General features: G+C 47.2%; 2 protein-coding genes across 5 annotated transcripts; both read left to right on the top strand.

Moving 5' to 3' along the window:
* The first annotated feature begins 37266 nt into the window (after nucleotides 1–37266).
* On the top strand, nucleotides 37267–47322 carry LOC125511165 (anaphase-promoting complex subunit 11). Of its 4 annotated transcripts, none has more exons than XM_048676459.1 (3): nucleotides 37267–37539; nucleotides 39526–39656; nucleotides 39781–47322. In XM_048676459.1, the coding sequence occupies exon 3, from the start codon at nucleotides 41560–41562 to the stop codon at nucleotides 42955–42957; it is 1398 nt and encodes a 465-aa protein (XP_048532416.1). In that variant the 5' UTR covers nucleotides 37267–37539; nucleotides 39526–39656; nucleotides 39781–41559; the 3' UTR covers nucleotides 42958–47322. The 4 variants fall into 4 exon arrangements, with proteins under 4 accessions (XP_048532416.1, XP_048532417.1, XP_048532420.1 ...); XM_048676460.1 differs by having other exon boundaries at nucleotides 39539–39656; XM_048676463.1 differs by having other exon boundaries at nucleotides 37271–37539; nucleotides 39526–40029.
* A 1984-nt stretch (nucleotides 47323–49306) lies between these two features.
* LOC125511164 (dihydrolipoyllysine-residue acetyltransferase component 4 of pyruvate dehydrogenase complex, chloroplastic-like) lies at nucleotides 49307–52614 on the top strand. Its single transcript, XM_048676458.1, is given in 7 exon segments — nucleotides 49307–49319; nucleotides 49322–50304; nucleotides 50402–50593; nucleotides 50700–50787; nucleotides 50892–50962; nucleotides 51079–51162; nucleotides 52209–52614. Coding segments are annotated over 7 exon segments (1536 nt in total). The 3' UTR covers nucleotides 52314–52614.
* Nucleotides 52615–72089: the final 19475 nt, after the last annotated feature.

Below are 72089 nucleotides of genomic sequence, written 5' to 3' on the forward strand. Positions count from 1 at the left end.
GCCTTCCACCCTTTACCAAGTATATAGGTGCATTAATTAAATAAGAGATATTGTGATATCCCAACAAAATAAACATGTTCCAAACAAGGAACAACATCTCCATGTTCCAACAAGGAACAAACTTCAATCTTCACCTGCAACTAGCAACGCTATAAGAGGGGCTGAGCAAAGCGGTAACATAGCCAAACAACAGTTTGCTAGGACAAGGTGGGTTAGAGGCTTGGTTCAACAATATACGAGGCATGATAAGCAAGTGGTAGGTATCGCAGCATAGGCATAGCAAAAGAGCGAGCAACTAGCAAGCAAAGATAGAAGTGATTTCGAGGGTATGATCATCTTGCCTGAGATCCCGCAAGGAAGAAGAACGAGTCCATGAAGAAGTCAAACGGTCATAGAAGAACGGGTCCTCACAAACGCGACGTAATCAGAACCAACCCGAAGAAGCAAACACCGGAAAGAAACACACAACATAGTAAACAACCAACACATGAACATGGTATGATATGCGGGATGCGGGATGCGATGCATATGCATGATTTGCAAAGGAATGATAGAACCTGGCCTCAACTTGGAAATCCAAGTGTTCCACTAAAAAGGTGAGGTGATTTCGGTTGAAATCGATATAAAGAACACCGGAATCGGATGCACGGTTTGGAAATGGCAAGCAAAACAAATATGGCACCGGTCTGCGATAAACAACAAGTAGCCATCTAAATGCAACAAGACAAACATGCTACGGCACCCAAACATGGCAACACAATACATGTAAGGGATCCACTCATGATGCTTAACAAAAGATGAGCACTGAGCTACGGCCAATTCATCCATTAATAGGTTCAAACAAGCATGGCAAAAGTGCAATTGATAACAGGTTTCAGACTTAGTGAAATTAACACAAGCCTGGAATTTCAGATCAGGTAGCACACTTTGGAGCAAGAAGACTATATGCTACAGGAACTTAACATGGCAAAGTAAAGCATGCCATGGAGCTACTCAAAGAGCTTAACAAAATTCCCTTAGTGACCTTTAGCCAAAAGGGATCAGAAAATACAATTGCAAGCATGTGAACATGGCAAAACATAATCAGATCACAGACTTAGTGAAAAACTGGAGCATGCAAAACAGATATCAAGTAGGCATGTTTACGAGCTCGATGCACTCACTACAGATCAAGGCATGACAAACTAAGCATACACCCATTAAGAATACACATTATACAAGCTAGCCATGGCAAGAACAACAACATAGCATGCACGGATCAACTACAACATCATCGGCAAAATCACTAACAAGTAGACAATCTGCCCAGATTCACGAAATAGCAAAAGTAGAGCTCGATTGACTCAAGCTAGGGTGCTCCATAAAAGCAAACAAATACATGGATGGATAGAGCACTACAAGATTAACAAATCATCTTTACTGGTCATCCTCAAAAGAGACACGGATCACTAGGAAACAGCATGAACATATGGCATATTGATAAGAACAGATCAAGGACTTAGTGGAATTGCTAAGTCCCTGAAATCAGCATTAACGAATGCACCACTTTGCAAGCTTGTGCTAGTCACCACACATATCAAAAAAAATACATGGATAGCACCTCTGGAAAGATGGCACAACATATAACAAAGCACATGTAGAGCTCACGAGCATATCATACACACATTAAACATGGCAAAAATGACAAATGGCTATTTGATGCAGCAGATCTGACAATTAACTCAAATAGCACTCTTCCAACAGCATTTCGGGCATCAAGATGAACTCAAATAAAAATGATGCAATGAGACAAAATGATGTGCTCTCTGAGGCGAACATTTTGATATGCTACACGCATGAATCGGAGCCAAGAATGATGAATTATGACATGATGAAAAGAGGCACATGAATCTGGAAATTTCGCGGACTTAGTGAAATTCTACCTCTGCGAAAAGTCCACGCGGGGACGAGACGAAGCGGGATGAGGAGATCCAGGATGGAGGGGCGTTGTTTGGATGGGGAACCCGGTGGATCTGGTCCCGATCCGGGTCAACTCCGGCTCCGGCAAACTCTAGGCTCCGGCGATCGCCGGGGCCGGCGGGGAAGGGAGCGGGTGGCCGAATCCGGTCCGGCCCGACCGGATCCGTGACGAGGCGGCGCGGCCACCGGCGATGAGGGCGGCACGAGGCGCGGCTCCGGCGGAGGAGTGCGGAAGCCGAGGCGGCGGCGCGAGGCTCCAGCGACAAGGCGCGGCAGAGAGAGCGAGCGGCGGGCGGCGGCACGCGGCGGCCGGCGGCGGCCGGTCACCGGAGACGGGGCGCAGGCGGCAGAAGGCGCGAGGGCGCAGGCGCTCAGGCCACGGCGGCAGCGGGATGGGCCCCGCGGGCCTGATGCGGGCTCGCGGGCCGGCGGCGGGGGCGAGCGCGGCGGCGCCACGCGACGAGATGGGATAGGGCGCGGGGGCGGCGCTGATGACGTGTCAGCCTCTCGTTGGCCGGAACGCGTGGCGGCTCGCGGTGGACATGTCCGGCCGTCGGTGGACGTGTCCGGCGGCACGAGGTGGAAGGCTAGGGTTTGGACTGCGCAAAAAATTCGGGGAGAGCCACATATTTATAGGTAGAGGGAGCTAGGAGAGTCCAAATGGGGTGCGGTTTTCGGCCACGCGATCGTGATCGAACGACCGAGATGATGGAGGAGGTTTAGGTGGGTTTTGGGCCAAATTGAAGGGGTGTTGGGCTGCAACACACACGAGGCCTTTTCGGTCCCTCGGTTAACCGTTGGAGTATCAAACGAAGTCCAAACGGTATGAAACTTGACAGGCGGTCTACCGGTAGTAAACCAAGGCCGCTTGGCAAGTCTCGGTCCAATCCGGAAATGTTTAACCCCCACACCCGAAAGAAAGGTAGAAATGACCACCGGAGGAGATAGGAGCGCCGGAATGCAAAACGGACAACGGGAAAAATGCTCGGATGCATGAGACGAACATGTATGCAAATGAAATGCACATGATGACATGATATGCAATGCATGACACGCAAGCAAATGACAAGGCAACAACAGCGAATAACTGGAGGACACCTGGCACATCGGTCTCGGGGCGTTACAACCGGTGGCGATGGCTCGCTGGAGGAACCCTAGTGCTGCAGGCAGGGGATCGAGGTAGAGGGAAAGGGGAGAGGAGATGCAAGCGGGCAGGGCAATGAATGCTTGTGTGTTTTGTTTTTACTTGAGGGTCAGGTGTGACACGGGCATCAACAGTTGCATTTTGAGTATAATATAGGCATACAACATAGTCATTTCACTATTCCCCTTCCCTTCAATTTTTAGTGAGGTTCTACCCGAAACACCCCCCTCCAAAGCGAAATTAGTTAAGCCCAAGCCCATAACTCAAAAATGACTTCTTTACATCTTTTATGGCTTATTTTGACAATATGCCCTGAAAAGGCGGAATCGAACTGGCCCTTAACCTGCAATTCAATTGTGCGTGCAATGATGAATCACTCCTGCCTGCTATCTGTACATTTAGGCATCATCATACATGGAATAACCTAATGCATGTGCATTCCATTGTAGAATCTGGAATATGCAATGTTTATGTTAGTTCATACATTGCACATGATGTTTAAATGCCCCTTAAATCTGGTCAGTCAAGTGATGGTCTTTAAGCCTCCTTCTTTGCTTCTTTTCTTGATATGTAAGATTTGCTCACACATCTGTTCAATTGCTTGTTTGCATCAGCCTGCCATACTAGGACTATTTGCTTTGATTACTTGTTGTTCTTGAGCTAACACTCTAACAGAGCTTGTCAACGATTTAAACACTAAGGGCTGCTATAGTGGGGCCTTGTCTAACTCATAGGTGACATAAAGGTTTGGCTGTACACTACAGTAGGAAAGTATGCATATTTATCTTCCAAGGAGACGAGTAACTAGTTGACATAATTATGTGGTGTTGTTTTGTCATAATATCATCCTTTTGTGTTCATAGACTGAAAAGTATGCATATTTATCTTCCAAGGAGACGAGTAACTAGTTTGTGTCACCTTGCAGAGGGGGTGCAATGAAGATAAGATTGAGGATTTACAAGTACAAGATGTTAAGAAGGAGCCCTGCAAGAGAAGTAGGAGCTGCGCTGAGCCTCTTCAACCTGCTAAGGTAAGTCACTGTATGCAACTCAACAATTCAATTCCTTGTTTGTTTCAGGCATAGTTAATTTTCTATTTTCAATTGCTTTATTTGTCCTTAGTTAATGAGATGCCCAAATAATCATGCCTGATGTTTGGTACTTGTATCACTATTAGTTGACATAATTAAAGGCCTTACCATTTAGTTACTCTGCCGAAGTGTGCCTGAAGCTTTGAAGTCTATTAACCAACTATTATTGCATGAGGCTCACAATCTAGTTTATACTACGCTAATGATTGCATAGTTTTGCCTGCTGTAGTACGTTTGTATGAAACCCTCTGTTGTTCATTATGCTCCCTAAGACTTTAATTGAGGCACATAATGGCCAACTGCTTGCTTACTTATATTCAACGTGTTGTCTAAATTTGTAACTTGTCTGTGTTTTCGATTGGGCCCCAACATCATGCTCCTCTGGTGAGCTAAGAGGGATTTCTGTATGCAGGCTGCACAGACTATCTTTTTTATAATTTTTAAAATATCACCTGCTTATGCTTCATGACGTGTAACATTTTTTTTGAAAGTGATGTGTAACATTATTGTTAGTCCTGTTTTGCCATGTAGTACAAAATAGTGTCTTGTTCGCTTCACTGTTGTAACTATATTTTTGCCCTAGTCATGTGTACTTATAGAAACATTTCAGGATGAAGTGACATCAACACAAAGATCTGCGAGCAGTGCGGCATGGCCGTTACCGAATGATTATGGATTGGAATTGGAATGTGCTGATGTTCTCGAGCATCAACTAGAGGTGGCAAGACAACGTGTACATGATTGTCAACGTATAATCAACAAGTTGAGACTGGACATGCAGGTATTAGATGCAGGAGTCAAAAAATGAAACAAGACACTGAGGTAACCATGAAGGAATTGGAGATTTTGCAGACTGAAATTTGTGCTATCTGAATCCGGCCAATCCTATTTTCTGAAGAGATTATAGTTCAAATGGAGTTAAGTTGATGCGCGTCCATGATGTATGAGCTATATTTGCCCAGTGTATTTAATTTGCTGTTTGTGTATGCTTTATTATCACCTGTGCCGAACCATAATGCCCGGTGGGTATAATCGGCTGTAATTTCTTTATTGTATAGTGTAGGATTATTCTACCTTTCTATGCCTTGATCTCTTTGTTGTAATAGTGTAGGCTTTTTAGAGGTGATAGTATTGAGTAGGATAATTCTTTGAATATGATATATCGTTCAAACGGGGGCCAATTCGCCCGACCATGGCCCTTCACGGGCCGTCGGATCCATGGGCCTTCTACGTCTCGTAGGATCCATGGGTCTTCTACGTCTCGTAGGATCCATGGGCCTTCTACGTCTCGTAGGATCCATGGGCCTTGTACGTCTCGTAGGATCCGTGGGCCGCCGGCTCATTTATGGGTCTTGTACGGGCCTTTAATGGGCCGTAGATGGGCCTTTAATGGAAATCGTACATTTTATGGGTTGACCATAACGGGCCATTAATAGGCCGTATTTGGTGATGCTATGAAAATGGCCCAACAGACTAACGGTCCACAAACGGGCCGACTGTAACGACGGGCTGAATTTGGCCCACAAGAAAATGATAGTAATGGGCCGTAAGTAACCGAATGCTGCAAATGAGCCCAATAATAAATGGGCCCTCAGAAGGCCAAAAGTTAACTTGGGCTGGAAACGGCCCAACGGAATAACGGGCCGTTAATGGGTATAAAGTGATACACTGTTCATTACGGGCCGTTTCACCACGGGTCGTTAATGGGTGTAAAGTAATACACTGTCCGTTATGGGCCAGTTTCAGCACGAGCCGCTAATGGGCCAAGAGTTACAAAGGGCCTCATATGGCCCGAAAGACGTCATGGGCTATACATGGGCCAGAAGTGAAAACGGGCTGGAATCATATTGGACGGCCCAGATGACGCTACTGGGCCTAATTCGGATAGGGCGTAACGGGCCTTGGGTTAGCGGCCTATAAATGGGCTATATGCGAACAGGCCGTTAACAGGCTTTCCATGGGCCGGCCTTTTCACAGGAATGGGCCACTGTTGGGCCGTGCCACGTGTCGACATATCATAGGCGCCTTCTGTCCAGTGAGTGGATGACATCTGTCCCAACGATGAGCCGACACGTGTTTCCTCTAGCCAATGATGATTTTACAAGTGGAAAATCCCCATTGGTCGGGGCTGTTAACGGGTTATCGGATCCAAAACCCGACCATAGCTTAACGGTGTTCCGTTACGGTGGATGCCACATGTCGGTCACCCTTGACAAAAGCACTTCTGTGACATGTGATTTATTGTCATGGAAGTGGACACTTCCGTGATGATAATTTTGGTAATGTCATGGAACACTTCTACGACAGCACAGGTATGACTATCTCGATTCTGTCATAAATTTGTCATGGATGTACATGCATGACAAAAAAAGCGACCTACTGTGACAAACACGTATCATCACGGAAGTGTATTTTTTGTAGTGCTCCCCGTGAGTGCGTGGGTGTCCACGGCAATGTTATCAATGCTCAACACCGTCGAGTCCCATCCCAAGATAATACCCCCTCAGGTCTCCATCGCCGGCACATAAGCGAAGCCATCAAAAGATGGCCCCAAACTTTGCATAGCTATATATGAGTCAATTACATCATGCTTCGTCTCTTGAAGACCTACAATCTTAACCATAGCCTCTCCCACAAACTCCCTCACCGCGTTCCTTTTGGCCGGATTATTCAACCCCCACACATTCCAACAAAGTACCTTAGGGTTCCAATCCATCAAAACCCGTTAGGCACCACCCAAGTTGAACACCCAACAGAACTCATGCCGCTCCCATAACTACCGAAGATCCAGCGGCCATGTCTCTCACCGGTGGCATCTCCTTCCCAAACAAAGCAGCGATGACCCAGATGGGTTTCTCCTTTAATGGCGAGTCAAAGATCTCAGCCAACTCGGCAATGTTATCCTCATTGCCGTCCAAATCCTCCAGAACGATGCCAAGCGCCTGCATGAGCACGTTCTCCACCTGAGTCGCCTTGCACAATTTGCTTGCTAGAGCCCTCTTGGATCCCCTGGTCGTACGTCGAGGGGTGAAATGTTCTGCATGTGGCCTGAGCGACGACTGCACCTCCATGAGTAGCGGGGGAGCCAACTTACGCACTAATGCGTTACAGAACCACTTGAGCTTGTCGTAAGCCACCGCCTCCTGGGGTGTCATCCCTGTCGTGCATGCCTGAAACTGATTTTGCATGTCCAAACCAACGTGCCGAACAGCCTCAAACTCCCTGCCCCCTTGAAACCGCCACTTGTCCCAGCTCCAACTCTCGCTCCTCACTCACCGGGATCTGTTCCGCAATCATTGGCAAAATCCGATCCGCAACCAATGACTGGGCCACCTCAACTTGCAGCGCACCAGCCGAGGAGGGGCCCGGTGGCACAGTTAGCGCACCAACCTCCATCCTCACCAGTCCCACCGAAACCTGCAGCCCCACCTCGTGTCCCGCACCAACCATGTCGCTACCCTCCAGAACCTGGTCCGGGTCGGCCTTCTCATGCGCAATCCCATGCACCATCTTGTCCGGCACCACCACAAACTGCCGGTCCCCCCGCTCAGCATCCAACACCCTCTCAGCAAACAGATCCTGCCGCACGACCTCGGGATTAACCACCACAGGTCCCACTACCACTGGCCGAGAACTCTTGTCACCACCTGCGTCCCCGCATCCAACCTCCCTGTCCTGCCGAAGGGTCGAAACAACTACCTCCTCCCTCTGCACCGAGACAGTTGGCACGACTAGCTGCGGTGCTCCCTGTGCGACCAAGGCCCCTCTGTCTGCCGCACCATCACCGCACAGCTCGAGGCACGAACAGGATTTGAAATTTGAGTCTGAATCCGCTCTAATCCTTCCACCTGCCGGTCCATGCCCCCATTCCGGTCAAAAGCCGAGTGACGTGCAGTCACCCTATCTTGAACAGGCGCGCTGAGCCCACGGCTATCCACCCGGGGCAATGGGACCATCGGGGGAATCCTCCAATCCCCATCAGGACCAACTCCGGTCGGTCCTCCTACGAGCCGCCTGCTCACCGGCGCACCTGCGCCACCACCTGCCGCGCTACCTCTCTGATCCCGGACTTCGGACTGCCAACTAGGCCAGCGAGTGGTCGGTCCAGCACCCATGTCTGGTGGTGAGTCTGGCAATCCGCTCTGCCCACTATTAGACAAAGCACCCATGAACCATGGCTCCTCCCCTTCCGGGAATGTCGTAACTGAGTCCAGATGGATGAGAACTCTATACTGCAGCGTCTTAGGCTCGAAAAACTCCCTCTGCTCCGCCGGCTCCGGCACAGCAAGCCACCGACGAGACGGAATCTGCTCCGGCTCCGTCGTCCATGTTGTCAGCTTGAACGACGACATGTCCGCCCGCGACGAGGTCTCTGGTGCCACAGCCTCGATGATGCACGACCCGCCCAGCAAGTGTTCGACCACCTCCAATTCCCAGGTGTGGGGCGGGACTCCTCCAGCTCCAACCCCACTTTGAATTTCATGGCGGCGAAGACTGCTTGCGACTGTATGATCCACTGCCTGAAAGCCAGCCGGTGCCCCTGGAACTCGAGCACCGGCCGGAGCCCCATCCTGTTCCTGTCTTCCCTTCTAGCGAAGACCACGAGGAAATCCTCCGGCCTGAACCGATGGACCTATACCCTGTCCAGTGGGATACCCATCCTGGACTGAAGCGCATCCAACACCAACTCCGGCAAAATATCCTCCCTGTCACCACCCGCGTACACCACCATGGCGTGCTGGAGTCTCCCTTCCAGCTCGTCCATCACACGGGTCCTCCTGACCGTGCACAGCTCTCCCGGTCCAATATCCATGTCCACATCCAGCTGCAGGCGCGGCGGCGCAAGATGGGGCCACGCCAGAGCCGCCAGAGCAGGGCGCGATGAAGAAGGGGGCGGGGCGGGGGTGTAGGAAGGCGCCTCTGCTGCGCCTCGCCACCCACCGCCCGGAATCCCGAGCCACCCCCTCCATCCCCGACCGGTGCGCAACCTTGGCCGCAGCCTCCCGCCGGAGCTCCTCCACCGGTGAGGGGCTGCGCGGCCACTTGCACTGCGACGCAACATGCCTCGGCAAACCACACCGAAGACAAACCACTTCGGTGGTACAGTCCTTTAGAAAGTGCCCTTTAGCCAAGCAACGGAAGCATTTGTCCCGCATCTCCGGCGAGACCTCCTTGCGAGGCGGCGACTGGAGGCGCATGACTGGAGCCAGATGGCCCCCCTCCTGACGGCGCCGCCACTGAAGGAAATATGCCCTAGATGCAATAATAAAGTTATTATTTATTTCCTTATATCATGATAAATGTTTATTATTCATGCTACAATTGTATTAACCGGAAACATAATACATGTGTGAATACATAGACAAACGGAGTGTCACTAGTATGCCTCTACTTGACTAGCTCGTTGATCAAAGATGGTTAAGTTTCCTAGCCATTGACATGGGTTGTCATTTGATTAACGGATCACATCATTAGGATAATGATGTGATTGACATGACCCATTCCGTTAGCTTAGCACACGATCGTTTAGTATGTTGCTATTGCTTTCTTCATGACTTATACATGTTCCTATAACTACGAGATTATGCAACTCCCGTTTACCGGAGGAACACTTTATGTGCTACCAAACGTCACAACGTAACTGGGTGATTATAAAGGTGATCTACAGGTGTCTCCGAAGGTACTTGTTGGGTTCGCGTATTTCGAGATTAGGATTTGTCACTCTGATTGTCGGAGAGGTATCTCTGGGCCCTCTCGGTAATGCACATCACTTAAGCCTTGCAAGAATTGCAACTAATGAGTTAGTTGCGGGATGATGTATTACGAAACGAGTAAAGAGACTTGTCGGTAATGAGATTCAACTAGGTATTGAGATACCGACGATCAAATCTCGGGCAAGTAACATACCGATGACAAAGGGAACAACGTATGTTGTTATGCGGTCTGACCGATAAAGATCTTCGTAGAATATGTGGGAGCCAATATGAGCATCTAGGTTCCGCTATTGGTTATTGACCAGAGACGTGTCTCGGTCATGTCTACATAGTTCTCGAACTCGTAGGGTCTGCACGCTTAATGTTACGATGAAAGTAATATTATGAGTTTATATGTTTTGATGTACCGAAGGTTGTTTGGAGTCCCGGATGTGATCATGGGCATGATGAGGAGTCTCAAAATGGTCGAGACATGAAGATTGATATATTGGAAGCCTATGTTTGGATATCGGAAGTGTTCCGGGTGAAATCGAGATTTTTTCGGAGTACCGGGAGGTTATCGGAACCCCCCGGGAACTTAATGGGCCTTAGTGGGCCTTGGTGGAAGAGAGGAGAGGAGGCCAGGGCAGGGCCGCGCGCCCCTCCCCCCTAGTCCGAATAGGACAAGGAGAGGGGGGCGGCGCCCCCCCTTTCCTTCCTCCCCTCCACCTCTTCCCCCTCTCTCTCCTAGTCCAACATGGAAAAGGGGAGGAGTCCTCCCGGTAGGAGTAGGACTCCTCCCGGCGCGCCTCCTCCCTGGCCGGCCGCACCTCCCCCTTGCTCCTTTATATACGGGGGCAGGGGGCACCCCAGAGACACAACAATTGATCATTGATCTCTTAGCCGTGTGTGGTGCCCCCCTCCACCATAGTCCTCCTCGATAATATTGTAGCGGTGCTTAGGGGAAGCCCTGCGTCGGTAGAACATCAACATCGTCACCACACCGTCGTGCTGACGAAACTCTCCATCAACACTCGGCTGGATCGGAGTTCGAGGGACATCATCGGGCTGAACGTGTGCTGAACTCGAAGGTGTCGTACGTTCGGTACTTGATCGGTCGGATCGTGAAGACGTACGACTACATCAACCGTGTTGTGATAATGCTTCCGCTTTCGGTCTACGAGGGTACATGGACAACACTCTCCCCTCTCGTTGTTGTGCATCACCATGATCTTGCATGTGCGTAGGAATTTTTTTGAAATTACTATGTTCCCCAACAGTGGCATCCGAGCCTGGTTTTATGCGTTGATGTTATATGCACGAGTAGAACACAATTGAGTTGTGGGCGATATAAGTCATACTGCTTACCAGCATGTCACACTTTGGTTCGGCGGTATTGTTGGATGAAGTGGCCCGGACCGACATTACGCGTACGCTTACGCGAGACTGGTTCTACCGACGTGCTTTGCACACAGGTGGCTAGCGGGTGTCAGTTTCTCCAACTTTAGTTGAACCGAGTGTGGCTACGCCCGGTCCTTGCGAAGGTTAAAACAGCACCAACTTGACAAACTATCATTGTGGTTTTGATGCGTAGGTAAGAACGGTTCTTGCTAAGCCCGTAGCAGCCACGTAAAACTTGCAACAACAAAGTAGAGGACGTCTAACTTGTTTTTGCAGGGCATGTTGTGATGTGATATGGTCAAGACATGATGCTAAATTTTATTGTATGAGATGATCATGTTTTGTAACCGAGTTATCGGCAACTGGCAGGACCCATATGGTTGTCGCTTTATTGTATGCAATGCAATCGCCCTGTAATGCTTTAATTTATCACTAAGCGGTAGCGATAGTCGTAGAAGCATAAGATTGGCGAGACGGCAACGATGCTACGATGGAGATCAAGGCGTCGCGCCGGTGACGATGGTGATCATGATGGTGCTTCAGAGATGGAGATCACAAGCACAAGATGATGATGGCCATATCATATCACTTATATTGATTGCATGTGATGTTTATCTTTTATGCATCTTATCTTGCTTTGATTGACGGTAGCATTATAAGATGATCTCTCACTAAATTTCAAGATAAAAGTGTTCTCCCTGAGTATGCATCGTTGCCAAAGTTCATCGTGCCCAGACACCACATGATGATCGGGTGTTATAAGCTCTACGTCCATATACAACAGGTGCAAGCCAGTTTTGCACACGCAGAATACTCGGGTTAAACTTGACGAGCCTAGCATATGCAGATATGGCCTCGGAACACTGAGACCGAAAGCTCGAGCGTGAATCATATAGTAGATATGATCAACATAGTGATGTTCACCATTGAAAGCTACTCCATTTCACGTGATGATCGGTTATGGTTTAGTTGATTTGGATCACGTGATCACTTAGAGGATTAGAGGGATGTCTTTCTAAGTGGGAGTTCTTAAGTAATATGATTAATTGAACTTAAATTTATCATGAACTTAGTACCTGATAGTATCTTGCTTGTCTATGTTTGATTGTAGATAGATGGCCCGTGATGTTGTTCCGTTGAATTTTAATGCGTTCCTTGAGAAAGCAAAGTTGAAAGATGATGCTAGCAATTACACGGACTGGGTCCGCAACTTGAGGATTATCCTCATTGCTGCACAGAAGAGTTACATCCTGGAAGCACCGCTAGGTGTACCACCTGCGCCAGCAACTGCAGACATTGTGAATGTCTGGCAGTCGCGTGTTGATCACTACTCGATAGTTCAGTGTGCCATGCTTTACGGCTTAGAACCAGGACTTCAACGACGTTTTGAACGTCATGGAGCATATGAGATGTTCCAGGAGTTGAAGTTAATATTTCAAAAGAATGCCCGGTTTGAGAGATATGAAGTCTCCAATAAGTTCTATAGCTGCAAGATGAAGGAGAATAGCTCTGTCAGTGAGCATATACTCAAGATGGCTGGGTATTGTAATCACTTGATTCAACTGGGAGTTAATCTTCCGGATGATAGCATCATTAACAGAATTCTCCAATCACTTCCACCTAGCTACAAGAGCTTCGTGATGAACTATAATATGCAAGGGATGCATAAGATAATTCCCGAGCTCTTCGCAATGCTAAAGGCTGTGGAGGTAGAAATCAAGAAGGAGCATGAAGTGTTGATGGTCAACAAGACCACTAGTTTCAAGAAAAAAGGCAAAGGGAAGAATAAGGGGAACTTCAAGAAGAACAGCAAGCAAGTTGCTGCTCAGGAGAAGAAACCCAAGTCTGGACCTAAGCATGAAACTGAGTGCTTCTACTGTAAGCCGACTGGTCACTGGAAGCGGAACTGCCCCAAGTATTTGGCGGATAAGAAGGATGGCAAGGTGAACAAAGGTATATGTGATATACATGTTATTGATGTGTACCTTACTAGAGCTCGCAGTAGCACCTGGGTATTTGATACTGGTTCTGTTGCAAATATTTGCAACTCGAAACAGGGACTACGGATTAAGCGAACACTGGCCAAGGACGAGGTGACGATGCGCGTGGGAAACGGTTCCAAAGTCAATGTGATCGCGGTCGGCACGCTACCTCTACATCTACCTTCGGGATTAGTATTAGACCTAAATAATTGTTATTTGGTGCCAGCGTTGAGCATGAACATTATATCTGGATCTTGTTTGATGCGAGACGATTATTCATTTTAATCAGAGAATAATGGTTCTTCTATTTATATGAGTAATATCTTTTATGGTCATGCACCCTTGAAGAGTGGTATATTTTTGATGAATCTCAATAGTGGTGATACACATATTCATAATGTTGAAGCCAAAAGATGCAAAGTTGATAATGATAGTGTAACTTATTTGTGGCACTACCATTTAAGTCATATCGGTGTAAAGCGCATGAAGAAACTCCATACTGATGGACTTTTGGAACCACTTGATTATGAACCACTTGGTACTTGCGAACCGTGCCTCATGGGCAAGATGACTAAAACGCCGTTCTCCGGTACTATGAAGAGAGAAACAGATTTGTTGGAAATCATACATACAGATGTATGTGGTCCGATGAATGTTGAGGCTCATGGCAGATATCGTTATTTTCTCACCTTCACAGATAATTTAAGCAGATATGGGTATATCTACTTAATGAAGCATAAGTCTGAAACATTTGAAAAGTTCAAAGAATTTCAGAGTGAAGTTGAAAATCATCGTAACAAGAAAATAAAGTTTCTACGATCTGATCGTGGAGGAGAATATTTGAGTTACGAGTTTGGTCTACATTTGAAACAATGCGGAATAGTTTCGCAACTCACGCCACCCGGAACACCACAGCGTAATGGTGTGTCCGAATGTCGTAATCGTACTTTACTAGATATGGTGCGATCTATGATATCTCTTACTGATTTACCGCTATCTTTTTGGGGTTATGTTTTACAGACGGCCGCATTCACGTTAAATAGGGCACCATCGAAATCCGTTGAGACGATGCCTTATGAACTATGGTTTGGCAAGAAACCAAAGTTGTCGTTTCTGAAAGTTTGGGGTTGCGATGCTTATGTGAAAAAGCTTCAACCTGATAAGCTCGAACCCAAATCGGAGAAATGTGTCTTCATAGGATACCCAAAGGAGACTGTTGGGTGCAGCTTCTATCACAGATCCGAAGGCAAGACATTCGTTGCTAAGAATGGATCCTTTCTAGAGAAGGAGTTTCTCTCGAAAGAAGTGAGTGGGAGGAAAGTAGAACTTGATGAGGTAACTGTACCTGCTCCCTTGTTGGAAAGTAGTTCATCACAGAAACCGGTTTCTGTGACACCTACACCAATTAGTGAGGAAGTTAATGATGATGATCATGAAACTTCAGATCAAGTTGTTACTGAACCTCGTAGATCAACCAGAGTAAGATCATGATGAACCTACGAACTATGAAGAAGCGATGGTGAGCCCAGATTCCGCAAAAATGGCTTGAGGCCATGAAATCTGAGATGGGATCCATGTATGAGAACAAAGTGTGGACTTTGCTTGACTTGCCCGATGATCGGCAAGCAATTGAGAACAAATGGATCTTCAAGAAGAAGACTGACGCTGACGGTAATGTTACTGTCTACAAAGATCGACTTGTTGCGAAAGGTTTTCAACAAGTTCAAGGGATTGACTACGATGAGACCTTCTCACCCGTAGCGATGCTTAAGTCTGTCCGAATCATCTTAGTGATTGCCGCATTTTATGATTATGAAATTTGGCAGATGGATGTCTGATACGTCTCCGTCGTATCTACTTTTCCAAACACTTTTGCCCTTGTTTTGGACTCTAACTTGTATGATTTGAATGGAACTAACCCGGACTGACGTTGTTTTCAGCAGAATTGCCATGGTGTTGTTTTATGTGCAGAAAACAAATATTCTCGGAATGACCTGAAACTCCACGGAACATCTTAGAAAAATCAATAAAAAATCCTCGCCAAAGATGAAGACCAGGGGGCCCACACCCTTCTCACGAGGGTGGGGGGCGCCCCCCCCCTAGGGCGCGCCCCCTACCTCGTGGGCCCCCTGGAAACCCTCCAACGCCAACTCCAACTCTATATATTTACTTTCGGAGAGAAAAAATCAGAGAGAAGAAATCATCGCGTTTTATGATACGGAGCCGCCGCCAAGCCCTAAAACCTCTCGGGAGGGCTGATCTGGAGTCCGTTCGGGGCTCCAGAGAGGGGGATTCATCTCCGTCGTCATCATCAACCATCCTCCATTACCAATTTCATGATGCTCACCGCCGTGCGTGAGTAATTCCATCGTAGGCTTGCTGGACGATGATGGGTTGGATGAGATTTATCATGTAATCGAGTTAGTTTTGTTAGGGTTTGATCCCTAGTATCCATTATGTTCTGAGATTGATGTTGCTATGACTTTGCTATGCTTAATGCTTGTCACTAGGGCCCGAGTGCCATGATTTTAGATCTGAACCTATTATGTTTTCATGAATATATGTGAGTTCTTGATCCTATCTTGCAAGTCTATAGTCACCTACTATGTGTTATGATCCGGAAACCTCGAAGTGACAATAATCGGGACCACTCCCGGTGATAACTGAGGGAGTCCTGGATTAGGGGGTGTCCGGATAGCTGGACTATACCTTCGGCCGGACTCCTGGACTATGAAGATACAAGATCGAAGACTCCGTCCCGTGTCCGGAAGGGACTTTCCTTGGCGTGGAAGGAAAGCTTGGCGATGCGGATATTTAGATCTCCTACCATTGTAACCGACTCTATGTAACCCTAACCCTATCCGGTGTCTATATAAACCGGAGGGTTTTAGTTCGTAGGACAACATACACATCAACAATCATACCGTAGGCTAGCTTCTAGGGTTTAGCCTCCTCGATCTCGTGGTAGATCTAATCTTGTACTACCCATATCATCAATATTAATCAAGAAGGACATAGGGTTTTACCTCCATCGAGAGGGCCCGAACCTGGGTAAAACTTCGTGTCCCTTGCCTCCTGTTACCATCCAGCCTAGACGCACAGTTCGGGACCCCCTACCCGAGATCCGCCGGTTTTGACACCGACATTGGTGCTTTCATTGAGAGTTCCTCTATGCCATCACCGTCAGGCTCGATGGCTCCTACGATCATCGATAGCGATGCAGCCCAAGGTGGGACCTTCCTCCCCGGACAGATCTTCGTCTTCGGCGGTTTCGCACTACAGGCCAATTCACTTGGCCACTTGGAGCAGATCGAAAGCTACGCCCCTGGCCGTCAGGTAAGATTCGAAAGTTTAAACTACATGGTTGACATCCGCGGGGACTTGATCCTCGACAGATTCGAGCCACTGCCGAGCGCGCCGCACTGTCCCGACGAGCATGATCTAGCTCTGCCGCCGAACAGTGCCCTGGAGGCCGCACCCGCATCGGCTCCGATCCTTAATTCGAAGCCAACTGCGCCGATCAAGGATGGGCGGTTGGACGCCGCCTCGGGGGCTAAGATCCCAACGGCGATTGAGCCGAACACCAGCCCCGCACTCCGAGAGACTCATGACTCCAAGGAGCCGGACTCCTTTCCGGACTCTGAACCCTCTGCGCCCAAGCCAATCGAATCCGATTGGGCGCCGATCATGGAGTTTACTGCCGCGGACATATTTCAGCACTCGCCTTTTGGCGATATTCTGAAGTCACTGAAGTCTCTTTCTTTATCAGGAGAGCCCTGGCCGGACTACGGCCAGCAAGGTTGGGATTCAGACGATGAAGAAATTCAAAGCCCACCCACCACCCACTTTGTAGCCACTGTCGACGACTTAACCGACATGCTCGACTTCGACTCCAAAGACATCGATGGTATGGATGCCGATGAAGGAGATGATGAAGAACCAGCGCCTACTAGGCCCTGGAAAGCCACCTCGTCGTATGACATATACATAGTGGACACCCCAAAAGAGGGAGACGGCGATGGAACAACGGAGGATGACCCCTCCAAGAAACAGCCTAAGCGCCGACGTCAGCGCCGCCGCTCAAAATCCCGCCAAAACAAACACGGTGATTCCAACACGGGAGATAATAATACTCCGGAAAGCGCCAAAGAAAACCCCCTCCAGCAAGATTTAGCACAGGAGGATGGAGAAACCAGCCCTCATGAGAGAGCGGCAGACAGAGAGGTCGAGGACGATAATTATATGCCTCCCTCCGAAGACGAGGCAAGCCTCGACGACGACGAATTCGTCGTGCCAGAGGATCCCGTCGAGCAAGAGCGTTTATAACGCATGCTTATGGCCACGGCAAGAAGCCTCAAGAAAAAACAGCAACAGCTTAAAGCTGATCAAGATTTGCTAGTCGACAGATGGACTGAAGTCCTTGCGGCCGAAGAGCATAAACTCGAACGCCCCTCCAAGAGCTACCCAAAGCGTAGGTTGCTACCCCAATTAGAGGAGGAAGCACTTGATGCGGCCGACCAGCCACCTCGTGGCCGCGACAGAGAGGCATCTCGGCCCTCCACTCAAGCCGCACCCCATACCAAGGCACGGGACTATGCGCCGGACCTACGAGACATGTTGGAGGACAAGGCTAGACAAACAAGATCGATCTACGGATCGCGTTGGCACCCCACGGCTCGAGACGACATCCGTCACGCCGGCCACAAATTCTGCAGGGCCGAACACAATAGACAAAGCTCATTGGAGCTACGTCATGATATAGCCCAGTACAGAGGCGCCACACACCCACTCTGCTTCACAGACGAAATAATGGATCATCAAATCCCCGAGGGTTTCAAACCCGTAAACATCGAATCATGTGATGGAACAACAGACCCTGGGGTTTGGATTGAGGACTATATCCTTCATATCCATATGGCTCGAGGAGATGATCTCCATGCAATCAAATACTTACCCCTCAAGCTCAAAGGGCCAGCTTGTCACTGGCTCAAAGGCCTCCCCGAAAGCTCCATTGGAAGTTGGGAAGAGCTCAAAGACGCCTTTCGGGCAAATTTTCAAGGGACTTATGCCCGACCCCCGGATGCGGATGATCTGAGCCATATAACTCAGCAGCCTGGAGAGTCAGCCCGAAAGCTTTGGAATAGGTTTCTTACTAAAAAGAACCAGATTGTCGACTGTCCGGACACCGAAGCCTTAGCGGCTTTCAAGCATAGCGTCCGTGACGAATGGCTCGCCAGACACCTCGGCCAAAATAAGCCGAGAACGATGGCCGCATTAACAAACCTCATGACCCGCTTTTGCGCGGGTGAGGACAGCTGGCTAGCCAGATGCAGCACCAGCGACCCCAGTACATCGGAAGTTAGAGATGGAAACGGGAAATCACGGCGCAACAGCAATAACAAACGCCGGAATAAAGAAAACAGCACGAAGGGCACGGCAGTAAACGCCGGATTCAAAAGCTCTCGGCCAGGTCAAAAGCCGCCCACTAAAGGCACCAGGGATGAACTGTCCAGCCTCAACAAAATTCTAGACCAAGTATGTCAGATCCACAGTACCCCGGGTAAACCTGCTAATCATACCCACAGAGAATGTTGGGTCTTCAAGCAGTCCGGCAAGCTCAATGCCGTACACAAAGTGGAGGACACACCAAGTGAAGACGAGGACGAGCCCCCCAAGCAAGACACGGGGGAACAAAAGAAATTCCCACCAGAAGTCAAAACAGTAAACGTACTACACATGATCAAGGGAAAAAATAATGCGGCACCCCCAGGAAAATATACCCAAGTGCCTGTCACCTTGAAGTCCTGCCAATGGTCGTCTCAACCAATCACTTTCGACCATCGTGATTACTCAGCAAGTATCCGACACGCAGGATGGGCTGCCTTGGTATTAGACCCAGTAATTGGTGGATATCACTTCACACGAGTCTTGATGGACGGCGGCAGCAGCCTAAACCTAATATACCAGGATACAATCCGTGGGATGGGGTTAGACCCAACACAAATTCGCCATAGCAATACTACCTTTAAAGGAGTAATGTCAGGCCCAGGGGCTCGTTGTACGGGCTCCCTCCTACTACAAGTTATATTCGGCTCCCCCGATAACTTCCGTCGCGAGCATTTAACTTTCCACATCACTCCGTTTCAAAGTGGCTATCAAGCACTGCTAGGACGCGAAGCTTTCGCTCGCTTTAATGCAATACCACACCACGCCTCCCTCACACTCAATATGCCCGGTCCACGTGGCATCATTACAGTGCACGGAGATATCAAGCGCTCTTTGCGCGCCGAAGAGAGTGAGGCTGCCTTGGCAGCCGAACATTAAAGACGTCCGGACCAGCGATCGAGTCCGGCGCCGCTATTTACACCGAATAGGTGATCACACCCCTATTCATCAATACAAGGGGCTCAACACGCGCAGACAAGTGGCAAATTCTTATCATCTTCAATTATACATGGTTTTTTAAAAAACTATCTTTTTGCACGACAACTCTTTCACTTAACTTCCTCTCTTTTACAGACGATCATCGTGCTACACCCGTCCAGGATACGGCACAGCGAAGACACAGGCGCAGACGTGCAGCAGGGACCCGCTCAAAGGATTCTTTTTAGATTAAGACCCTGCATAAACCTTTTTTACTGTCTCTTGTTGATACATATCCACCGTTGTGAAGGATGCTGACGTCTTGGCATGTGGCCATGCCAGAACAATGCACGTACCTGGACACAAGGGGCTTCTTACAAAGGCCATTATTTAGGCCCGGTTTATACCACAAAGGCCGAATACCTTAGGGAGTGTTTGACGTTGCGAGTTTGGCCCTATATGCATCAGCTCCGATTTATTGTCTTTGGTCAAATGTTGGGTTTGCCCGGCTCCTGTGTTTTGGTGCCTTACGTTCCGCTTTACCGGCTAAGGTAGCACCAGGAGAACTACTGTGATTGTGCCCTGGTTCATCCGGATGAGCACCTCAGTAGAGAAAGCCGAAAACTGACTGTCATGATATAGCGTGAGACTGGTCAACCACTCGATGACCTGTGGGAATGTTAGAATTCCTCCGCCTTAACGAAGGGCCGTTTTCCGGCCAGGCATATATGCACCCCGAGATCGGGAGAGTGCGGAGCCACCAGGGGCTATCTAGTAGCCCCACTGTCAAACTCCTATGGCTAACTGAAAGTGTTAAAGCATTATAGTCCGGTTGCCTCGCTCGCTCCGCTATCACCTCCTTAATAGGACCAAGACGTTGGGTTAAGTCTGAACGCGTGTTTTTGCTAGCACCTCCGCATTATATGCATGGGGGTTGAAGCCGACGACTGCAATCTTCCAGGTTATACACACGTGTACAAAAATGGCCGCCCAGGAGGCATCATATTACTTTCAGGCAAAAGTATAAAAATAGCCTTATAAAACTCTATAAAAGCATTTCGCCTACAATGAGATTACATGTCACTTAAACATAATATTTTTTGAGCACTGGGTCTCTGCCAAACGGGCACCCTCAAGAACTTCTTCAAAGTAGTGCTCAGCAGCCTTTCGACCTATGGCCGAATCCCGCGCTGCAACATTGGTAGCATCCATCTCCGCCCAGTATGCCTTGACACGGGCAAAGGCCATCCGTGCGCCCTTTATGCACGCCAACCTCTTCATCGCATCAATGTGCGGCATCACATCGAGTAACTGCTGCACCAAGCTGAAATAGCTGTTCGGTTTTAACCCTTCCGGCCATAACTGATCCACAACAGACCTCATGGAGAGTCCGGACAACCTATTTAGTTCGGCCCATTCGGCTAATTGGTCAGTCAATGAAAGTGGACGCTCGAGAGTATGGAATTGTCTCCAAAACAGCTGGTCTACTCCACGGTCCGTCTGACCCTGGAAGTACTTGGCCGCATCGGCAGCGCTCGCCGCCAAATCCATATACACATCCTCCGAGCTCCACAGCTGATCCAGGGGGGCATACCGTGGATCTCCGAACTTCCTCCGCAACATAAAGGATTTCCCAGCTACAATATCCTCGGCTTCCTGCAGCTCCTCCTTCTTTGCCCTCATAGCAGAGCGGAGGTCCTTCCTTGTCGCAGCAGCCTTCTCAAGGTCCGATGCCTTCGCCTGGTTTTCCTTTTCAAGAACCCGGCAATGGTCGGCGGCGGCTTTTAATTCTATAGCCATCTTGGCCATCTTATCTCGGCTCTCGCCATGTGCGGCCTTCTCGGCTTGCAACTCTTTGGCCGCCTTTAAAGCAGCCGCATTACCCAACCTCGCTTGTTCCTTGGCTCGGGCAAGTTCTGCCCGCAAGGCTTCAACATTGGCAGCCCCATCTGCAGTCACAACATATTAAAGATACTGGCATCATGCTACTCTCCCTATGTGACGTTCACCAGATAATGACACTTACCCTGTGCCTCGTCAAGCCTTTTGTTAACAAGCTCGATGTCGGCGTCTGCCGCATCCAACTGCCGTTCTAAATGGGCAAAGTCGCTAGTCCGGCTAGCCATCGGAGCTTCCATCACCTGCACATCGAGGCAGTATGGTTATTACCTGGGAATATGATCCTCTGTTCGTCGTCGTTTCTGACGACAACCAGAGTCTCAGGGGCTACTATCTACACAAGGCACACCTAGTATGTGCAGGACTATCATACATTATTTTACGTACCTCAAACCCTGTCGGTAGACTCATAAAAGCTTTATGCAATCCGCTTTCGGCGGACGAGATTCTCTCCATCACCGTATTCATCAGCACATGGTGTTCATCTGGGATGGCCGCTCGCCCCACCAACTCCCTCAGAACATCCGACCGCACACTAGACGGTGTCAGACTCGTTTGTCTGCTCTCTCCGGGAGCCGGACACTGGGAACTTCGGGGGTCGATAGGATTATCTTCTGGCCTCGCCGGACTCGGAGAGGCCCTCCGTGACGACACTTCAGGGTCGCCCGCTTCCAGAGCGGAGGAGTCCGGAGGGGGCGTTTCACTCTCCATCATCTCTGGAAGAAGATCCCCCAAAGACGAGCTCATTTGAGAGGGGCTAAGGCCCGAACTGCAAAGATACATGCAGTGGTTATCTTCTCAGAAGAAAAGACGACATATCTGTACTATTAAGGTATTTTGGGCCACTTACGACTCGTGGGAGAATTGATCCCCTCGCAGACTTTGTGCGGCAATGGCGCCCCCCGAGGTAGGACCCTCTGTGGGAGAATTCTTCCCTCATTTGGAAGTTTCGGCTTCCGAATCCCCGGGCGCAGTCCTTTTCCTCTTCTGGTCATCTTCCTTCATGGAGACACTCGTTCCCTCGGCTGGAATGGGCAGCGTTGAGGGCCCGCGTCCGCCCGTATTACCATCCATAGTATTTTCCTTTAAAGGCTCCAGGCAGGGTGCGGTCTGGAGCATCTTCTCCAATACCGGATTTTCCAAACCCTCAGGGAGGGGGGCCGAACACCGAATCAACTTCGCCTTTGTTAGCCAGTCCTGGTCAAAAAGCGAACTCTCAGAAATAACTTCGTAACAAAGGAGAGATAGTATGTTCGGCCGGAAGATGCCTTACCTGTACGGCGGCGCGGTTGCTACTCAGGCCCGCGTCCTCGGTGATTTCCGGACACTCCACCTGAGGTCCGAAGAACGACTTGTACATCTCCTCGTGCGTCAGGCCGAGGAAATTTTGAATGACGCGTGGTCCCTCGGGATTAAACTCCCACAAGCGAAGAGGCCGGCGTTTGCAAGGCTGGACTTGGCGAACTAGCATAACTTGTGCTACCGCAACCAAACTGAAATCTCCATTAAAGAGATCTTGAATGCGGCCCTGCAGTATAGGCACGTCCTTGGCCGGACCCCAGCTCAATCCTCTGCTAATCCATGACATCAGTTGTGGTAGAGGGCCCGGGCAGAAGACAGGGGCGGCCGCCCACTTGGCACTTCTAGGAGCCGTGATGTAGAACCACTCCTGTTGCCACAATTCAGACACCTCTGGAATGGAACCTTTGGGCCATGCAGCTCCCATCATCTTGCGTATTGAGGCACCTTCACACTCCGCATATTGCCCCTCGATCATCTTCGGTTTTACTTCAAAGGTCTTGAGCCATAGGCCAAAGTGAGGGGTAACCCGGACGAAGGCCTCGCACACGACAATAAATGTCGTGATATGAAGAAAGGAGTCCGGAGCTAGATCATGGAAATCTAGCCCGTAGTAAAACATCAAGCCCCTGACAAAAGGATCCAGTGCAAGGCCTAGACCTCGGAGGAAGTGGGAGACGAACACGACGCTCTCGTTGGGTTCGGGGGAAGGGACGGCCTGCCCCCGGGGAGGCAGCCGTTGCAGAATCTCGGCGGTCAGATATTTGGCCTCCCTCAACTTTTTGACGTCTTCTTCCGTGACGGAAGAAGGCGCCCATCGGCCTTGAAGGCTAGATCTGGACATGACTGAAGGTTCGGAGCACCTGACCTGAACTTTGGGCGTTTGAGCTTGAGGTGGGGGAAGGATTCGATTGAGCACAGGAGGGAAAAATAAAAGGCCTCGTCCCTTTATAAAGAGGGTGGATATCGAGCGTCCTCCCCGTGTCCGTTTGGACTTGCCTATGATCTAGGAGTCCTAGAAGCGGTTGGGTTACCCACGCCCATATCGATGAGAATCCCGGAATAAGGGGACACGATTTCTGCTTTAACAAGACATGCCAAGGAAACCGCCTCGCATAACTCGCTGAGATGGGACAGTAAAATGGTTCGAATAAAAGCTTGGCCATGGTGTGATGTCACACTATAGAATACGTCAGCAGATTAGATTTGTGTAAATATTATTCTCTCTATGGCAATATGTGGAAACTTATTTTGCAGAGCCGGACACTATCTTTGTGTTCGAAATCTTCTATGAAGTACTTGGAGGAGGAACCCGCCTTGCAATGCCGAAGACAATCTGCGCGCCGGACTCGTCGTCATTGAAGCATGGTTCAGGGGCTACTGAGGGAGTCCAGGATTAGGGGGTGTCCGGATAGCCGGACTATACCTTCGGTCGGACTCCTGGACTATGAAGATACAAGACCGAAGACTCCATCTCGTGTCCGGAAGGGACTTTCCTTGGCGTGGAAGGCAAGCTTGGCGATGCGGATATTTAGATCTCCTACCATTGTAACCGACTCTATGTAACCCTAACCCTATCCGGTGTCTATATAAACCGGAGGGTTTTAGTTCGTAGGACAACATACACATCAACAATCATACCGTAGGCTAGCTTCTAGGGTTTAGCCTCCTCGATCTCGTGGTAGATCTACTCTTGTACTACCCATATCATCAATATTAATCAAGCAGGACGTAGGGTTTTACCTCCATCGAGAGGGCCCGAACCTGGGTAAAACTTCGTGTCCCTTGCCTCCTGTTACCATCCAGCCTAGACGCACAGTTCGGTACCCCCTACCCGAGATCCACCGGTTTTGACACCGACAATGACCATAGTTTGAGGAGTTCATGTATTCACTATGTGCTAATGCTTTGTTTCAGTTCTCTATTAAAAGGAGGCCTTAATATCCCTTAGTTTCCAATAGGACCCCACTGCCACGGGAGGGTAGGACAAAAGATGTCATGCAAGTTCTTTTCCATAAGCACTTATGACTATATACGGAATACATGCCTACATTACATTGATGAATTGGAGCTAGTTCTGTGTCACCCTATGTTATGACTGTTACATGATGAACCACATCCGGCATAATTATCCATCACTGATCCAGTGCCTACGAGTTTTCCATATACTGGTTTACGCTTATTTACTTTTCCGCTGCTACTGTTACAATCACTACAAAATACCAAAAACATTACTTTTGTTGTCTTTACTTTTGTTTCCGCTACCACCACTATCATATTACTTTGCTACTAAACACTTTGCTGCAGATACTAAGTTTCCAGGTGTGGTTGAATTGACAACTCAGCTGCTAATACTTGAGAATATTCTTTGGCTCCCCTTGTGTCGAATCAATAAATTTGGGTTGAATACTATACCCTCGAAAGTTGTTGCCATCCCCTATACTTGTGGGTTATCAAGACTAATTTCTGGCGCCGTTGCCGGGGAGCATAGCTCTATTCTTTGAATCACTTGGGATTTATATCTGCTGGACACTATGAAGAACTTGAGAGATCCAAAAACCAAGATCTATCCCTCAACTACGAGGGGAGGTAAGGAACTGCCATCTAGCTCTGCACTTGATTCACCTTCTGTTATGAGTAAGTTTGCGACACCTACATCTGCTTCTGCTATTCGTTCTGATATGTCGCATGTTATTGATGATGCCACTTCTGCTATGCATGATACTTATGATGAAACTGCTTCTATGCCTGATACTACTGTGCCCCTTAGTGAATTTCTTGATGAAAAAATTGCTAGGGCTAGAGAAAAAGAAATTATTGAATCTGAATACGATGATGATAGTGATGATGAAAATATGCCTGTTATTCCTGAGGGTTATCTTTTTGATATGGAATCTTCTGCCGCTATTTTAGCTTGCAGAGATAGATATGAGCTTAAGAGGTTATTAATTAAATGGAACAAAGAATCACTTAGAGATAAAATGAAACCCGACCCTGCTTTTGCTACTTCACCTATATGTGTTCTTGATAAGGATTATGAATTCTCTGTTGATCCTGATATAATTACTTTGGTTGAATCTGATCCGTTTTATGGCTATGAATCTGAAACTGTTGTGGCACATCTTACTAAGTTAAATGATATAGTTGCCCTGTTTACTAATGATGAGAGATCACGTTACTTTTATATACTCAAAATATTTCCGTTCTCATTAAAGGGTGATGCTAAGATATGGTTTAATTCTCTTGATCCTGGTTGTGTGCGTAGTCCCCAGGATATGATTTATTACTTCTCTGCTAAATATTTCCCTGCTCATAAGAAACAAGTTGCTTTGAGGGAAATATACAACTTCGTGCAAATTAAAGAAGAGAGTCTCCCACAAGCTTGGGGGAGGCTTCTCAAGTTACTTAATGCTTTGCCTGATCATCCTCTTAAGAAACCCAAAATACTTGATATCTTTTATAATGGACTAACTGATGCTTCCAGAGATTACCTGGATAGTTGTGCTGGTTCTCTTTTCAGGGAAAGAACACCGGATGAAGCCTAAATTCTATTGAATAATATGTTGACAAATGAAAATAATTGGGCACCTCTGGAGCCAGCTCCTAAGCCAGCTCCTGAGCCAACTCCTGCTCCAATTACTGAACCTATTCCTAAACCAACTCCGAAGAAGAGAGGTGTTCTATTTCTCACTCCCGAAGATATGCAAGAGGCAAAGAAATCTATGAAAGAAGAAGGTATTAAAGCTGAAGACGTTAAGAATTTACCTCCTATTGAAGAAATACATGGTCTTAATATACCGCCTGTTGAAGAAACATATGATCTCAATTCTTTATTTACTAAAGAACCTCCTGATCCCGATATCCCGACACAGGTAGTAAAGGTAAATTCTCTCTATAGATTTCATGAAGGTGATATCCCTCACTATAAGCCTGCTAGGCAATGCTTTGATGAGTTTGATAATTTTATTGTTAAACAAGAAAATTTCAATGCTTATTTTGGTAGACAATTGAAATATGATTCCAATATGCTTAAATACTTGGGTGATTATATGGCTAATATTAAAGGTGAACTTAAAATTGTTGGCAAACATGCTTCTATGGTTACCACTCAAGTATAACAAGTACTTAAGGCTAAAAAATAAGTGCTTAATGAAATGAATAGTAAGAAAAATGATTATGTTGTTAGAGTGGCTACTAGAACTGGTAGAATGACTCAGGAACCTTTGTATCCTGAAGGCCACCCTAAGAGAATCGAGCAAGATTCTCAAAGAAATAATATTGATGTTCCTAGTTCTTCTAAAAAGAAGAAGAAGAAAAATGATAGAACTGTGCAAACTTCTAGTGAACCTATTGCTGAACCACCTGATAATCCAAATGATATTTCTATGTCTGATGCCGAAACACAATCTGGTAATGAACATGAACCTAGTAAAAATATTAATGATGATGTTCATGATGATGCTCAACCTAGTAATGATAATGATGTAGAAATTGAACCTGATGTTGATCTTGATAACCCATAATCAAAGAATCAATGTTATGATAAAAGAGACTTTGTTGCTAGGAAACATGGTAAAGAAAGGGAACCTTGGGTTCAGAAACCCATGCCCTTTCCTCCGAAACCATCCAAGAAAAAGGATGAAGAGGATTTGGAGTGATTTGCTGAAATGATTAGGCCTATCTTTTTGCGTATGCGATTAACTGATGTGCTCAAAACAAATCCTTATGCTAAATATATGAAGGATATCATTACTAATAAAAGAAGATACCGGAAGCTGAAATTTCCACCATGCTTGCTAATTATACGTTTAAGGGTGGAATACCAAAGAAACTTGGAGACCCCGGAGTACCTACTATACCTTGGTCCATTAAAAGAAATTATATTAAAACTGCTTTATGTGATCTTGGAGCCGGTGTTAGTGTTATGCCTCTCTCTTTATATCGTAGACTTGACTTGAATAAGCTGACACCTACTGAAATATCTTTGCAAATGGCTGATAAATCAACTGCTATACCTGTCAGTATTTGTGAGGATGTGCCTGTTGTGGTTGCAAACGTTACTATTTTATATTTTAACGGACTTTGTTATACTTGATATTCCCGAGGATGATAGTATGTCTATTATTCTTGGAAGACCTTTTCTTAATACTGCAGGGGCTGTTATTGATTGCAACAAAGGCAATGTCACTTTTCGTGTTAATGGTAATGAGCATACGGTACACTTTCCGAGGAAACAACCTCAAGTTCATAGTATCAACTTTATTGGAAAAATTCCATCGATTATGTGCATATCCCCGTTGAGGTAACTTAGTGTTATTCGAAATTTCTCCAGTTTCATGATTATCGGAATGAGTTTGTTAACAAGACTTGATCAACCTTGTTAGTGGATTCTTTTTTATGAGCATGAGATGGATGAAACTAGAAGCACAAACTTCTGTACCCCAGTTTTACTTTCTGTTATTTATATCAAATAAAGTAAAAATAGTATTTTCTGTCTGTTTCCTGACTTATCCGTGCAATATAAAAATATCTCGAAAATAAAAGTCCTCAAAATTACAAGCCAATTTAATATGATTTTTTCGGGGAATATTTGAGGATTTACTGTGCAAAAATTACCGCGGGAGGAGCTGCCACCTGGCCACGAGGGTGGTGGGCGCCCCCCCTCTAGGGCGCGCCCCTGCCTCGTGGGCCCACGGTGGCCCTCCTCCACTTATCCCAACACCCATCTTCTCCCTCTATCTCACACAAACCCGAAAAACCAACTCAAGCACGAGTTCCAGCCACTTTTGCTGTGATTTTCGATCTCCTTGCTCAAAGCACCTCTCGCAAAACTGCTTGGGGAGATTGTTCCTTGGTATGTGACTCCTCCATTGGTCCAATTAGTTTTTGTTCTAGTGCTTTATTCTTTGCAAATTTGTGCTGCATAGGTGACCATGTTCTTGAGCTTGCATGTCAAATTTATATGGTTCTAAGTAGTTCTAATGCTTGATATAGGCTCTAGGCACTTATAGGAGTAGTTGCTATTAGTTTTATTGAAGTTGGTTCACTTTTGTTTGAAGTTACTAAGAATTTCAGATTATTTCAGAAAAATAATGAGGAGATTTTTGAGGGGATCATCGAGCCAAAGCTCGAAGGAAAAGGCACTAAAGCCTAAGTACAATTTGCCACGCACCGCGGAGATTCGGGCGTGTGAATGGCCTTCTGAAGATTTCTTGAGAGTAGCCGGTATCTATGAAGATTTTCATGAATTGGTTCACAATGCAGGCCTCACCGCTTTCCTCCACGACCAATGCGATCAGTATCTCTTACTCACAAATACTTTTGTGCAAAACTTTCATTTTCATTCTAGGAACTCACCACCTATGGTGGAGTTTCATTTATATGATGAGCATAAGGAGATGTCACTTTATGATTTTTCTCGAATTTGTTTAATCCCTTTTGAGGGCAAGACAGAAGAACCACATCATGATGATGTGGCTGGGTTTATTGATACTATCGTTGTAGGAGAAACTAGAAAGGTTTCCGATGCACGAATCACTAGCATACATTTTCCTGTTTTATGTTACTTTGCATTATTTGCTAGTCATTGTTTAATTGGACGCAGAAACAGTGGAAACCTTAGTATCCCTGATATAATTATTCTGCACCATGGTTTATACAGTGATAACACTTTTAGTATGGGCGGTACTAATGCTAGACGGTTAAGTATGAACCGTACTAAGGGTCCCATCTTTGGAGGCGTCTATGCCACACGCCTAGCTGCACATTTTAACATACCTATTAGGCATGCTGAGAAGGAAGAAAAGGTGCTTCCCCGTCTTTATCTAGATCATAAAAGTATGGTGGCACATGATTTTATTGTTAAGAATAGGGCAGGAGAGCTTAAATATCAATTGTTCTTTAACAAACATCATCCTGAGACTATTATCCCGCCTGCTCCTTCTTTGTTTAATTTTGTAGGACCCTACCTCGTTACGTGGGCTGCCGTCCAAGCTTACAAGAATCTTGCACCAGCCCCGGAACAGGAACCACAAGATGAGCCTCCACGACAATCTGTTTATTCTTGGGATCCAGAGATGACTGTCAGCCAGTGGCAGTCAGAGTCTTCTTATTCATCACAGTATGATCCCAACTATTCCTCCTCATCACAGTACGACCCCAACAACTATTATTATGGATATCCGCCAGGCCAGCCATGGCCATAGACCAACTTAGGCCAAAAGCCTAAGCTTGGGGGGTACGTATTTCTCACCGACATTACATTTATGTTCACACACACTCATTGCTAGATGTCGGTGCTCATACTTTTTCATTGTAATATCCATGCTAGTTTATTTTCTTTTTCCTGCTTTCTTCTTGTGTGTCTGTTAAACCTTAAGAAAAAACAATAAAAATTAGTAGTCGTTTATTTTTCTGCTGTAGTAGTAATAATTAAAAAGAAAACCCAAAAATATTTCCCGTTCTTCTTTTGCTTGTTGGGAGCTTTCCCGTGTAAATAGTTTTATTTCTTTTCTTTTCTTTGGGGGTCAGTAGGAGAAGACCATAATTAAATTGTTGAAGTGGCTCTTATATGCATTACTGTTGATTTAACCAAGAGCCCATATTGCTTTGTCTTCTCCTGTTTATTGAATGCTCATAGATTCCAGCTTAGTCCAATGCACGTACACTCTTATTATTATTCACACCGTTCGGTCGTGCAAGTGAAAGGCAATTATGATGATATATGATGGACTGACTGAGATGAGAAAAGCTGGTATGAACTTGACCTCTTTTGTTTTTGTAAATATGATGAGTCCCTCGTTCTTGATTCAGCTTATTATGAATAAACATGTTTGCAATGACAATTAGAGATCATAGTTGCTTGTGCCATGCTTGATTAGCTATGAGTTATAATGATTTATCTTGTGTGCCAACATGCTATTGAGATGATTATGATGTGGTATGATGAGGTGGTATCCTCTTTTGAATGATTTAAGTGACTTGACTTGGCACATGTTCACGCATGTAGTTGAAACAAAATCAACATAGCCTTCACGATATTTGTGTTCATGGTGGATTATATCCTACTCATGCTTGCATCCAATGTTTATTAATTTTAATGCATGTACATGGCTGTTGTCGCTCTCTAGTTGGTCGCTTCCCAGTCTTTTGCTAGCCTTCACTTGTACTAAGTAGGAATACTGCTTGTGCATCCAATCCCTTAAACCCCAAAGTTATTCCAGATGAGTCCACTATACCTTCCTATATGCGGTATCTACCTGCCGTTCCAAGTAAATTTGTATGTGCCAAACTCTAAACCTTCAAATAAACATTCTGTTTTGTATGCTCGAATAGCTCATGTATCAACCGAGGTTGTCCTTATCTTCCGTGTTAGGCGGGTTATTCTCAAGAGGAGTGGACTCCGCTCCTCACTCACGAGAAAATGGCTGGTCACCGGGATGCCCGGTCCCATGCTTTATGCAAACTAAATCAAAATTAATTGTAAACAAAACTCCCCCTGGGACCTGATGTATGTTGGAGGCACTCGTTGTTTCGAGCAAGCCATGGATTGATGCTTGTTGGTGGAGGGGAGTATAAACTTTACCATTCTATTTGGGAACCGCCTATAATGTGTTTAGCATGGAAGATATCGCCATCTCTTAGTTGTTACGTTGACAATAAAAGTATACCGCTCAAAATACAATTTATCTCTATTTCAAAACTGAGCTCTGGCACCTCTACAAATCCCTGCTTCCCTCTGTGAAGGGCCTATCCATTTACTTTTATGTTGAGTCATCACCCTCTTATTAAAAAGCACTAGCTGGAGAGCACAACCGTCATTTGCATTCATCACTGTTAATTTATATTGGGTATGACTATGATTGGATCTCTTTTACCATGAATTACAATGTCTAGTCAGTCCTTGATCTTTAAAGGTGCTCTGCATTTATGTTTTGCGGTCTCAGAAAGGGCTAGCGAGATACCATCTTGTTATATCATATTATGATTGTTTTGAGAAAGTGTTGTCATCCGAGATTTATTATTATGACTTGCTAGTTGATTATGCTATTGATATGAGTAATTATGAGACCTGAGAATTATTGCAAATGTGGTTAGTTATGATCTATGCTGAAAACTTGAATGCTGGCTTGACATAGTTACAACAACAAGAGCAAACAGAGTTTGTAAAAGTTTTTCTTTCTTTCTTTCAGTTTGTCAACTGAATTGCTTGAGGACAAGCAAGGGTTTAAGCTTGGGGGAGTTGATACGTCTTCGTCGTATCTACTTCTCCAAACACTTTTGCCCTTGTTTTGGACTCTAACTTGTATGATTTGAATGGAACTAACCCGGACTGACGCTGTTTTTAGCAGAATTGCCATGGTGTTGTTTTATGTGCAGAAAACAAATATTCTCGGAATGACCTGAAACTCCACGGAACATCTTAGAAAAAATAATAAAAAATCCTCGCCAAAGATGAAGACCAGGGGGCCCACACCCTTCTCACGAGGGTGGGGGGCGCCCCCCCTAGGGCATGCCCCCTTCCTCGTGGGCCCCCTGGAAACCCTCCGACGCCAACTCCAACTCTATATATTTGCTTTCGGAGAGAAAAAAACAAAGAGAAGAAATCATCACGTTTTACAATACGGAGCCGCCGCCAAGCCCTAAAACCTCTCAGGAGGGCTGATCTGGAGTCCGTTCGGGGCTCCGGAGAGGGGGATTCGTCGCCGTCGTCATTATCAACCATCCTCCATCACCAATTTCATGATGCTCACCGCCGTGCGTGAGTAATTCCATCATAGGCTTGCTGGACGGTGATAGGTTGGATGAGATTTATCATGTAATCGAATTAGTTTTGTTAGGGTTTGATCCCTAGTATCCATTATGTTCTGAGATTGATGTTGCTATGACTTTGCTATGCTTAATGCTTGTCACTAGGGCCCGAGTGCCATGATTTCAGATCTGAACCTATTATGTTTTCATGAATATATGTGAGTTCTTGATCCTATCTTGCAAGTCTATAGTCACCTACTATGTGTTATGATCCGGCAACCCCGAAGTGACAATAATCGGGACCACTCCCGGTGATGACCATAGTTTGAGGAGTTCATGTATTCACTATGTGCTAATGCTTTGTTCCAGTTCTCTATTAAAAGGAGGCCTTAATATCCCTTAGTTTCCAATAGGACCCCGCTGCCACGGGAGGGTAGGACAAAAGATGTCATGCAAGTTCTTTTCCATAAGCACGTATGACTATATACGGAATACATGCCTACATTACATTGATGAATTGGAGCTAGTTCTGTGTCACCCTATGTTATGACTGTTACATGATGAACCGCATCCGGCATAATTATCCATCACTGATCCAGTGCCTACGAGTTTTCCATATACTGGTTTACGCTTATTTACTTTTCCGCTGCTACTGTTACAATCACTACAAAATACCAAAAACATTACATTTGCTGTCTTTACTTTTGTTGCCGCTACCACCACTATCATATTACTTTGCTACTAAACACTTTGCTGCAGATACTAAGTTTCCAGGTGTGGTTGAATTGACAACTCAGCTGCTAATACTTGAGAATATTCTTTGGCTCCCCTTGTGTCGAATCAATAAATTTGGGTTGAATACTCTACCCTCGAAAGCTGTTGCGATCCCCTATACTTGTGGGTTATCAATGTCAAAACTGCATTCCTGAATGGATTTCTGGAAGAAGAGTTGTATATGATGCAACCGGAAGGTTTTGTCGATCCAAAGGGAGCTAACAAAGTGTGCAAGCTCCAGCGATCCATTTATGGATTGGTGCAAGCCTCTCGGAGTTGGAATAAACGCTTTGATAGTGTGATCAAAGCATTTGGTTTTGTACAAACTTTTGGAGAAGCCTATATTTACAAGAAAGTGAGTGGGAGCTCTGTAGCATTTCTGATATTATATGTGGATGACATATTACTGATTGGAAATGATATAGAATTTCTGGATAGCATAAAGGGATACTTGAATAAGAGTTTTTCAATGAAAGACCTCGGTGAAGCTTCTTACATATTGGGCATTAAGATCTATAGAGATAGATCAAGACGCTTAATTGGACTTTCACAAAGCACATACCTTGACAAAGTTTTGAAGAAGTTCAAAATGGATCAAGCAAAGAAAGGGTTCTTGCCTGTGTTACAAGGTGTGAAGTTGAGTAAGACTCAATGCCCGACCACTGCAGAAGATGGAGAGAAAATGAAAGATGTTCCCTATGCTTCAGCCATAAGCTCTATCATGTATGCAATGCTGTGTACCAGACCTGATGTGTGCCTTGCTATAAGTCTAGCAGGGAGGTACCAAAGTAATCCAGGAATGGATCAGTGGACAGCGGTCAAGAACATCCTGAAGTACCTGAAAAGGACTAAGGATATGTTTCTCGTTTATGGAGGTGACAAAGAGCTCATCGTAAATGGTTACGTTGATGCAAGCTTTGACACTGATCCGGACGATTCTAAATCGCAAACCGGATACGTGTTTACATTGAACGGTGGAGCTGTCAGTTGGTGCAGTTCTAAACAAAGCGCCGTGGTGGGATCTACATGTGAAGCGGAGTACATAGCTGCTTTGGAAGCAGCAAATGAAGGAGTCTAGATGAAGGAGTTCATATCCGATCTAGGTGTCATACCTAGTGCATCGGGTCCAATGAAAATCTTTTGTGACAATACTGGAGCTATTGCCTTATCTAAGGAATCCAGATTTCACAAGAGAACCAAGCACATCAAGAGACGATTCAATTCCATCCGGGATCTAGTCCAGGTGGGAGACATATAAATTTGCAAGATACATATGGATCTGAATGTTGCAGACCCGTTGACTAAGCCTCTTCCACGAGCAAAACATGATCAGCACCAAGGCTCCATGGGTGTTAGAATCATTACTGTGTAATCTAGATTATTGACTCTAGTGCAAGTGGGAGCTGAAGGAAATATGCCCTAGAGGCAATAATAAAGTTATTATTTATTTCCTTATATCATGATAAATGTTTATTATTCATGCTAGAATTGTATTAACCGGAAACATAATACATGTGTGAATACATAGACAAACAGAGTGTCACTAGTATGCCTCTACTTGACTAGCTCGTTGATCAAAGATGGTTAAGTTTCCTAGCCATTGACATGGGTTGTCATTTGATTAACGGGATCACATCATTAGGAGAATGATGTGATTGACATGACCCATTCCGTTAGCTTATCACACGATCGTTTAGTATGTTGCTATTGCTTTCTTCATGACTTATACATGTTCCTATAACTATGAGATTATGCAACTCCCGTTTACCGTAGGAACACTTTGTGTGCTACCAAATGTCACAACATAACTGGGTGATTATAAATGTGCTCTACAGGTGTCTCCGAAGGTACTTGTTGGGTTGGCGTATTCCGAGATTAGGATTTGTCACTCCGATTGTCGGAGAGGTATCTCTGGGCCCTCTCAGTAATGCACATCACTTAAGCCTTGCAAGCATTGCAACTAATGAGTTAGTTGTGGGATGATGTATTACGGAACGAGTAAAGAGACTTGCCGGTAACGAGATTGAACTAGGTATTGAGATACCGACGATCGAATCTCGGGCAAATAACATACCGATGACAAAGGGAACAACGTATGTTGTTATGCGGTCTGACCGATAAAGATCTTCGTAGAATATGTGGGAGCCAATATGAGCATCCAGGTTCCGCTATTGGTTATTGACCGGAGACGTGTCTCGGTCATGTCTACATAGTTCTCGAACCCATAGGGTCCGCACGCTTAACGTTACGATGACAGTAATATTATGAGTTTATATGTTTTGATGTACCGAAGGTTGTTCGGAGTCCCGAATGTGATCACGGACATGACGAGGAGTCTCGAAATGGTCGAGACATGAAGGTTGATATATTGGAAGCCTATGTTTGGATATCGGAAGTGTTCCGGGTGAAATCAGGATTTTTTTCGGAGTACCGGGAGGTTACCGGAACCCCCCGGGAACTTAATGGGCCTTAGTGGGCCTTGGTGGAAGAGAGGAGAGGAGGCCAGGGCAGGGCCGCGCGCCCCTCCCCCCTAGTCCGAATAGGACAAGGAGAGGGGGGCGGCGCCCCCCCTTTCCTTCCTCCCCTCCACCTCTTCCCCCTCTCTCTCCTAGTCCAACATGGAAAAGGGGGGAGTCCGGTAGGAGTAGGACTCCTCCCGGCACGCCTCCTCCCTGGCCGGCCGCACCTCCCCCTTGCTCCTTTATATACGGGGGCAGGGGGGCACCCCAGAGACACAACAATTGATCATTGATCTCTTAGCCGTGTGCGGTGCCCCCCTCCACCATAGTCCTCCTCGATAATACTGTAGCGGTGCTTAGGCGAAGCCCTGCGTCGGTAGAACATCAACATCGTCACCACGCCGTCGTGCTGACGAAACTCTCCCTCAACACTCGGCTAGATCGGAGTTCGAGGGACGTCATCGGGCTGAACGTGTGCTGAACTCGGAGATGCCGTACGTTCGGTACTTGATCGGTCGGATCGTGAAGACGTACGACTACATCAACCGTGTTGTGATAACGCTTCCGCTTTCGCTCTACGAGGGTACGTGGACAACACTCTCCCCTCTCGTTGCTGTGCATCACCATGATCTCGCGTGTGCGTAGAATTTTTTTTAAAATTACTACGTTCCCCAACAGCCACAATGTCTTCTTGGACGCAGGGGCCTCCTGCCACTGCGAGATCTGACGCGTCGAGCCCGCCCCAGTGTCCGCAGCACCCAGCGCGTCCGGAGCCATCTTCGCCGCCGAGAGCCCCAACCCAGAAACCATCGGCCTCTCCCCCTGAAAGGTCGAGGTGACCGACCTCAGGCTTTCTGCCATGGCACGGCAGGGGCGGGAGCTAGCAAAGGATGGGGCGGGAAAGGGGGAGCCGACCACCGGCGAGGAGCCGAGGGAGGACGCCGCAGCTGGAGAGGCACACGACGGGGAAGTGGACGCCGCTGCCGGAGAGGCACACGGCGGGGAAGTGGACGCCGGCGTCGGAGTGACGCACGGCGGGGACGCGCGCTGGCGCTCTCTTGCGCCTTAAATATAACCATAGACTAAGTAGATGTGAAATTGGGGATGAATGAATCACACACGTACATGCGGCAGGTAGGCATCATGTCGTCATCAAGAACATGGATGCGATCACGGAGGCAAAGGATGCGATTACGGAGGCAAGTCACCAAATGCAGGTAACGTTTTCTGTTTACAGCATATAAATAGGTGATGGACAAAAAAATGACGAAGCAAACACCTCCATGGGTGGTACATTTCAGTTCATTCACGTTTCTTTCCTCTGGACTGCTGGCTTTTTTTTTTTTGGTGTGTGTGTGTGGAGAACAAGCTGGGCTGCTGGCTGCAAACTGCAAAATAGTCTAGCCCAAGTCCTCGGTTCCCTTTCTTTTCCTCTCTATATGATTTTCTTACCGGCCCGAGCCCAATTGCTGGGTGCTGGCCTGTTACGAGATTCCTGGGTTCCTTCCAGGCCTCCTGCTCCCCCTCTCGATCCGGACTCTCCCTCGTCTCGCCCTCTCCAACGCCGCCGGCCGCCGCCTCTCCCCCGTCCCTCTCTCGTCTCTCCCTCTCCGATGGCGTGGTACACCTAGCGGAGAGGGGACGGCAGCGGGGAGGCACGAGCGGCTGCGGCGGCTTCTACGGCGGGTTAGCAGTGGGCTAGCAGCGGCTGCGGCGGTGCAGAGAGGTACGGTCCACCCCCTCCTCCCCCTTTTACTAGCAAGCAACACCCATCTCATGTTGCCTCCTCGTACCCCACCCGAGAGAGAGATAGAGAGGAGATTGAGATGGGAATGATGGCCATATGCTCTCTGTCCAATTTCTCTACTCAATACTGCTGTCCCATCCATATTTTCAGTATAGGCTGCTGTCTAATATCTTCGAATCCATGATTAGAAGTCGTTGGTAGCCATATTTTGATAGCACGCACGATTTGTAGACGGTCAAGAAATGGATAAAACAAAAAAGGATGATTAGGGGAGCCACTGTTTTTGTTGCACTTGCTTCAATGGCTGTCATTGTTCGGGCTATAATAAGGAAGAGAAAACCACGTATTACCTATGGCTCGATGCATGAAAGAGAAAATTTGGCAATGTGATGTGATTTGTAAAAACATGTTAAGGTTTGAAAGAGCTCTGTTCTTTGGATCGTGTGACATATTGAGGGATTGCAAGTTGCTAGAAAACAGTCCATATGCAAGTGTGGAGCAACAATTCGCATTGTTTTTGCATACTATTGGACATAAACCTTCAGAATAGGGTTGTTGCAAAAAACAAAAACAAAAACCTCCCTTTGATCCTTATTAATTGTCGCTGATTTAGTACAACTTTAGTACAAAGTTGTACTAAATCAGCAATTCGGCGACAATTAATATGGAACGGAAGGAGTAGATCATCCTACACATTCAGCATCCTTCACGCCATAGGCGAGCTATGTAATGATTATGCAAGGCCACCACCACCAGCATCTGTTACCAAAGATGTGGAGAATTATTTTCGTGGTAGGAAGGCTTTTACCACTCAAAACCTGATGGCAGCGGTAGATTTTGACCTCCACTTCATATATGTGTTGGCTGGTTGGGAAGGGCAACACATGATGCAACCGTTTTAGCTGATGCATTAGGGCGTGATAGAGGCCTACAAGTTCCACAAGGTGAGAAATTACCTTAGAAATCTTCCATATGACCATATATTATTGCCTTAAAACAAACCATTGGCACCAATATTTGTTTCATTTTTTTAGTAAAATTCTACCTAGTTGATGCCGGTTATGGAGCCAAGCCCGGGTTCTTGCCACCATTTCGTGCTGCGACATACCATTTGAACGAGTTGGGCAGCAATCCAGTCCAAAATGAAAAAGGAGCTATTCAACCTTTGGCACTCATCTCAAGAGGCGTTTCAAATTTAAAACAAATTCTGAATGGTTCAAAAGTCACAATTACTAGCATTCAGAAAGCGACATGCTCTACAAATTTCCTCACGATATGCAGGGGCGGGCTTAACACGAGACATAGGAATACAGTTGAGCCGTGAAGTTCACAGAAGAAACATGATAACTAACTTGGACGGAGAAGTATAACAATAGAAGTAGGAATAGTCAAAGGAATAGAGCACTGTTTCCTTTCTATAGGGTTCCTACTGTTCCTGTGATTTCCCCCCAGCTCTGTCAATTATATCTTTCTTGATTTATGGTCAATCCATTCTGGAGATAACACAGCATCATCCTCCTTGAGCCATTCGAATCCATCCCCCATTAGATTCTTTCCCAGCATAGTCGATCTTAGTTGAGCCATAGCATTTGATGTGCAAGCACAGCTTTTTTTCTGTGAAATCCATGGTTCAACTGTATTCCTATGTCTCGTGTTAAGCCCGCCCCTGCATATCATGAGGAAATTTGTAGAGCATGTCGCTTTCTGAATGCTAGTAAGTTGTGACTTTTGAGCCATTCGAATGGTGTACTCTGTTATTGACTTGTATCCTTGTAGCTATCTGTCATTCTATCTTTACCTGCAAGCTGCATCTTCAGCCATAAAATTGAAGACATGAAAGCTAATACATGTGTCCTTTTATACCATTTAATTTAGTGAATTTCTCTTTCCTGGCTGCCTTATTCCTTCTTGATTGCAATCTGACTGCAATTAGTAATGTTCTCATGACTCATGTATTGCACCTAGTGCTGTATACCAGGTAACAATCATGAAGGTCAAAATTCTTCAGTGGCATGCGGTGGCTTCTTGGACATGGGACGCACAGGATGAGACATGTGGCATATGCAGGATGGCTTTTGACGGCTGCTGCCCTGACTGTAAGTTCCCTGGTGATGAGTGCCCAATCATTTGGGGTGCCTGCAACCATGCTTTCCATCTTCACTGCATACTCAAGTGGGTCAATTCTCAAACATCAACCGCCCTTTGCCCTATGTGCCGTAGGGAGTGGCAGTTCAAGGGCTAAGGACATCTCAAACTGTGTCAGTACCAAGCATTTTCATATCTCATAGAGAACTAGAATGGATCTTTAACAGGAATGTAGTTGTGTTGTCTTGTAAGTGGTTGTCATACTTTCTGGAAATCAGGATGATTGGCATCTTTTAAGCGAAACTGTGAGACATTGAGCCACAGCTGTTGTGCCTTTTCAAGTTGTGACCATGCAAATGCAATGATTGACTTTGAAAGGTCTAAGCAGCCTGAGATTGTGGCATTTTTTCTTGTTCCACTGTTTACCTGCAGATGGTCACCCATGTAGTAATTAAATTCTGGTTGGATATACTGTAGGTATAACAACTAGCACTTTAGCAGGCAAATAGCTTGTTCTGCTAGACTTTATATTCATTTTAACAGTGACACCTATATCAGCAGGTTTTAAGTTATTAACATGATTTGATGATCATTTGTGTGGCTATAAATTGAATCGTATCATGCATGAGCAAGTTACACTGGTTATCTTGTGCCAATTATGCCAGCAGATATCATCTACACTTGGATTTTATCATGTAAAGTCAAGCATGTTTTAGGCGAACAAGTAAAGACTTATCATGCTAGTTCATGATTTATACTTTACTACACGCAGGTAATTTGGATAAAGCATTAGGAACGTTCTAAAATGCTTTGTGATTGAGTAGCCAAGAGTCGGGAATGGCTCTCCTCTCCCCTCCCTCCCCCCTCCCCCTCCGCGTGGCGCCACCTACCTCTGGCTCCGCCCCGGCGGCGTCCCTGCCCCTTGCGACCCCTCTCCCTCCCTCCCCTTCGCGGACTCCTCCGGGCTTCGCTCCGGCGTCGCGTGCCGCTCCCCTCTGCTCACTAATCTCCCCATCTCGCTCTGGCCGCATCGCCCCTCCCCGACCCAATAAGTTCTGGGCGTTGGACTCCGAGGGCTCCGGGTCGGATTCGGAGGCTCCTTCTCCTCCTCCCTGCCCTGACTCGGTGTGCTGTCCTTCCATGGCTGCGGCGGCGGGTCGCCCGCGCAAGTTCGCGCCCGGGGGGCGGGGGCCCCTCCCCGATCCAATAAGTTCTGGGCGTTGGACTCCGAGGGCTCCGGGTCGGATTCGGAGCCTCCTCCTCCTCCCTGCCCTGACTCGGTGTGCTGTCCTTCCGTGGCTGCGGCGGCGGGTCGCCGGCGCAAGTTCGCGCCCGGGGGGCGGGGGCGGCCTGTTGGGCCTGCCTTGGATGTGGATGGGTGGCGCCGCGTTTCGCGTGGTCGCCGGCGTGTGTCGTGTTGGTCCCCTGGTTCCGTTGGGGTGGATGGGGCCGCGCCGCTTCCGGCGTCTGGCTCTCCGGCGGGTTCCCCTGCGTGCTCGCCCTCCGTTGTGGCCGCCGTTGCTCCGGCGGCGTCGCCTTTGGTGCCAACCCTAGATCTGGGTTCGGGGGCGGCGCTGGCTCCCTTGCCTGTGGAGCGGGCCCCACCGGGTGCTTCTGGGTCGGCTGGGCCAGTTTCGGTGTTGGCCTTGGCGTCTCTATCTGATTTCCCCCCTCCCTTCTCTGATTTCTGGGCCGCGGGTGGCCCAGGCCCAGCCCACCCCTCCTGTGAGGCCTTCTATCAAGCCGGGCCTGGCTCGGTCAAGGTATTTATGGGTGTGGAGGGGTGCGGCTCCCCCATTTCTAGGGTTTCCTGCCTCCTCCTCAGATCTATCCCGTCACCGTCTACCCATTCGGCGCTTCGCCAGATCTACTCCTCCCCCTCCCCTCTCCCTCCGTTTTGCGGCGGTGGCTGCGATGGACCGCTCCCGTGCGTCCTCCAGTGAGGCGGTCTCCGGCCAGAAGCGGGGGCGCGATGGCTCCGGCGAGGCGGCTGCGGATCTGGAGTACGAGGCGGCTCTCCGTGCGAAGCTTCAGGCCTCTCTCGCCCCGGAGCCGGGGCCGGCGGCGGCGTCGGCCGGTGTGTCTCCCCGCGCCTTTGGGTCGGGCCCGTCGGTGCCTCTCCCCCCCCCCGTGTCTGGTGCTCCTTCGGGTGCGGTCGATCCCTGGGAGCAGGCGGCGGCGGCCAGTCGGGGGGGCTCGTCGGGGCCTTCCCAGGCGTCTCCTCCGCTGGGTGCTGCTCCCCGGGGCGGCGCTCCGTTGCGGGCTCCGATGGCGGCTGGGGGTGGTCCGTCCCGTTTCTTCCCACGCGGCACGTCGGGGGCTCCGGTCCGCCGCCCTGTTGGCCCTGCTGCCGGGCGGGGCTCTGGATCTGGGCCAGTTTTGCCTGGTGATGGCATTCTTCCTCCTCCTCGTGGCTCTGGTCGCATCCCTCCCCAATCCCAAGTCTCCAACCCCATCCTCACCTGTTTCGCGTGTCACCGCCCCGGCCATTTCCAATCTTGGTGTGAAAACCCTCCCTTTTGCCTCATTTGCAGAGAAGATGGTCACCTCACGGTGGATTGCCAGAATCGTGTCAAGCCCCCCGCTTTTGTTCATTATGGCACCGACCTCCCTGGGTGTTCTTCCTTTGCTCTAGATAGGGGGATCCCGGAGGCAGCCCCTATCCTGTCGCTTTCCAATGTTGGCATCATTTCCGTCCAGGCTAAACGCATTTCTTCCCAGACCCTTCTTGACGAACTTCAGCAATGGGATGAGGGCGGCTGGGATTGGCAAATCCGCCAACTGTCTGAGTTTGATTTTGCTGCGACTTTTCCTTCCAAAGAGAGTCTCCGTATGATCTCATCATGCACTAGCTTCACGCTGCCTCTGAATCAACTTGTGGTCTCGGTCAAAGCTGCTTCAAGGCGATCTCTTCTCTGTCTGACGTGTGGGTATTGGTCGAAGATGTCCCTCCTAGCATGCGCACCACGGCGTTCCTCATGGCTTTTGGGGTCCTCATCGGGAAACCTATTGAAGTGGACCAAGACTCTCTGGCCATCCTGGGGCCGGCCCGGCTTCAGGTCTGGTGTGTTGATCCTCTGTGCATTCATGGCGCCATTGATGTCTTCCCTGCAGCTGGTGGCTTTCGGCTCCGGGTGCGGGTGGAGGTGGCCTCGGGTCCGGTGTAGCCTCCTCCTCCGCCCCCGGCCTCTGGCAATGGCGACAAAAGCAAAGATGGTGATGGATGCCCTGACGACTCCATGTTTGGGACCGATCCTCGTTTCACCCAGTCGGAGTGGGATGGGCTTTCTCCCGAAGATCAGGATATGCTAAAGGAGAATGCGCCTGCTGGCAGGGGGCCCAGGACTCGGCGCCTGGCCTGGGTGGAGGGGTTGCGGCCTCGGGCGGGGCTAAGGGCACGCCTTTCTCGGCGGTGTGCTCGAACCTCCCTGCCCGTCCCGCTTCTCCCTCCTTGTCTGGCATTGAAGATCTTCCCCCGGCTGGCCTTGCTGTATCCAAAAAGAAGAAGAAGTCCTCTATCAAGAAATACTCCGCCAAGAGCCGTGCTTCTGGTGACTCTAGGCAGTCCGCGGCTGGGTTCTGCCGAAGGCTTGATGCTGATATGGGTGCGGCTTCGGGCCCGTCCTCTGCGGCGGCTTCCCCTAGTCGTGCTCGCCCAGTGCCCGTGCGCTCGCCTGCGTCTACGGCCCGCAAGAGCGGCCGCGTCTCCAACAGCGGTGAGCGGGTGGCCGATCGGGCCGCTCGGCGTGCTGCGGCTCGGGATCTTCCCCCTTCAGGTTCGCTCCCAGCCCCCTCCCCCGCCCTTCCCACGGCTTCCTCTCCGGTGCGTTTACTTCTTCCTTCACAATCTGATGATCACTTGCTTAAAATTCTAGATGATGTTGGTATTTGCTTAGACTCTAGCTTGGGTTCCCCCTCGTCTATTCTTGGTATTATTAGGGCAAATGAGATAGCCCAGGCCGATATCGCGAAAACAAAGGAAGCCGGGGTGGTTTCGGGCATCCCACCGGTTGTGGCCGGTGGGGACGAGGGGGGAGAAGACAGGTGTCAAGCTCCCCTGGTGATTTCTAAATGTGGGGTAGGGAAGCAAGCAAAATCCTGCATGGCGCCGAGCAGGTCGAGTCTCCGTATTAAAAACTTGTCTTTTAGATGAAGGCCTTATTCTGGAATATTCGAGGTTTCGGCGCTAGGGGGCGCAGGGACCAACTTAAAGACTTGGTTCGATCTGAAAACGTAGAATTTATTGGCCTTGTCAAGACTATCAAATCTTCCTTTTCCTCGAGCGGACTATCGGCCATTGCTGGGATAGACAAATTTCATTGGAATTTTGTGGCCTCGGTTGGTCATTCGGGCGGTTTTTTGCTTGGCTCCAAAAAAGATACTTTTGATTTTGTGGCTTTTGACCATGGCATTTTTTGGGCAAGCACGGTGGTTTCTCTTAGGTCTCTCAACTCCTTGTTGGAAATCATGGTGGTTTATGGTCCGGCTGACCATGCGATGTCCTATGCCTTTTTGGACGAGCTTAGTATTAAAATTGAATCATGTCAGCTACCCCTCCTGATAGGGGCGATTTTAACATGCTCCGTTTCCCTACTGACAAGAGCTCGCCTAACTTCTCTTGGCCCCTGGCTGATGCATTTAATGCTTTCATTAGGGACACGGCTATTCGGGAGATTCCTAGGGTTGGAGCCCGTTTCACTTGGTCTAACCATCAAACTCCCCCTATCTGTTCTGTTGATAGGGTTTTTGTGTGTTCTAGGTGGGATTCTTTATTCCCCCGTGTCAGTCTTAGAGCCCTTGCCTGTGTTGGCTCTGATCACACCCCCTTGATTTTAGATGATGGTTCGCGTTCAGTGGGTTTCCCGAGATTCCAGTTTGATGCTTCATAGCTACAAGTGGAGGGCTTTAATGAGTTGGTGGCACAAAAGATTCTGTCATTCCTTTCTTCTACTCGCCGCTCTTTTGGCCCGATGGATGATTGGCATCAATGCTCTTATTTTCTGCGTAGATTCCTTAGAGGCTGGTCTAAAAACCACTACGCTGAGTCAAGGCGTGACAAAGCTAGGTTGGTGGCTCAAATTGGCGTTTTAGACGAACGCGCCGATGGTTCGGGGTTGTCCTTGCTTGAATGGCAAACTCGATATGGTTTAGAAGAGGCGCTGTTGGGCATTCATAGGCAAGAGGAAGTGTACTGGAAACAGCGTGGTACTATCAACTGGACCTTAAAGGGTGACTCACCCACGTCCTATTTCTTTGCGATTGCTAACGGCAGGCATCGGAGATGCATTATTGATAGCCTTATGATAGACGGCGTCAGGGTTTCTGATCCCGCGGTGATTATGCGTCATGTGGTTGACTTTTTCTCTAACCTCCTAGCGGCTAAACCTGTTTTAGGCTTTAAGTTGGCCTCGCCCTTTTGGTCTCCTCCGGATCAGCTTTCGAATGCTGATAATGACAGTTTGCGGATCCCTCCCACGGAAGAGGAAATTTTTGAGACGATCCGTTCTAGCAACCCGAATGCGGCATCTAGGCCTGACGGTTTTTCTATTACTTTCTTCCAGCAATTCTGGCCTCAGCTAAAAGGCCTAATTATGGCTATATCTCAAGGCTTTTGGTTGGGGACTGTTGACATCCCGAGACTTAACTACGCAGTTCTCACCCTCATCCCTAAAGTCAAAGGCGCTGACCTGATTTCCCAATTCAGGCCAATTGCTTTGATTAACAATTTTGCTAAGTTTCCTGCCAAGGGGATGGCCACTAGGATTTCTCCGATCGCCCATCGGGTCATTAGCCCTTTCCAATCCGCGTTCATTAAGGGGAGATTCATTTTGGACGGAGTGCTTTGCTTACATGAGATAATTCATGACCTTAGCTGTAAGAACACCAAGGCTGTGGTCCTTAAGCTTGATTTTGAAAAGGCGTATGACTCGGTCAGCTGGAGTTTTCTGCGACATGTTTTGTTGGCCAAGGGCTTCGATGGTTCGATGGTTCACCGCCTGATGCAACTTGTCACTGGTGGCCACACGGCGGTGGCTGTCAATGGCTAGACCAGTAAGTTCTTTGTGAACGGCAGGGGCTTAAGACAAGGAGATCCGGCGTCTCCCTTGCTTTTTAATTTTGTGGCCGATGCTCTATCTCACATTCTGTCTCGTGTTGCGGCTGCAGGTCACATCTCACCTGTTAGCTCCCATCTTATTTCTAATGGCATCTCTCACCTACAGTATGCGGACGACACCATCATTATGGTTGAACTTAATGATAACTCCATCACGAATCTGAAATTTCTTCTTCTCTGCTTTGAAGCTCTGTCGGGCCTGAAAATCAATTTCTCTAAAAGCGAGGTCATTGTGACTGGGGTAACTGTCTCGGAAGCGCAGAGGGTGGCCCATCTTTTGAACTGCTCGCTAGGATCCTTTCCTCTCAAATATTTGGGCCTACCCATTTCCCCTCTTAAGCTTTTGGCCAAAGATTTCGCCCCGGCAGTGTCTAAAGTGGGCAAGAGAGTTTTGCCGTGGCGAGGCCGTTATAATTCTCAGGCGGGCAAGGTTGCCCTTACCAACTCCTATCTCTCCTCCCTCCCAATGTTTCTAATGGGCTTTTATCTCCTGTCCGAAGGGACTCACTCGGGCTTCGATAAGCACAGGGGTGCCTTCTACTGGAATTCCTCCGACAACAAACGCAAATATAGGATGGTTAAGTGGGACCTCATCTGCAGACCTAAGATCATGGGGGCTTAGGCATCATTAATACCAGGATCATGAATAAATTCCTTTTGTTAAAATGGTGGTGGAAGATTATGTCCCTTGATGATCGCCCTGCTTGGCTGAGCCTTCTCAAAGCTAAATATTTTCCCTCCTCGAGCTCTATGTTCGCTCCCTCTTCTGGTGGCTCTCAATTTTGGCGTCAGCTTGTTAGTATTAGACCAATTTTCTGGTCCCTTGTGAAATTCGTTGTTCGTAACGGCAAATCTACTCGTTTTTGGTTAGACTGGTGGGTTGGGGACACTTCTCTTGCGGTGGCTCACCCGACTTTGTTTTCGTTTTGTGCTAACCCCGAGATCTCTATCTCTGAGCTCTCGGCTCAGGGCTGGGTTTTAGATTTCCGGCGTTCTCTTTCCCCTGTGGAGTTGGAAGATTGGCAACGCCTTACTGCCTGCTTCCCCCTGCTCTCGGAGGAAGAGGACTCCGTTATTTGGCCTCATTCCTCTTCGGGGCGTTTTTCTGTCAAGTCAGCGTATTCGCAACTCATCGCTGGTGTTCGCACTAACAAGTTTAAACTCATTTGGTCTGCCCGCATCTCTCCTAAGATCAAAATCTTCCTTTGGCAAGCTCTCCGTCGCAAACTTCCTGCGGCTGACCAGATTAAGAAGAGGAACGGGCCGGGTTCTGATGGTTGTCAACTGTGCGGTGCCCTAGAGAATACCGAACATATCTTTTTTCAGTGCTCTTTGGCTAAATTCTTTTGGAGTTGCATTAGACTTTGGCTTCGTGTTCCTTGGAACCCATCCTCTTTCGAGGATCTTCGGCGTTGTATTAATTCTTTAGCAGGCCGGTCTAAGCGGGTTTTCATGGTGAGCTGGGCTGCGATTTGTTGGTTGCTTTGGACTACTAGAAACAAGTTCACTATTGAACACATTTTCCCGGCTAACCCTGTGAGTTGCTTATTTAAAGCCAATGTCTTTTTGCAGCAGTGGAGATCATTGACTAAGGATGGGGACCTAGAGGCGTTCGACGATATGCTATCCAAAATGAAATCTACGGCTTCTTCCCTGCTGCGGTGTTCCAGGAGGCCGGTCTCTTAGTGGTTTGATTGCTCGCTTGGCTGGCCTGCGTGCCATGATAGGCTAGATGCCTTGTACCCTCACTTCTTAGGCGTGTTTTGTTATACTTATGTGATGCCTTCTGTTGGTTGTGACTCTGCCTGGTGGCTTTATCTATAAAGTCGGGCTCTCGCCTTTTATCTAAAAAAAAGATTGAGTAGCAGCCTGCCAGGATTATATCTAGCATCTGAAACAGCAATCTGTATTGTGCATATGATTCTAGTTTCAGAACTTTGAGGTACTCAAAAGGCTTCTTCGTTAGATATATGTATTTTGTGCCGGGATAAACGGTGACTTGAATGGATCCTGTAGTGATATACAAGGCATTTGACCTTAGGTTGTGGCAATATTCTTAAACATCTGAGAAATAGCATCAATCATGTCACTAGTTTGATTTTTTTTCCTTAAAGGCAAGTGGTGTGTATTTTGATGAACATTTTAAACCTGTACAGAAATAATAGATCTGCTCCTCACAATTATTTGGCCATCAGGATCGCTTCTGATCAGTTGTAATGAAAATATTATTTATCCATCTTGAATAGCAGTGTGCAGTGTTATTTAGCCAGATATACCCTGATCCCTACTTATATGCAAGATATCATAATAAGAATATGGATTGTCCAATGTAAGATTCAATTCCAAGTCTGCCACCTTCCTTGCTACTTTACGAGAGCATTATAATTCTTGAAGAGTGAAAAATACGACTACAGAAGAAAGTGGAAATCTTTTGGTATTCATTGGTTAAGTCACAAAAATAATGATCAAATTAAAGCAAAAGAAGGAAATTGTTGTTTAGAAGGCTATTATTATGGCAAATAATATATTGGTGGTTAGAACTTAAGCAAATGGACATTGTGGATGACTTGTAGCATTTTGGAGATGCTTCTACAGTTATATTCATGTGTCATAAGTTGTTCCTTTTAGAAAATTTGGGTGCTTTACATTGCATACATGGTCCACATTGTATGTTATGCTACTCTTTGGGGATCTTGTCTTATGAGTTAGGCGGAAAAGTCAGTCAACAAGCACTAGCATCTTTGGCATTTTTAGTTAGAAGAACAACTGTGAGCACCATGGGGAGGCCAGGGCTAAGACCCAGGCGCGCATGGTGGTGAGAGCAGCCACACATTTTGGGAAGAGATGTTCTCTAGATGAGTAATAGCCCGGTCTGGCCCGACCTTCGAGCCAGCTTTTTTAGGCCCGGCCCAAAGCACGGCCCGAGTTATGGCCAAACTCATGATAAAGGATTGCTCTATAAACCCCATTTGTTTGCTCTAAATGAAAATCTTGACGTTTCAATAAAAAAAATAGTGTTGAGTTGGATAAGGCAACATTTTTTATATATAGCAAAATCAAGTTTAGAAAGGTGAAAAATTTATTGCCCGCTTCTTGGAAAAGTTGCAAGTGACGGTTCCTTCAAATTTTATTTATTGCAGAAATCATCAACATACAAGTTGTTAGGTGCAAGAATGAATATCAAACCGATCATTTGATCAAACAAATTCTTGAGCTGTCACCTAGAAGAAAAGGGACACTCAATAAAAAAGAATACCTACATTTTTTTCTCTTTTTCGGAAAGAAGGTTGAAACCCCCGGCCTCTGCATCTTAAGATGCACACAGGCATTTTTATCGGCTTGCCGAACAAAAGTATAAAACCACGTTTGAGAATAATAAGCAACAATGCACATACAATCACTGAGATGGAACTGTAGGAGGAAAAAAAACAAAGCATCAACAAAACAAGAGATGACAACTTGGAGAAACTCTTTTCAATGGCATTTTGTATTACTACCATTGTTCACTTCGCAGGCATTTGGTCGAACACAACGCGAGCGGCAGCCATGCCAAACTCCGCCCCCCTCGCCTCGCTTTCTCCGCCCCCGCCTCAAATACCCAAGGCCAACCAAACCCCCGCTACCCTCCTCGCCCCCCACACCCTCGAGCGAGCTCTGCAATGGCCGCGTCCTCGCCCCCCCTCGCGTTCTCCGCCTCCGCCTCCGCCCTGTCCGCGCGCCTGCGGCTCGCGGCGCCGGCGCCGGCGTCGTGCGCGGCCACGACGCGCCGGCGCCGCCCGGTGGTGGTCCGCGCCAAGATCCGGGAGATCTTCATGCCGGCGCTCAGCTCCACCATGACGGAGGGCAAGATCGTGTCCTGGGCCGCCGCGGAGGGCGACCGCGTCACCAAGGGCGACGCCGTCGTGGTCGTCGAGTCCGACAAGGCCGACATGGACGTCGAGACCTTCTACGACGGCATCGTCGCCGCCGTCCTCGTCCCCGCGGGGGAGACCGCCCCCGTCGGCGCCCCCATCGCCCTGCTCGCCGAGTCTGAGGAGGACGTCGCGCTCGCCGTCGCCCAGGCCAAGGCGCTCTCCAGCGGACAGCCCCAGCAGCAGGCCCCTGCTCCTTCGGACGCCGCCGCTCCACCGCCCCCGCCGGCGGCTCCGGTGGCTGCTGCTCCCGCGCCTGTGGCCGCGGGGACCAAGGGCGTTGCCACGCCGCAGGCTAAGAAGCTGGCCAAGCAGCACAGGGTGGACCTTGCCAAGGTGACCGGCACCGGGCAGTTCGGCCGAATTACGCCGGCTGATGTTGAGGCAGCCGCTGGCATCCAGCCAAAACCAAAGGTGGCTCCCACTCCTGCTGCTGCGCCTGTGGCTGCAGCTTCGTCAGTAAAGGCCGTGCCTCAGGCCGCCGTGCTTCCGCCGGTGCCCGGTGCCACGGTAGTTCCGTTCACTGCAATGCAGGCTGCAGTGAGCAAGAACATGGTAGAGAGCCTGTCAGTGCCAGCATTCCGTGTTGGTTACCCCATTCTCACTGATAAGCTCGATGCGCTGTATGAGAAGGTGCTGCATCTGGAGTCTTAATTTGGGCTGTGCAACTGCCATTCTGCTTTTCGATCGTGACCAGGCGGTGATGGTTGGATTGGTTCTGTTTTATCAGGTGAAGCCAAAGGGGGTGACGATGACTGTGTTGCTTGCGAAGGCCGCTGCCATGGCGCTTGCGCAGCACCCTGTGGTGAACGCTAGCTGCAGGGATGGTACGAGCTTCACTTACAACAGTTCCATCAATATTGCTGTGGCTGTATCTATTGATGGTGGACTCATCACACCCGTCCTGGAGCAAGCTGATAAGGTAAGAACAAGCGACCTCTGTCTCTGATAAATGTTGTGCTATTTAGGTACTGCAGCATGCTAGTTTACTGAATATATATACCTTACCAAATGCCACAATAATGCAGCTGGATATATATTTACTCTCACAAAAATGGAAGGAACTAGTCAAGAAGTCACGGGCAAAACAGCTTCAACCGAATGAGTACAACTCTGGTATGGAAACTATCGGACTGCATAGGATGTTAATTTCTAGATTGTATTGCAAACTTATGATGATCATGGAAATTGTACTTACCTGAATGTTTGGTGTTTTGCAGGGACATTTACTCTGTCCAACTTGGGCATGTTTGGTGTAGATAGATTTGATGCAATTCTTCCACCTGGCCAGGTGATGTTTCCTTGCTCCTATTCTACTACTATGTCTAGTAATTTCTAGGTGTTGGTAGAGGTACTATTGTTTTAATGAGGTCGGGGGTCTAAGAATTTGAATGTGGATGACTGCAGGGAGCTATAATGGCTGTTGGAGCCTCAAAACCTACAGTGGCAGCTGATAAAGATGGTTTCTTCAGTGTTAAGAGCAAAATGATGGTGAGTTGTCTTTCACATATTACCAAGGTTTTTTTTAAGCGCTAGCCCCTGAGCGAACGTTTTGCTTCCGCCTTGTACTTCTCTGACCAAAGCGCACCTTAAGTGCAATGAAGAGCTAGGCGTTTTGCCTCCGCCAACACCTAGGAACTACCAGGGACATTTACACCTTGTGCTTGTGTTCACGCCTAATTTTTCAATGCATATAACTTTTGTGTGTTAATGCGGTAAATTGGTTCTTCCTTGAGCCACCAGAGCTAGGTGAAGCGGGGGGTCAGGTTGGCACCGCAACGATGTAGCAATGCTGAGAGAGAGTGTTGATCGCTTTGGACTATTGTTGACATGCCAAGCCTAATTGGGACCCCCCCCCCCGGCCCCCCCCGCATAGGATCAATTATTCCCACAATGCTGTAGAGTAGGACGCGTATTGGTATACCAGTACCAAATACCTCACTGTTTAGCTAAAGACCGAGTAAGAAACCTGTTAACTATCGTTTACCTACTCTCAATACCTTGGTAACATGACTTATGGGATAATATCACAATAAGTATGTCTAGGTAATCTTACTATTCACTATTTTATAAGTCTTGGATTTATTTACCTGAGCATGTGATGAGCTAGGCATGATACCCGCACGTTACTGTAGGAATCAGTTACAATATGTTTCAATTGGATTCGATTGTATGAGCATTAATAATTGGATTAATAATATGACAACCTAAAATAAAAACACATAATAATTTATTGTATTTGATTATAGTAAAGTTATAAAATAGTTTTTAAATATAAGTATCATAATAGAATGGAATTGGATAAATCTTTTACCATGCTTGGTTGCAGGTTGAATGTTGAGTGGACCTTTTTCCCTGCATAGTTGCCAAACGTTATATAGGATATTTTTACCATGCCAATATATAATCCATGTGTATGTCAACCTTAATATGTCTCTAGTGTTTGTTTGATTTATGTGTGAATAACGAGTATTTATGAAGAAACGTTACCTGAAATTGCCACCGTTCATAACGAAGTTGATCCCATTTTTGTTCAGGTCAATGTCACAGCTGATCACAGGATTGTTTATGGTGCTGATTTGGCAGCATTCCTGCAAACTTTTGCGAAAATTATTGAGGATCCTGAGAGCCTAACTTTGTAGGATTTTCTTGGAAGTGGTCTATGAGTTGGTCAATTGTCAGTTCATTTCCATTTGGAAGTCTATCGCTCAGTTCATTGTATCTTCGAGTACTCAAGGGGATATTGCTTTTTAGCTGTTCGTACTGTTTTCACTTGGGGTTCCTCTGCTGATGTTACGAAGTTTTGGAAAGAAATAAGTTGTATTTGTAGAAGAGTTTGCAGATCATCCTTTTGCCTTAGTTCTTTGTATTCTGATCACATGCTGGCTTTGACTTGGTCCAGTCTATTGGTAATGTAAAACATACAGTAATATTTGTTTCCAAGAAACCTGATCATACCCTGGGCCGGGTTGGGTTCGGGCTGGGCTTGGCAAAGCCCGAAGCAAAAATCCCAAGCCTGAGCTTGGCCTGCCCTGGCCTGAAGCACATGAACAGTGGCCTTTTTAAAATTAGAATAGCTATTTTCGGGCTATAGAAAAATATATTATATCTATATATTGAATAAAATATGTAATTATGGTTGTTTCGGGCTTTTTGGGGCTTTCAGGATGGGCTTCAGGTGGGCCTGAGCCTAGACCAGATGTTGGGCTTTTGGGCCAGGCTGTCCATGAACAGGTCTATTTCCAAGTGTCTTGGATATTCTAGAACTTATATGATTATATTTGTCTCAAAAAAAACTTATATGATTATATGATATTCCAAGTTTTTTTTTAGAGTACGCCAATGGCGTACCTGATTTTTATAGATTTTTATAGAAGGGAGCAAAACATATTTACAAGAATGTTTCCTATGATGCAAGCATCACGGAAACGCACACAACACCAGTAAACAAATTAAGCTACTCTCGCAAAAATTTGTAATCTACCCACACCCTCCCTGTACCAATCACTCAGCTCATCTTGGGCAACAAGATCCAGTGTACCCCTTTGCTCGTGTACTCTTCCAAACACACGCGCGTTACGCTGCTTCCACAGTGACCAGGCGATGACGATGACTGCCGTATCAAAAGCCCTTCTGGTCTTGCTCTGCACTCTAGCCCTTGCATCCAACCACCATGCCGTGAAAGTGCTGTCATGTGATGGTATGAGGATAGGTATGTGTACCAGCGCGAAGAAACGGTACCACACTGATAACCCACAAGTATAAGTTATCGCAACGGTTTTTAATAAGTAAGAGTGTCGAACCCAACGAAGAGCTAAAGGTAGAACAAATATTTCCTCAAGTTCTATCGACCACCGATACAACTCTACGCATGCTTGACGTTCGCTTTACATAAAACAAATATGAAATTAGAAGTACTTTGTAGGTGTTGTTGGATAGATTTGCAAGATAATAAAGATTACGTAAATAAAAAGTAGGGGCTGTTTAGGTAAAGACACAACTAAATTAGTTTTAGTAAAGAGCTTTTGGTTACGAGAAAGTTATTTGTCCCTAGGCAATCGATAACTAGACCGGTAATCATTATTGCAATTTTATTCGAGGGAGAGGCATAAGCTAACATACTTTCTCTACTTGGATCATATGCACTTATGATTGGAACTCTAGCAAGCATCCGCAACTACTAAAGATCATTAAGGTAAAACCCAACCATAGCATTAAAGTATCAAGTCCTCTTTATCCCATACGCAAACAACCTACTTACTCGGGTCTGTGCTTCTGTCACTCACGCCATCCACCATAAGCAAATCATGAACATATTGCAAACCCTACAGCGGGAATCCCTCACGCTTGCGCGACACAGAAAGCACCATAGGACAGCACCAATAATAAAACATGCAACTCAAACCAATCTTGATCATCAAATAACCCATAGGACAAAACGGATCTATCAAACATCATAGGATAGCCATACATCATTGGGAAATAATATGTAGCGTTGAGCACCATGTTTAAGTAGAGATTACAGCGGGTAAGAGAGAGGTTACACCGCTGCATAGAGGAGGGAAGAGTTGGTGATGATGGCGGTGAAGTTGTTGGTGAAGATTGCGGTGATGATGATGGCCCCCGGTGGCACTCCGGTGCCACCAGAAGCGAGGGGGAGAGGGCCCCCCTCCTTCTTCTTCTTCCTTGACCTTCTCCCTAGATGGGAGAAGGGTTTCCCCTCTGGTCCTTGGCCTCCATGGCATGGGAGGGGCGAGAGCCCCTCCGAGATTGGATCTGTCTCTTTGTCTCTCTCTGTTTCTGCATTCTCAGATTCTTCCCTTTCACCGTTTCTTATATTCCGGGAGATCCGTAACTCCAATTGGGCTAAAATTTTAACACGGTCTCTATCCGGATATTAGCTTTCTTGCGGCGAAAGAAGGGCATCAACCGCCTTATGGGGTGGGCACGAGGGTCAGGGGCGCGCCTAGGGGGTGGGGCGCGCCCCCTGCCTCGTGCCTCCCTCGGGCACCGTCTCGCGTGGTTTTTCTTCCCAAAAATCATATATATTCCAAAAAAAATCTCCGTCAGTTTTTATCCTGTTTGGACTCCGTTTGGTATGGATATTCTGCGAAACAAAAAACATGCAACAAATAGGAACTGGCACTGGGCACTGGATCAATATGTTAGTCCCAAAAATAGTATAAAAAGTTGCCAAAAGTATATGAAAGTTGTAGAATATTAGCATGGAACAATCAAAAATTATAGATATGACGGAGACGTATCACACACCTCGCGGGCGTAAGTGCACTGTACCAATATGTGGTCCACAGTGTCCTCCTCTTGCAAGCATGTACAACATGGTGAGGTGGTGTCCTGTAGACCATGCCTGGTACGCCCGTCAGAGGTCCACACACGGTACTGCACGGCCAGCCACGCAAAAAATTTGCACTTAAGTAAGGCCCAACCCTTCCATATGCATTCGAATGTTGGTGTTCTCGTCAGACCCAAACACAACCTGCGATAAGTAGAGCGGGCTGAGTAGACCCCAGAAACATCAGCTGGCCACCTGAATTGGTCCGGCAATTGTATATCCCTTGCCACCCTCGAAATTGCAAGTCTGAGGTGCATGAGCTGCATCAGCGCCAAGAAAGGGGTGGGTGCACTGATGTCACGCTCATCTGTTTTCTGTGAACGCCTATTCGACTGTGCGACTGTTGATCGTGCGGGTATTTACCAAAGATAGAATAGCCGGTGCTATATCTCGCACCGTCAATCCATTAATCCATCGGTCCCTCCAGAAGAGAACCCTGCTGCCGATGCCTACTGTGATCGCAACCAAACTGTTGAACACCTCTTTAGCCTCATTGTCAACCAAGAACAGGATTCCTTTCCATGGTCGTTCAGGGTCTGTATGTCGCAGCCACTCCCACCGTACTCTGAGCGCCAAAGCTTGTAACTTGAGGTTTTTAATACCCAAACCTAGCAAGTTGGGCGGCATATTGTGTTCCACGCCACCAAGCACTGCCCTTCGTTAGACTTCTCCTTCCCAGCCCAAAAGAAGGATCGCATCCAACCATTTATCTCTTCAAACACCCAAGCCGGCGCCTCGAGGATCATAAGCTGATGTATGGGTCTGGCGGAGACCACTGATTTAATGAGCACAAGCCGTCCGGCCTATGAATGAGGCCTTTCTGCCAGGCCGGGATGAACTTTTTCACTTGGTCAAGTAGGGGCTGCCGGTCATTTTTCGTAAGCTGGTTGATAGATAGAGGGATGCCCAAGTATTTGCATGGAAATTTGCCTATAGCACATTGAAGGATGGTAGCAATCATGTTCTGGTCCTCCTCCGATCCTCGTATGAGCACAACCATCGACTTCCTATAGTTAACCCAGAGCCTAGAGGCTTCGCCAAAACTGTGTAGGGCTGCTCGCACAAACTGTAGATCCTGGTCGGAGGGTTTGATAAACAAAGCAACATCGTTCGCATAAATGGATAAACGTTGTCTTGCCGAGACCCCTCTGATCAAGCTGACCACCCCCGCGTCCTCGGCCTTTCTGAAAATGGCCGAGAGCGCCTCCATCGCAATCATGAACAGGAGCGGAGAAATCAGATCTCCCTGACGCAAACCACATGCGTGCATGAAACTGAAACTCGGAACTCCATTCACAAGCACTTTGGTGCTAGCAGTCTGCAGTAGAATGGCAATCCAGCGCATCCAAGTCTCGCCGAACCCTTTCTTCCGTAGCACCTGGAACAAAAAGGGCCAGGACAGAGTGTCAAAAGCCCTAGTTATGTCCAACTTCAGAAACACTCCCGGGGTTTTCATAGCGTGCATTTTCTTTGCCACTTGCCGGACTAACAGAAAGTTATCATGAAGGCATCTTCCCCGTATAAACGCTGACTGGTTGCAAGTGACAATATCTGTCATGCGTCTTCTGGCGCGACAATCCAACGCTTTGGCAAATAACTTGGCAAAGCTGTGTGTCAAGCTTATAGGTCGAAAGTCTCCAACTTCCTCTGCGTCTGCACGTTTGGGGATTAAGGTTATGGGTGCTTTATTAAGCTTGCCAAATCCAAGTCCATCCCCCACATACAGCTTCATGAAGGCTGCCATGATGTCGTGCTTGATGATCGGCCAAGCCTTTTGATAAAAAAATCCCCATGAACCCGTCCGGCCCCAGAGCTCTGTCCGCCGGCAACTCCTTAATTGCATTCCAAATTTCCTCCTTAGTGAAGATATCCTCTAGCTCGTGAAGATCCAGGGTCTCCATACCCAAGTAATCCAGGTCGAGCGTGTGATCCCTTGCTGTCTGGTGCCCTAGCAGATGAGCATATGTTTCAGAGAATATCTGCTCTTTTCTAGCTTGATCCGTAATTATGGTGTCTCCCTTCTTAATGTGGGCGATATAATTCTTTGCCCTTCTCCCATTCGCAACCGCCTGGAAAAGTTGCATGTTAGCATCCCCTTCATGGATCGAACGCAACCTGGATCGTTGGCGAGCAATCGTTCGCTCAAGAGAGGCAAGCCCAAGTAACGTGACCTTGAAAGTGCACCGCAGCCAAAGTTCCTCCTCGCTGAGATGTCGCCTCTCCTGGGCTTGTTCAAGTCTTAGGATAATCCAGTTAGCCACAGCCATCATGAGCTTAATGTTCCCAGTCTTTTTCTGTCCCCACGCCTGCAACGCTATGGCTGTGTTATGAAGCAGAGCGTCCAGGCGCTTGAAAGGGTCTACAATAGCCTCATCACACACCCATGCTTGACGGACAACATCTTCAAAGCCCTCCAGCTTGGTCCAATATAGCTCGAAGCGGAATCTAGGTTTTGGGCTGCAGATCGCGTTGGTGCATAAAAGCAGCAGGGCATGGTCCGACACACCGGTAGCTAGCGCTTGGAGCAAGCAATCCGCGTTTGCCAATTCCCAGTCAACAGAAACAAGCACCCTGTCGATCTTAGTAAGTGTCAGACAATCCCAGTCGTTCGTCCAAGTGAAACGCCTCCCATGCATATATAACTCCTTGAGCTCCATCTCATCCACAAAGGCACTAAACTTGTTCATGATACGACGATTAATGTTGGCATTATTCTTCTCCGAGGCACGAAGGATCATATTGAAATCTCCTAAGAGCATCCATTGGCCATGGCAGACCGCTCTTCTCGCCTTTAGCTCCTCCAAGAATGCAATCTTATCAGCATCCCCTTGGGGACCATACACCATGGTGATCCACCACTTTTGCTCGTCCTTATTGTGAACAAGCCCGGTTAGACAATGTGTTTCATAGGTCACATTGTCCACCGTAAACCTAGTGGAATCCCAAGCGAGTAGGATGCCACCACGTGTCTCAGTCGCCGAGAGGTAGGAAAACCCATCAAATGATGGTCCAATACATTGCATAATGAGATACGAGTCAAATACATCCATTTTGGTCTCCTGAAGACAAACTATGTTACATTTCACCGATGCGATGAACTCACGGACCGCCTTCCTCTTTGCTGGATTGTTAAGACCTCACACGTTCCAGCATAAAATAGATGGGTTTAAATCCATGGGCAAGATGTAAAGACTCCAACACCGATCGCACACGTCCCTAGTGCGTGGAGATCACTATCCCACTGTCACCCGCAAGGTCTTCACAGCGTGGCAGAGACTTGCTGAAGATGGCGGCAATCACACGTACATGCTGCTCCCGTAGCGGCGAATCGAACAGGTCCTTCAACTCGGCCACCACCGACTCAACCAGCACCAGGTCGTTAGGGACAAGCCCCAGGGCACGGAGCAGCATGTTCTCCGCCGGCGTTGCTTTGGCATTGGCCGCAGAGCTAGCCTTCTTTGTCGCCCTGGTCGTACGCCTCGGAGTGAATGGCTCTGCCTCGGGCCGCAGAGATGAGGCCTACACTTCCTTGATCAGGGGTGGAGCTAGCCTCTTGATGATATCGGCGCAGAAAGTCTTCAGTTTTGAGTAAGCTGCTACCTCCTGTGGTGTCATGCCTGAGCTAGCAATGTCCTCTCCATCCCCGTGCTGAGCCATCCCTCCTTGATTGTCAGTCTGTCTGACAACTGCCAGTGCTAACTCATCCGCATTAGCGCCTGAAGTGGCCACTTGCCCACCCTGAAGCTCAACTCCATTTGCGGTAGCTAGCGCAGGGAGCGTCCTGCATGGCTCATCCAGCAGTGGGGTGGGCACCCCAATATTGCATGTATGCGATCCAGCATCCACAGTGGCACCCGATTTGTCGCGATCCTCCTTGTCCTTCACCATTGCCCCACTTTCCTCCGGGATTTGAGCCTCCTGGCCCACCTCAGCTTCCAATGACGGGCCATGGATCCCGCCCGCCTTGCAATCCGCGTCCGCTCTCACAGGACCGATCAGGTCTATCGGTTGGGCAGGCCGAACCGCCAGCTGCGTCGAGATCTGATGCGTGGCCGCCTGTGAAGCTGTGTCGCCAATCGATGCATCCAACATGACCCCCTAACCGACCAGAGGTGGGGTCTCCACGTCGTGATCCTTCCCACTTGCCTGAGCCGCAGCCCGAGTGTTGGAAATATGCCCTAGAGGCAATAATAAATTGGTTATTATTATATTTCCTTGTTCATGATAATCATTTATTATCCATGCTAGAATTGTATTGATAGGAAACTCAGATACATGTGTGGATACATAGACAACACCATGTCCCTAGTAAGCCTCTAGTTGACTAGCTCGTTGATCAATAGATGGTTACGGTTTCCTGATCATGGACATTGGATGTCGTTGATAACGGGATCACATCATTAGGAGAATGATGTGATGGACAAGACCCAATCCTAAGCCTAGCACAAAGATCGTGTAGTTCGTTTGCTAAAGCTTTTCTAATGTCAAGTATCATTTCCTTAGACCATGAGATTGTGCAACTCCCGGATACCGTAGGAGTGCTTTGGGTGTGCCAAATGTCACAACGTAACTGGGTGGCTATAAAGGTACACTACAGGTATCTCCGAAAGTGTCTGTTGGGTTGGCACGAATCGAGACTGGGATTTGTCACTCCGTGTAAATGGAGAGGTATCTCTGGGCCCACTCAGTAGGACATCATCATAATGTGCACAATGTGACCAAGGAGTTGATCACGGGATGATGTGTTACGGAACGAGTAAAGAGACTTGCCGGTAACGAGATTGAACAAGGTATCGGGATACCGACGATCGAATCTCGGGCAAATATCGTACCGATGGACAAAGGGAATTGAATACGGGATTGATTGAATCCTCGACATCGTGGTTCATCCGATGAGATCATCGTGGAACATGTGGGAGCCAACATGGGTATCCAGATCCCGCTGTTGGTTATTGACCGGAGAGTCATCTCGGTCTTGTCTGCATGTCTCCCGAGCCCGTAGGGTCTACACACTTAAGGTTCGATGACGCTAGGGTTATAGGGAATAGATGTACGTGGTTACCGAATGTTGTTCGGAGTCCCAGATGAGATCCCGGACGTCACGAGGAGTTCCGGAATGGTCCGGAGGTAAAGATTTATATATGGGAAGTCATCATACAGTCACCAGAATAATTCGGGGGTTACCGGTATTGTACCGGGACCACCGGAGGGGTTCCGGGGGTCCACCGGGAGGGTCCACCTGCCCCGGAGGGCCCTATGGGCTGTATGTGGAGAGGTACCAGCCCCTTAGTGGGCTGGGCGCCTCCCCCCCTAGGGCCCATGCGCCTAGGGTTTGGGGGAACCCTAAAGGGGGGGCGCCCCCCTTGCCTTGGGGGGCAAGGCAAACCCCCTTGGCCACCGCCCCCTCCTCAGATTGGATCTGAGGGGGCCGGCCCCCCTCTCCCTTGCCCCTATATATATGTGAGGGGTGGGAGGGCAGCCGCACCCAAGTCTTGGCGCAGCCGTTCCCCTCTCCCAAGTCCTCCTCTTCTCCCGCGGTGCTTGGCGAAGCCCTGCAGGATTGTCACGCTCCTCCTTCACCACCATGCCGTCGTGCTGCTGCTGGATGGAGTCTTACCCAACCTCTCCTTCACCCCTTGCTGGATCAAGGCACAGGAGACGTCACCGGGCTGTAGTGTGTTGAACGCGGAGGTGCCGTCCGTTCGGCACTAGGATCATCGGTGATTTGGATCACGACGAGTACGACTCCATCAACCCCGTTCACTTGAACGCTTCCGCTTAGCGATCTACAAGGGTATGTAGATGCACTCTCCTTCCCCTCGTTGCTAGATTACTCCATAGATTGATCTTGGTGATGCGTAGAAAATTTTGAATTTCTGCTACGTTCCCCAATAGTGGCATCATGAGCTAGGTCTATGCGTAGTTACTATGCACGAGTAGAACACAAAGTAGTTGTGGGCGTCGATATTGTCAATTATCTTGCTGTTACTAGTCTTATCTTGATTCGGCGGCATCGTGGGATGAAGCGGCCCGAACCAACCTTACACGTACGCTTACGTGAGACCGGTTCCACCGACTGACATGCACTAGTTGCATAAGGTGGCTGGCGGGTGTCTGTCTCTCCCACTTTAGTCGGATCGGATTCGATGAACAGGGTCCTTATGAAGGGTAAATAGAAATTGGCAATTCACGTTGTGGTTTTGGCGTAGGTAAGAAACGTTCTTGCTAGCAACCTATAGCAGCCACGTAAAAACTTGCAACAACAATTAGAGGACGTCTAACTTGTTTTTGCAGCATATGCCTTGTGATGTGATATGGCCAAAAGGATGTGATGAATGATATATGTGATGTATGAGATCATGTTCTTGTAATAGGAATCACGACTTGCATGTCGATGAGTATGACAACGGGCAGGAGCCATAGGAGTTGTCTTAATTTATTTATGAACTGCGTGTCAACATAAACGTCATGTAATTACTTTACTTTATTGCTAAAGCGTTAGCCATAGTAGTAGAAGTAATAGATGACGAGACAACTTCAAGAAGACACGATGATGGAGATCATGATGATGGAGATCATGGTGTCATGCCGGTGACAACGATGATCATGGAGCCCCGAAGATGGAGATCAAAAGGAGCAAAATGATATTGGCCATATCATGTCACTTTTTGATTGCATGTGATGTTTATCATGTTTTTGCATCTTATTTGCTTAGAACGACGGTAGTAAATAAGATGATCCCTCATTAAAATTTCAAGAAAGTGTCCCCCCTAACTGTGCACCGTTGCGAAGGTTCGTTGTTTCGAAGCACCACGTGATGATCGGGTGTGATAGATTCTAACGTTCGAATACAACGGGTGTTGACGAGCCTAGCATGTACAGACATGGCCTCGGGACACATGCGAAACACTTAGGTTGACTTGACGAGCCTAGCATGTACAGACATGGCCTCGGAACACGGAGGACCGAAAGGTCGAGCATGAGTCGTATGGTAGATACGATCAACATGAAGATGTTCACCGATGATGACTAGTCCGTCTCACGTGATGATCGGACACGACCTAGTTGACTCGGATCATGTAATCACTTAGATGACTAGAGGGATGTCTATCTGAGTGGGAGTTCATAAGATGAACTTAATTATCCTGAACATAGTCAAAAGGTCTTCGCAAATTATGTCGTAGCTCGCGCTTCAGTTCTACTATTTAAATATGTTCCTAGAGAAAATTTAGTTGAAAGTTGATAGTAGCAATTATGCGGACTAGGCCCGTAAACTGAGGATTGTCCTCATTGCTTCATAGAAGGCTTATGTCCTTAATGCACCGCTCAGTGTGCTGAACCTCGAACGTTGTCTGTGGATGTTGCGAACATCTGACATACACATTTTGATAACTACGTGATAGTTCAGTTAAACGGTTTAGAGTTGAGGCACCGAAGACGTTTTGAAACATCGCGAAACATATGAGATGTTTCGAGGGCTGAAATTGGGATTTCAGGCTCGTGCCCACGTCAAGAGGTATAAGACCTCCGACGATTTTCTTAGCCTGCAAACTAAGGGAGAAAAGCTCAATTGTTGAGCTTGTGCTCAGATTGTCTGAGTACAACAATCATTGGAATCGAGTGGGAGTTGATCTTCCAGATGAGAAAGTGATGTTTCTCCGAAGTCATTACCACCAAGCTGCTAGAGCTTCGTGATGAACTATGATATATTAGGGACATATATGATGATCCTTGAGATATTCGCGATGTTTGACACCACAAAAGTAGAAATCAAGAAGGAGCATCAATTATTGATGGTTGGTGAAACCACTACTTTCAAGAAGGGCAAGGGCAAGAAGGGATACTTCATGAAACGGCAAATCAGTTGCTGCTCTAGTGAAGAAACCCAAGGTTGAACCCAAACCCGAGACTAAGTGCTTCTGCAATAAGGGGAACAGCCACTAGAGCAGAATTACCCTAGATACTTGGTAGATGAGAAGGCTGGCAAGGTCGATAGAAGTATATTGTATATACATTGTGTTAATGTGTACTTTACTAGTACTCCTAGTAGCACCATGGTATTAGATACCGGTTCGGTTGCTAAGTGTTAGTAAACTCGAAATAAAAGGCTGCAGAGTAAACGGAGACTAGCTAAAGGTGAGCTGGCAATATGTGTTGGAAGTTTTTCCAAGCTTGATGTGATCAAGCATCGCACGCTCCCTCTACCATCGAGATTGGTGTTTGCGTTGAGCATAGACATGATTGGATTATGTCTATCGCAATACGGTTATTCATTTAAGGAGAATAATGGTTACTCTATTTATTTGAATAATACCTTCAATGGTCTTGCACCTAAAATGAATGGTTTATTGAATCTCGATCGTAGTGATACACATGTTCATGCCAAAAGATATAAGATAGTAATGATAGTACCACCTACTTGTGGCACTGCCACGTAAGTCATATCGGTATAAAACGCATGAAGAAGCTTCATGTTGATGGATCTTTGGGCTCACTCATTTTGAAAAAGTTTGAGACATGCAAACCATGTCTATTGGTGTGTATGCATGAAGAAACTCCATGCAAATGGACCCTTTGGACTCACTTGATTTTGAATCACTTGAGACATGCAAATCATACCACATGGGCAAGATGACTGAAAGCCTCGTTTTCAGTAAAATGGAACTAGAAAGCAACTTGTTGGAAGTAATACATTTTGATGTGTGCAGTCCAATGAGTGCTGAGGCGTGTAGTGGATATCGTTATGTTCTTACTTCACAGATGATTTGAGTAGATGTTGAGTATATTTACTTGATGAATCACGAGTCTGAATTATTGAAAGGTTCAAGTAATTTCAGGGTGAAGTTGAAAGATCGTCGTGACAAGAGGATAAAATATCTATGATATGATCATAGAGATGAATATCTGAATTACGAGTTTGGTACAGAATTAAGACATTGTGGAAATTGTTTCACAACTAATACAGCCTGAAACACCATAGTATGATGGTGTGTCCGAACATCATAACTGCACCCTATTGGATATGATGCATACCATGATGTCTCTTATCGAATTACCACGATAGTTTATGGGTTAGGCATTAGAGACAACCACATTCACTTTAAATAGGGCACCACGTAATTCCGATGAGATGACACCGTATGAACTATGGTTTAGAGAAACCTAAGCTGTCATTTCTTAAAAGTTTGGGGCTGCGACGCTTATGTGAAAAAGTTTCAGGCTGATAAGCTCGAACCCAAAGCGGATAAATGCATCTTCATAGGACACCCAAAACAGTTGGGTATACCTCCTGTCTCAGATCCGAAAGCAATAAGGGATTGTTTCTAGAATCGGGTCCTTTCTCGAGGAAAAAGTTTCTCTCGAAAGAATTGAGTGGGAGGATGGTGGAGACTTGATGAGGTTATTGAACCGTCTCTTCAACTAGTGTGTGGCAGGGCACAGGGAGTTGTTCCTGTGGCACCTACACCAATTGAAGTGGAAGCTTATGATAGTGATCATGAAACTTCAGATCAAGTCACTACCAAACCTCGTGGGATGAAAAGGATGCGTACTACTTCAGAGTGGTACATAATCCTGTCTTGGAAGTCATGTTGCTAGACAACAATGAACCTATGAGCTATGGAGAAGCGATGGTGGGCCTGGATTCCAAAATGGCTCGAGGCCATATAATCCGAGAGAGGATCCATATATGAAAACAAAGTGTAGACTTTGGAAGAACTACTTGATGGTCGTAAGGCTGTTAGGTACATATGGATTTTTAAAAGGAAGACGGACAATGATGGTAAGTATCACCATTAAGAAAGCTCGACTTGTCGTTAAGATGTTTTTTCCGACAAGTTCAAAGAGTTGACTACGATGAGAATTTCTCACCCGTAGCGATGCTTAAGTCCGTCGGAATCATGTTAGCATTAGCTGTATTTTTCGATTATGAAATCTTACAGATGGATGTCAAAACAAGTTTTCTTACCAAGTTTTCGTAAGAAAAGTTGTATGTGATACAATAGAAGGTTTTGTCAATCCTGAAAGATGCTAACAAGTATGCAAAGCTCCAGCAATCCTTCTAAGGACTGGAGTAAGCATCTCGGAGTTGGAATGTATGCTTTGATGAGATAATCAAAGATTTTGGGTGTATGCAAAGTTTATGAGAAACTTGTATTTCCAAAGAAGTGAGTGGGAGCACTATAGAATTTCTGATGAATATATGTTGTTGACATATTGTTGATCAGAAATGACGTAGAATTTCTGGAAAGCATATAGGGTTATCTGGAAAGTGTTTTTCAATGGAAAGCCTGGATTAAGCTACTTGAACATTGAGCATCTAGATCTATAAGGATAGATCAAAACGCTTAATGGTACTTTCAAATGAGCACATACCTTGACATGATCTTGAAGGTGTTCAAGATGGATCAGTCAAAGAAGGAGTTCTTGCCTGAGTTGTAAGGTATGAAGTTAAGACTTAAAGCACGACCACGGCAGAATAAAGAGGAAGGACGAAGGTCGTCCCCTATGCTTTTGTCATAGGCTCTATACGGTGTGCCATGCTGAGTACCGCACCTGATGTGTGCCTTGCCACATATCTGGCAAGAGGGTACAAAGGTAATCTAGGAGTAGATCACCAGATAGCGGTCTAAATTATCCTTAGAGGAATAAGGATATGTTTCTCGGTTATGGAGGTGATAAGGAGTTCGACGTAAAGAGTTACGTCGATGCAAGCTTAACACCTATCCGGATAGCTCTGAGTAGAGATACCGGATACATATAATGGAGCAACAATTTAGAATAGCTCCAAGTAGAACAGTTATTTGAAATGGCTCCAAATGTAGCGTAGTAGTTGCATCTACAAGATGACATAGAAATTTGCGAAGAACATACAGATCTGAATGTTGCAGACCCGTTGACTGAAACCTCTCTCACAAGCTTAACATGATCAAACCCAGAACTCTTTGGGTGTTAGTCACATGGGGATGTGACCTTGAGTGTTAATCACATATCGATGTGAACTGGATTATTGACTCTAGTGCAAGTGGGAGACTGTTGGAAATATGCCCTAGAGGCAATAATAAATTGGTTATTATTATATTTCCTTGTTCATGATAATCATTTATTATCCATGCTAGAATTGTATTGATAGGAAACTCAGATACATGTGTGGATACATAGACAACACCATGTCCCTAGTAAGCCTCTAGTTGACTAGCTCGTTGATCAATAGATGGTTACGGTTTCTTGACCATGGACATTGGATGTCGTTGATAACGGGATCACATCATTAGGAGAATGATATGATGGACAAGACCCAATCCTAAGCCTAGCACAAAGATCGTGTAGTTCGTTTGCTAAAGCTTTTCTAATGTCAAGTATCATTTCCTTAGACCATGAGATTGTGCAACTCCCGGATACCGTAGGAGTGCTTTGGGTGTGCCAAACGTCACAACGTAACTGGGTGGCTATAAAGGTACACTACAGGTATCTCCGAAAGTGTCTGTTGGGTTGGCACGAATCGAGACTGGGATTTGTCACTCCGTGTAAACGGAGAGGTATCTCTGGGCCCACTCGGTAGGACATCATCATAATGTGCACAATGTGACCAAGGAGTTGATCACGGGATGATGTGTTACGGAACGAGTAAAGAGACTTGCTGGTAACGAGATTGAACAAGGTATCGGGATACCGACGATCGAATCTCGGGCAAGTATCGTACCGATGGACAAAGGGAATTGAATATGGGATTGATTGAATCCTCGACATCGTGGTTCATCTGATGAGATCATCGTGGAACATGTGGGAGCCAACATGGGTATCCTGATCCCGCTGTTGGTTATTGACCGGAGAGTCATCTCGGTCATGTCTGCATGTCTCCCGAGCCCGTAGGGTCTACACACTTAAGGTTCGATGACGCTAGGGTTATAGGGAATAGATGTACGTGGTTACCGAATGTTGTTCGGAGTCCCGTATGAGATCCCGGACGTCACGAGGAGTTCCGGAATGGTCCGGAGGTAAATATTTATATATGGGAAGTCATCATACGGTTACCGGAATAATTCGGGGGTTACCGGTATTGTACCGGGACCACCGGAGGGGTTCCGGGGGTCCACCGGGAGGGTCCACCTGCACCGGAGGGCCCTATGGGTTGTATGTGGAGAGGTACCAGCCCCTTAGTGGGCTGGGCGCCTCCCCCCTAGGGCCCATGCGCCTAGGGTTTGGGGGAACCCTAAAGGGGGGGGCGCCCCCCTTGCCTTGGGGGGCAAGGCAAACCCCCTTGGCCGCCGCCCCCTCCTCAGATTGGATCTGAGGGGGCCGGCCCCCCTCTCCCTTGCCCCTATATATATGTGAGGGGTGGGAGGGCAGCCGCACCCAAGTCTTGGCGCAGCCCTCCCCCTCTCCCAAGTCCTCCTCTTCTCCCGCGGTGCTTGGCGAAGCCCTGCAGGATTGCCACGCTCCTCCTTCACCACCATGCCGTCGTGCTGCTGCTGGATGGAGTCTTCCCCAACCTCTCCTTCACCCCTTGCTGGATCAAGGCGTAGGAGACGTCACTGGGCTGTACGTGTGTTGAACGTGGAGGTATCGTCCGTTCGGCACTAGGATCATCGGTGATTTGGATCACGACGAGTACGACTCCATCAACACCGTTCACTTGAACGCTTCCGCTTAGCGATTTACAAGGGTATGTAGATGCAATCTCCTTCCCCTCGTTGCTAGATTACTCCATAGATTGATCTTGGTGATGCGTAGAAAATTTTGAATTTCTGCTACGTTCCCCAACACCGAGGCCCCTCCAACGGCAACATGCCCTGCCTGAAGGAAATATGCCCTAGAGGCAATAATAAAGTTATTATTTATTTCCTTATATCATGATAAATGATTATTATTCATGCTAGAATTGTATTAACCGGAAACATAATACATGTGTGAATACATAGACAAACAGAGTGTCACTAGTATGCCTCTACTTGACTACCTTGTTAATCAAAGATGGTTATGTTTCCTAACCATGGACAAAAGAGTTGTTATTTGATTAACGGGATCACATCATTAGTTGAATGATCTGATTGACATGACCCATTCCATTAGCTTAGCACCCGATCGTTTAGTATGTTGCTATTGCTTTCTTCATGACTTATACATGTTCCTATGACTATGAGATTATGCAACTCCCGTTTGCCGGAGGAACACTTTGGGTGCTACCAAACGTCGCAATGTAACTGGGTGATTATAAAGGAGCACTACAGGTGTCTCCAAAGGTACATGTTGGGTTGGCGTATTTCGAGATTAGGATTTGTCACTCCGATTGTCGGAGAGGTATCTCCGGGCCCTCTCGGTAATGCACATCACATAAAGCCTTGCAAGCATTACAACTAATATGTTAGTTGTGAGATGATGTATTATGAAACGAGTAAAGAGACTTGCCGGTTAACGAGATTGAACTAGGTATTGGATACCGACGATCGAATCTCGGGCAAGTAACATACCGATGACAAAGGGAACAACGTATGTTGTTATGCGGTCTGACCGATAAAGATCTTCGTAGAATATGTAGGAGCCAATATGGGCATCCAGGTCCCGCTATTGGTTATTGACCGGAGACATGTCTCGGTCATGTCTACATTGTTCTCGAACCCGTAGGGTCCGCACGCTTAAGGTTACGATGACAGTTATATTATGAGTTTATGCATTTTGATGTACCGAAGGTTGTTCGGAGTCCCGGATGTGATCACGGACATGACGAGGAGTCTCGAAATGGTCGAGACATAAAGATTGACATATTGGAAGCCTATGTTTGGATATCGGAAGTGTTCCGGGTGAAATCGGGATTTTACCGGAGTACCGGGAGGTTATCGGAACCCCCCAGGAGCCATATGGGCCTTAATGGGCTTTAGTGGAAAGGAGAAAGGGGCAGCCCAAGGTGGCCGCGCGCCTCCCCCCTCACCTAGTCCTATTAGGACTAGGAGAGGTGGCCGGCCCCCCTCTCTCTCTTTCCGCCTCAGGGAATCCTAGTCCAACTAGGATTGGGGGGAGTCCTACTCCCGGTAGGAGTAGGACTCCTCCTGCGCCCTCCTCCTGGCCGGCGGCCCCCTCCCCCTTGGCTCCTTTATATATTGAGGCAGAGGCACCCCAGAAACACACAAGTTGATCCACGTGATCTATTCCTTAGCCGTGTGCGGTGCCCCCAGCCACCACATTCCTCGATAATACTGTAGCGGAGTTTAGGCGAAGCCCTGCTGCAGTAGTACATCAAGATCGTCACCACGCCGTTGTGCTGACGGAACTCTTCCCCGACACTTTGCTGGATCGGAGTCCGGGGATCGTCATCGAGCTGAACGTGTGCTCGAACTCGGAGGTGCCGTAGTTTCGGTGCTTGATCGGTTGGATCGTGAAGACGTATGACTACTTCCTCTACGTTGTGTCAACGCTTCCGCAGTCGGTCTGCGTGGGTACGTAGACAACACTCTCCCCTCTCGTTGCTATGCATCACATGATCTTGCGTGTGCGTAGGAAATTTTTTGAAATTGCTACGAAACCCAACAGTGGTATCAGAGCCTAGGTTTTATATGTTGATGTTATATGCACGAGTAGAACACAAGTGAGTTGTGGGCGATATAATTCATACTGCTTACCAGCATGTCATACTTTGGTTCGGCGGTATTGTTGGATGAAGCGGCCCGGACCGACATTACGCGTACGCTTACGCGAGACCGGTTCTCCCGACGTGCTTTGCACATAGGTGGCTTGCGGGTGACAGTTTCTCCAACTTTAGTTGAACCGAGTGTGGCTACGCCCGGTCCTTGCGAAGGTTAAGACAACACTAACTTGACAAACTATCGTTGTGGTTTTTGATGCGTAGGTAAGATTGGTTCTTGCTTAAGCCCGTAGCAGCCACGTAAAACTTGCAACAACAAAGTAGAGGACGTCTAACTTGTTTTTGCAGGGCATGTTGTGATGTGATATGGTCAAAACGTGATGATATATAAGTTGTTGTATGAGATGATCATGTTTTGTTAAAGTTATCGGCAACTGGCAAAAGCCTTATGGTTGTCTCTTTATTGCATAAGATGCAAGCGCCAAATAATTGCTTTACTTTATCGCTATGCGATAGCAATAGTTGCAAGAGCAATAGTTGGCGAGACGACCGTGTGACGACACATTGATATAGATCAAGATGATGGACATCATGATGTCATGCCGGTGACGGTAGAGATCATGACAGTACTTTGGAGATGGAGATCAAAGGCGCAAGATGATGATGGCCATATCATGTCACATATTTTGATTGCATATGATGTTTATCTTTTATACATCTTATTTTGCTTAGTTTGACGGTAGCATTTTAAGATGATCTCTCACTAATTATCAAGAAGTGTTCTCCCTGAGTATGCACCGTTGCGAAAGTTCTTCGTGCTGAGACACCACGTGATGATCGGGTGTGATAGGCTCTACGTTCAAATACAACGGGTGCAAAACAGTTGCACACGCGGAATACTCAGGTTATACTTGACGAGCCAAGCATATACAGATATGGCCTCGGAACACGGAGACCGAAAGGTCGAGCGTGAATCATATAGTAGATATGATCAACATAGTGATGTTCACCAATGAAACTACTCCATCTCACGTGATGATCGGACATGGTTTAGTTGATTTGGATCACGTGATCACTTAGAGGATTAGAGGGATGTCTATCTAAGTGGGAGTTCTTAAGTAATATGATTAAATTGAACTTAAATTTATCATGAACTTAGTCCTGGTAGTATTTTGCAAATTATGTTGTAGATCAATAGCTCGCGTTGTTGCTTCCCTGTGTTTATTTTGATATGTTCCTAGAGAAAATTGTGTTGAAAGATGTTAGTAGCAAAGATGCGGATTGGATCCGTGATCCGAGGTTTATCCTCATTGCTGCACAGAAGAATTATGTCCTTGATGCACCGCTAGGTGACGGACCTATTACAGGAGCAAATGCAGACGTTATGAACGTTTGGCTAGCTCAATATGATGACTACTTGATAGTTTAGTGCACCATGCTTAATGGCTTAGAATCGGGACTTCAAAGACGTTTTGAACGTCATGGAGCATATGAGATGTTCCAGGAGTTGAAGTTAATATTTCAAGCAAATACCCGAGTTGAGAGATATGAAGTCTCCAACAAGTTCTATAGCCAAAAGATGGAGGAGAATCGCTCAACTAGTGAGCATGTGCTCAGATTGTCTGAGTACTACAATCGCTTGAATCAAGTGGGAGTTAATCTTCCAGATAAGATAGTGATTGACAGAATTCTCTAGTCACCATCACCAAGTTAGTAGAACTTCGTGATGAACTATGATATGCAAGGGATAACGGAAACGATTCCCAAGCTCTTCGTAATGCGGAAATTGACGAAGGTAGAAATCGAGAAAAACATCAAGTGTTGATGGTAGACAAGACCACTAGTTTCAAGAAAAGGGCGGAGGGAAGAAGGGGAACTTCAAGAAGAACAGCAAGCAAGTTGCTGCTCAAGTGAAGAAGCCCAAGTCTGGTCCTAATCCTGAGACTAAGTGTTTCTACTGCAAAGGGACTGGTCACTGGAAGCGGAACTACCCCAAGTGATTGGCAGATAAGAAGGATGGCAAAGTGAACATAAGTATATTTGATATACATGTTATTGATGTGTACTTTACTAGTGTTTATAGCAACCCCTCAGTATTTGATACTAGTTCAGTTGCTAAGATTAGTAACTCGAAACGGGAATTGCAGAATAAACAGAGACTAGTTAAGGGTGAAGTGACGATGTGTGTTGGAAGTGGTTCCAAGATTGATATGATCATCATCGCACACTCCCCTATACTTTCGGGATTAGTGTTGAACCTAAATAAGTGTTATTTGGTTTTTGCGTTGAGCATGAATATGATTTGATCATGTTTATTGCAATACGGTTATTCATTAAAGTCAGAGAATAATTATTGTTCTGTTTACATGAATAAAACCTTATATGGTTACACACCCGATGGAAATAGTTCGTTGGATCTCGATCGTAGTGATACACATAATCATAATATTGAAACCAAAAGATGAAAAGTTAATAATGATAGTGCAA

This window comes from Triticum urartu, chromosome 5, assembly GCF_003073215.2.
Source record: "Triticum urartu cultivar G1812 chromosome 5, Tu2.1, whole genome shotgun sequence".
Taxonomy (NCBI): Eukaryota; Viridiplantae; Streptophyta; class Magnoliopsida; order Poales; family Poaceae; genus Triticum; species Triticum urartu.

What these genes read in the sequence shown, in the direction of transcription:
- LOC125511165 (XM_048676459.1), top strand. Translation starts at nt 41,560, where the DNA reads ATGGACCGCTCCCGTGCGTCCTCCAGTGAGGCGGTCTCCGGCCAGAAG.